The sequence below is a fragment of the Gymnogyps californianus genome, chromosome 1, assembly GCF_018139145.2.
Source record: "Gymnogyps californianus isolate 813 chromosome 1, ASM1813914v2, whole genome shotgun sequence".
NCBI lineage: Eukaryota > Metazoa > Chordata > Aves > Accipitriformes > Cathartidae > Gymnogyps > Gymnogyps californianus.
Genome location: NC_059471.1, coordinates 2990127 through 3057120, shown reverse-complemented (window position 1 = coordinate 3057120; position 66994 = coordinate 2990127). Strand labels below are relative to the sequence as shown.

At 45.5% G+C, this 66994-nt stretch overlaps 1 protein-coding gene across 7 annotated transcripts; it reads left to right on the top strand.

Moving 5' to 3' along the window:
* The first annotated feature begins 6622 nt into the window (after positions 1 to 6622).
* Positions 6623 to 23192, top strand: THAP12 (THAP domain containing 12). Of its 7 annotated transcripts, none has more exons than XM_050902013.1 (7): positions 9388 to 9442; positions 9514 to 9629; positions 10567 to 10743; positions 15402 to 15522; positions 17105 to 17212; positions 18241 to 18277; positions 18563 to 21429. In XM_050902013.1, the coding sequence occupies exons 3-7, from the start codon at positions 10664 to 10666 to the stop codon at positions 20509 to 20511; spliced, it is 2295 nt and encodes a 764-aa protein (XP_050757970.1). In that variant the 5' UTR covers positions 9388 to 9442; positions 9514 to 9629; positions 10567 to 10663; the 3' UTR covers positions 20512 to 21429. The 7 variants fall into 7 exon arrangements, 6 of the variants coding, with proteins under 6 accessions (XP_050757950.1, XP_050757976.1, XP_050757970.1 ...); XM_050902024.1 differs by having other exon boundaries at positions 9415 to 9629; positions 10567 to 10623; positions 10715 to 10743; XR_007766977.1 differs by lacking the exons at positions 9388 to 9442; positions 9514 to 9629; positions 10567 to 10743 and adding exons at positions 6623 to 6711; positions 23069 to 23192 and having other exon boundaries at positions 18563 to 20766.
* Positions 23193 to 66994: the final 43802 nt, after the last annotated feature.

The window sequence follows — 66994 nt, the reverse complement described above, 5'->3', positions numbered from 1 at the left end:
CCCGCAGGTGAACTTTTCTCGGTCAATTCATATAAAATAAACTGATTCATTGTGGGTAAAGGAAGAAAATGCAGAATGTGAAAATGCCAGTGTTTTTTCTAGCCTTAGTTCCCTTCCAGATGTTAATCACTTTCTTCTCATTACCTACAGCCTGGGTCTCTGACTGAGTCATCAGTTAAGGAGGCCCAAAAGTACAGAGCACTTTCTGACTGTTCAGAAAGCAAAACAACAGAGAAACTTGTCGATAGCAGCAACGTTTCGTCGTTTCCTAAGGAGACAAGGCTCAACAGTGTAAAAAAACACAAGATAAAAGTAGTTTGTAATAACCCATTTTATTTTGCAGTCGAGGCAAGCTAAGAACTCACGTAAGTAAAGCAGCTTCAAGCAGTAAATCACTGAATTTTTGTAGCTTGGTCATATTAGGCTGGTACCTTAGCTCTAAATGTGTTAACAGCAGCTCACCGTCAGCTTTCCTGTTACAGCCAGCAGAGATGAAACTGGGACTCATCAGGACCTGCAGTATTCTTCATCTGATGGTGACCTAGTGAGCAACCCTGCACGAGTTCTATCACCTCTCTTGTGCCTCCATTTCCCACTTCTATAAAGCATTTTAAAAACTAATGTCAGACGGTGATATAAAAAAGCCACGCATTATTATTTATAACAGCATGCTGCTGGGTATTCTTTTTAAGAATTTGCTCAACGATATGCATTTGAGCAAAATTTGTTCCTCCTTCCAGTAAGGGAAAGAAATATAGTGACCATCAAGCACTCCTACTTTGTATTATGTTCTCTATGACCTGACATCCTCAGATCCCCATCAGCTTAAATAATACGATTCTCATCCATTACAGGCACTGGTTGAATTAATTAAACTTTCTGGGCACTAACAGAATAATCTATGTCTCCCCACACTTCCTTCTGTCCCCAAAGACAATGGAAGGGGGAACACAATGAGCTTGGAAGCATCAGCGGTGAGATGGTCCAAGGGAGGAGCAGCGATTTTCACGTGGAGAAGGTGATTTGTATGCAGCCCAGGTCACCAGGACAAAGCTGCGCTTCTCAGCTCTTCGGGGGCCTCGTCGGAAACGAGCAGGGCAGCCTCGCTGGGCTTCTCCTCGCTGGTTTATCATCAACTGCATCTCCACTCGCATCGCTACAACCTGATTGATACAGACTCCGAAATAGCCGTTTTCTTCGGAGCAGCCTTTCCTGGGTAGGAGAGAGGCGCATCAGCTTGGCACTATATGAGAAACACAGCTACTGCAGCAGCTTCCTCTCTGCTGTAAACAGTGAATTTTCAGCTTCCCAAGAGCCTTAGGTTGGTAATTTCAAAAGTAAAACTGGAAAAAATCAAGGGAGAAAGATATTATTTCTATCAGCCTGCCAGCAACTGAGAAAAGAAGTAAGAAACCCACTACGCTTTTATACTAAGACGAACGCAACATTGTAGGTAATTTAAATTTTTAGGGAATTTAAAGATGGTTTAAAGTATCTTCCGTGTCTTGCATAAGAGAGAAATAGCCTCGATGCTAACAAAGGTTAAATTATTTCTTTGTCTTTTTTTGTTTCTGAGTTAAATGGCCTAACCAACGGAGTTTCCACTTAAGAGATTATTCAGTGACTTGATATGCTTTCCTGACACAAGCATCTCTATTTTAATTTCTTTCTATCGCCCTCAGACCGCTCCTAAACTCCCTGTTCCTCCTCAAACACTTTCCCATCACATTTTTTCTCCTGGCTAAGATAAGAGCAGAAGCCTCAGCAACGTTTAGGCGCTGGCAGCTTGCCAGAGGAGCCTTTTATATACAGCCTTGTCAGATACAGGGATTGTCACCCAGGACTATTTGTATTTAAATCCACAAAGATATTTCAGCTACTTTCACTGAAGGCAGCTTTGTGTTGCCAGTTAATAGAGATTTTTTTCCCCCCTATTATAAGTAATACATATTATATTCAACGTATCTATTTATTTTACACATCGTAAGAGCTTCAGTGCTGAAAGTACCTAAATTCAGCAAGGCTTAAATTCATCAAAACGCCGCCGTGCACGGAGTTGAGCACATTTAAACACTTCGCTACACTGAGGCAAAAACTTGATTATATAACCTCAGATAATGAAAAAAAAACCCCTTCATCGTGTCATTCAGCGGCATATCAAAGAGCGGATTAAAGTCGGTACCCTCTGCAATCTAGGGAGGCCGATGCAAACCTCCATCCTCTTTGTAGCGTGCTGTATCGGTGAAGAAAGTATAAACTTGCTGGGAAGAAAGCAAAGGCGCTTCTCAGAATAGAAAGCGTGGGAATAAGGCAAAGTATTAAAGTGATCGCTCCGTGGCGCAACTTGTGTCCTGATTTACGGCCACATGCACGCATGGCAAACCATCGGTAACTCTAGCATACTTCTGCAATGCAAACAACATATCCCAGATTAGCATTTAGCAGAATTCTGCCACGCTAGGACCCGATTTGTGTTGTATTTTAGGGGAGCCTGCGTGTTCTCTCTCGAGTTGCGCTTTTAACCCATCAACAGACTGCGTCTTGCTTCGAAGTTCAAGACAACTCATCGGTGAATTATTTGCTCCTGATTTTGACTAAATATTTTTACCAGGCTATAAGTGCTGGGGAAGGAAGTGAACTGTAAGGATGTATTTGATCGCTCTACAGACAACAGGATAAACAGTTAACGATCGTAATTACCTAATGGCCACTGAAAGCAGGCATTTGCTTATCTGGACAATCACCGACCTCGTTTTTCCTAGCGATAGGATCATTTACGAACTCTTTATGCCCAACCGTTTTTGAAGGATCCCATTCATTTGCTGTGCCCTGAATTCAAGAAATTACATTGATCCCGGAACACCTTGCAAATGAAAGTTGACTTAAACATACGGTATTGTTGCAGGGTGAAAACAGCAATGGAAAAGGAAAGCAAGCTGGCGCTGAGTTTGCAAACCAGAGCGAGTAACGTTTTTGTCCCTGTGCAGCCTTCACTGAAACTTTGGGAAAAGCTCACGTACTTTTTAAGAGGTTGGTTTTAATGCTGGCGGTTAGCAAGGCTTGTGCAGCGAAATAAAGACAACCTGTCACTCCTGGGTTGGGGCAAGCACGTAGGGAAAATAAAAGATGACTCCGATTCCCTCACTTTAACTCCTTCACGGTGATACGAATGTCTTTCTGTTAGCACGTGCTGCCCACAGAGCAGCACGGTAGGCTGTAATCATCTGCTTGGGCTGGCTGAACGCTTCAGAAACGGCAGCAGCTCCGGTGGAAGCGAGGACTGGACTCCGAGCAGTTGCTTGTAATTTAGGAGGCTGCTTTCCTACGCAGGGAGGGAAGTAGCTGTAGGCCAGAACACAGACAGCTGTGAGTAAATCGCTTAGTACAGGTCATTTGGAAAGCTATGCCTGTGCACAAAACCACGTCATTTGGGCAGACCCTGACACAAACAACACCCTCGCATAAAAGTACAGCGCTGCAAAGCCAACAGCCCTCTGGATTTCCTCATATTGAAGACCTGATACACCACTTAGGAAAATCAGCATTCTTTGAATCAGAATCATAAAAAAAGGCAAAAAAGATCCCAGTGAAGTAGGGAAAATGCAATGGGAATTAGCGCTGATAACCCTTGAATATCATCACAGTCATTGCTAACTTTCATTTGCAAAAAACTAACCGTGAGGGAGGAGCCAGGATGCTGCATTACTCCAACGTAGGGCTGGAGTTAAGTTGCATATTGGTCACTAGTATTGCATACTCAGCGTGCGCTCACATAGTCTCAGAGGCCCTCTCTCATACAGTGTGTAAGACTTAGTTATTCCCCACCTTTGCCTTCCCGTTCTCCAGAACTGTAGGCAAACCTTGGACGTAAGCAACTTGTTTTTTTCATCCTGTCGTTGCGAATTTCAGCACGTCTCAAAGGGAGCACGGACACAGATACACAAAAATACCTCTACGGGATTAACCTGACGTCCATTTTGTTCTTACAGACAGGTTATCTCAACAACAAGGGGGCTGTATGGCTTGCAAGAGAATATAATAGCAGTAAGAGTCATTAAAGCATTTCAGACTTCAGATATTCTCTTGCAAATAAACTTTTAATAGCAGGAAACCTGCAGGAGTACACAATCGTACTTAAACAGTACAATCAGAAAATAAAGGCATACTGACTTTCACTCTGGGAAAGACATGCAGTTCATTTCCAGAAGTACATTAAAGAGGTTATTTTACAACCACTATGACATGATAGAGAATCCTGGATTTAAAATACAGCTGACCTTGAAGACACAGCGGGGAAAAAAGGCAATTAAAAAAATCCACGTGAACACACAAAATTCCTTGAAGAATAATTTATCCAGAGAATACAGATTATATGTACAACACTACTAATACAGTATATAATCCCCATTCAATGTCAATAGACAGACACACTTGGAAATATACTGTGAACAATGCTTGAATAATCTGGAGGATTATTTAAGACACAAAATCACCAGCACACAAATTATGTATATACACTTCAAAGGCTACTCTGCAGGAAAAAAAGGTGTTGGTGATTTCTGTACTCTACAACAGAAGCTAACTTTTGGAATTTCCAACTAAGTAGTAATGTAAACTAATTTTCTTTAAAAATAATGGGCTTCTAGTAGTATTGTTGGGTTTTGAAAATAATTAAGTTCGTTTTCTTTCCATTATATAGGAATCACTTAAAAATTAGTCTCCCCACAAAAAACATCAGCAGCAGACTTCAGTAAGTCATCTTTATGCACAAGTCATTGCATTCATTCCATTAGGAAAGCTCATATGCAAATATATACACATTTAGAAGATAACAGCCATAACATGCTTGTATAGTGATTCAAATGATGCAATATCAACAGAAGCTTCGGTCAGAAGTAGCAGTTCAGAAATACGTGCCATGGTTAATTTCTTTTTAATACTGCCATTATAACGTTCTGGTTTGGCTTGTTCAGAACCCTAAGGAGGAGTTTAAGCACGCACGCGCTTATGTCTGGTGAATCAATTTGGAGGAGAAAAGGCCCTTCATTCTTGGGCAGAAGATACTCACAATTTTCTTAGTGTTTAAGGGTGAAAAAATATTTTTTTCCTACTGAAACAGGTTTTAAGTGTTTTAAAATTCATACTAACATTACGCAATCACACTCCTAAACTATTACTGCAATTGAAAATGATCCTGCTCTCTTTTTATGTGTTCCCTTGTGTCAGCATGAACATTTATGCAATGTGCACAGCAAATCAGATGGCAGTTACTTGAATTAAATGTAACCTAAAGGTAAATGAGGGTATTTAAAAAAAAGATTACTTATCTGATTAACTCCCTTATATAGTTCACTGTATATGAACATTGGCGATTGCCCAGTAAAGTGAAAGCAGTCAGGTGCAGCTAAACTTATCTTTAGCATTGGCTTAAATGACTACTCATAAATTGATGTTATTGAACTCAGTCCAATGAAACATGCTTTGAGATTCCTAGTTTGAAGGACACCTGATGACAAGGCTTCCTCATGTAAAAGACAGCTTTCGTCCTACTCATACTAAACAAAAAAAGCTTACAAGTTTTGAAGCCAGCGAAAAGGAATCAAATGAGTAGTTTTTCTGTTTTTCCTTTATGCACTTTTTTGAAAAGATACATACTTTGGCTATTTCATATATTTGGATTATGTTTCCTAAAGGCCAACACATCTCCATGTCAGGACGTTTTCCATGTGATTCTGAAGATACATAAAACATGTATCAAAGCTTAATTCTTACACCATAGCACTATTACACCTGAAACAACGATCACGTGCCATCAGCATTTATACATTTCACAGCTGCTATATTTACTTCCTCAAAGTATGAGCAGGCCACATTTGCTGAATGAGTCTTTTTCTTCTTCCAACTATCCAGTCTTCTGTTTCCTGTTTCTTTTTTCTAAGCTTTGGTTGATTTTTACCTATGCCAGACCTGACTAGGTACACTCCCTGTTTTATTACTTTCTTGCTTAAAACACTTGCAGTTTCCCTCATCATCCATCCGGGCTGTGGAGTAACGGCATCTTCCTACAAAGCAAAACAGAAGAAAACAGACAAGAGAAAAAGATTATGACCTCAGTCCACACCCCCAGTCCATTTTTAAGGTAACCCCACTCAATGTACCACATCCATACACCTTGTTCTCCACCGCGCAGCAACCCAGCGGAAGACGGGCCGGCCTTGCCCGCCACCCGCGCCTCCTACGCATGCGCGACGGCGCCGCCGCCGTCGGCCGCTCCCCATGCGCAGGCGCGCCGCCGGCCCGCGCGCGCCCTCGGCGGGGCGGGGCGACGCCCCGCCGACGGACGCATGCGCACCGCTCATCCGGGCCCCGCCGGCGCCGCGCATGGGCACTCTCCCGCCGGCGGCCGGGCGCGGTGCATTGTGGGAAGGAGGCGGCTCTTGTCCCGGCGGAGGGTGGCGGTGAATCCTCCCGGCCGCTCACAGCAGTGTAGAGCCGCTTCCCCCCCTACCCCCCTCCTCCCTCCCTCCCCCCGTCCTCCTCCTCCACCCCACATACACACACACCCCCCCCCTTCCCTCCGGCCCGCGGATTTAAAGGGGCAGCGGCGCCAATCCGGGGGACCATGCCGAACTTCTGTGCGGCTCCCAACTGCACCCGCAAGAGCACCCAGTCCGACCTGGCTTTCTTCCGCTTCCCCCGGGACCCGGTCAGGTGAGACCCCAGCCGGGCACTGCCGGCACCGCCTCAGGAAGGCAGCCCGCGCTGCAGAGGGGCGGGTTGAGGCGGCGGGGGGGGTGTGTGGGGTGCGGGCGCGCTCGCCTCTCCTTCAGGCCCCACCGGCCCGCAGCCCTCCGCTCCGCCTGAGGAGACACCGCGTCGGGGAGGCGCTTCCCTCCCTCCCCCCCATCCCCCGCAAGCCCTCTCCGCGCCTCCTCACCTAGGCGGGGTGGGGGGGGGTCGCCGCGGTACGGGACAGGGAGGCCCGGCGGCAGGCCGGGGCGGGGAGAGGGGGCGTGAGGGGCCGGCGGCCGCCCGGAGCTGCCGGCTCCCCTGGCGGAGGCCGCGCGCGCTGTGGCGCCGGGGGGGCGGGGCTCCGCGGGACCCTCCGGCCTGCGGCGGGGAGGCGGGCGAGCAGCTGCGCATGCGCCGGCGCGGCCGCCTCTTCTCCTCCTCCTTCCCCCCCCCCCGGGGAGGGGGGCGCGGGGACCGGGGGGAGTTCGTGGGAGTGATGGTGACAGGCGGCCGTGCCGCTCCGGGGGTGGCGGCTGAGGGGCTGCCTGGGGCTGTGAGGGGAGTGGTGGGGTCTGAGGGGCTGCCTGGGGCTGTGAGGGGAGTGGTGGGGTCTGAGGGGCTGCCTGGGGCTGTGAGGGGAGTGGTGGGGTCTGAGGGGCTGCCTGGGGCTGTGAGGGGAGTGGGGGGCTGCCTGGGGCTGTGAGGGGAGTGGGGGGCTGCCTGGGGCTGTGAGGGGAGTGGGGGGCTGCCTGGGGCTGTGAGGGGAGTGGGGGGCTGCCTGGGGCTGTGAGGGGAGTGGGGGGCTGCCTGGGGCTGTGAGGGGAATGGGGGGCTGCCTGGGGCTGTGAGGGGAGTGGAGGGGCTGAGGGGCTGCCTGGGGCTGTGAGGGGAGTGGAGGGGCTGAGGGGCTGCCTGGGGCTGTGAGGGGAGTGGGGGGTCTGAGGGGCTGCCTGGGGCTGTGAGGGAATGGTGGGGGCTGAGGGGCTGCCTGGGGCTGTGAGGGGAATGGGGGGCTGCCTGGGGCTGTGAGGGGAGTGGAGGGGCTGAGGGGCTGCCTGGGGCTGTGGGGGAGTGGAGGGGCTGAGGGGCTGCCTGGGGCTGTGGGGGGAGTGGAGGGGCTGAGGGGCTGCCTGGGGCTGTGGGGGAGTGGAGGGGCTGAGGGGCTGCCTGGGGCTGTGGGGGGAGTGGAGGGGCTGAGGGGCTGCCTGGGGCTGTGAGGGGAGTGGAGGGGCTGAGGGGCTGCCTGGGGCTGTGAGGGGAGTGGGGGGTCTGAGGGGCTGCCTGGGGCTGTGGGGGGAGTGGAGGGGCTGAGGGGCTGCCTGGGGGTTGTGAGGGGAGTGGAGGGGCTGCCTGGGGCTGTGAGGGGAGTGGGGGGGCTGAGGGGCTGCCTGGGGCTGTGGGGGGAGTGGAGGGGCTGAGGGGCTGCCTGGGGCTGTGGGGGGAGTGGAGGGGCTGAGGGGCTGCCTGGGGCTGTGGGGGGAGTGGAGGGGCTGAGGGGCTGCCTGGGGCTGTGGGGGGAGTGGAGGGGCTGAGGGGCTGCCTGGGGCTGTGGGGGGAGTGGAGGGGCTGAGGGGCTGCCTGGGGCTGTGGGGGAGTGGAGGGGCTGAGGGGCTGCCTGGGGCTGTGAGGGGAGTGGGGGGTCTGAGGGGCTGCCTGGGGCTGTGAGGGAATGGTGGGGGCTGAGGGGCTGCCTGGGGCTGTGAGGGGAATGGGGGCTGCCTGGGGCTGTGAGGGGAGTGGAGGGGCTGAGGGGCTGCCTGGGGCTGTGGGGGGAGTGGAGGGGCTGAGGGGCTGCCTGGGGCTGTGGGGGGAGTGGAGGGGCTGAGGGGCTGCCTGGGGCTGTGGGGGGAGTGGAGGGGCTGAGGGGCTGCCTGGGGCTGTGAGGGGAGTGGAGGGGCTGCCTGGGGGTTGTGAGGGGTCTGAGGGGCTGCCTGGGGCTGTGAGGGGAGTGGGGGGCTGAGGGGCTGCCTGGGGCTGTGGGGGGAGTGGAGGGGCTGAGGGGCTGCCTGGGGCTGTGGGGGGAGTGGAGGGGCTGAGGGGCTGCCTGGGGCTGTGGGGGGAGTGGAGGGGCTGAGGGGCTGCCTGGGGCTGTGGGGGGAGTGGAGGGGCTGAGGGGCTGCCTGGGGCTGTGAGGGGAGTGGGGGGTCTGAGGGGCTGCCTGGGGCTGTGAGGGGAGTGGAGGGGCTGCCTGGGGGTTGTGAGGGGTCTGAGGGGCTGCCTGGGGCTGTGAGGGGAGTGGGGGGGCTGAGGGGCTGCCTGGGGTTGTGAGGGGAGTGGAGGGGCTGAGGGGCTGCCTGGGGTTGTGAGGGGTCTGAGGGGCTGCCTGGGGCTGTGAGGGGAGTGGTGGGGTCTGAGGGGCTGCCTGGGGCTGTGAGGGGAGTGGTGGGGTCTGAGGGGCTGCCTGGGGCTGTGAGGGGAGTGGGAGAGAGTACGTGGTTGTGGGGGGTGTCAGGGAGTGCCTGGCTATGAGGGGCTGCCTGGCTGTGAGGGGTGTGGGAGAGTGTGAAGGGGTACCTGAGTGTGAGGGGGTGCGCATCTGTTAGGGGTGTGGGGCAGCGATGGGGTGTACGGCTGTTAGAGGTGTGGGGCAGCTGAAGGGGTGCAGGAGCAATGGGATGAGGCAAGGGAGCCCATGCATCGTGGGGAGCCTGCGCAGGGCCGGCACTGGCTCAGGTGGTGGAAGTCTGTCAGTCCTACTGTGTGTGCTGAGGTGATGTGCCGCTGGACGACGAGGTGTGTGCGTGACAAGTAGGACACTGGCGTGACAGGCAGCTGTCACAGGTTTGCAAGGATGATGGCTGGTGGTGAAGCAACACAAGCAACAGCAGAAGTGATGGGATATCCAAGTTCCCAACGGGTGAAAAGCAGGGGTGGTGCACTAGTAGAGCACGAAGTGGGTGAGTTGGGAGGCCATGGAAAATACCATGAAAAATAAATCATGCAGTTAGACGTAGAAAGCCCTGTGTAGAAGCTCACCTTTAAATCTAGATACTGCTCTTAAAGTTGTTTGACTTAACTTGCTCCTCACAATTTTGGAAGGTGCATAGGCGCTAGAGCAATACCAGTTATCTCTCTCCTAACAGTAGGTAACTAAGGCTGAAATTTTTGACAATTTGTACATGGTATTTGCTTGCTTCCTTCCCTGAAGCTGCTTGACCTGATTTTTTGGAAAATTTCAAAACCCATGGGAATTGTGGGTACATAGTTTTTTCTAAGAAAACGGTCTCCTGTAAGTGATTTTTAAAAGAAGATACAAAAAGCTCATATAGGTAGTAGCTGCTGCTTAAACCTGTGTTTTCGGATGTCGTCAAGCTCTCCTGGGTGAATGCAATGCCTTGCGTTAAAGCTAGGATAACCAGACCTCTTTCTGATGCCCATACATGCAAGGTTTTGTAGTATAATCCGTATTACATATGTTTATGCTCTAAATGAAAACTGAAATTGGAATAGTTGATTTCCTACTCTTAAGCTTTCATTTGTATGATTTGCTCCTAGCGTTGTCTCTTTTCACCCTCCGTCCTGTGAGAGCCGCAGGTTCTTACGCAGTCAGAGGAATGACTGCAGTTTGTGCGGTAATGAAGAGATTTGGTGCTGTCTGAACTTCCGTCTTAATTTGTAAGGGCTCCGTGCTGTAAAATCTGAGTCATGTCAGGTTGTGCAAAATTGGTCAGTATGTGACAGTTCATTGTATGAAGAAAATACCCCCTTCAGTTTGTAATTTTTCTATTGAAAGACATTTTGAATGTTTTTTTTTCATGGTAGCAATAGAGAGATGTATTAAAAAGTGTGCAGTTAAACAATGCACTAATTTTAAAGAAATTTTTTTTTTTAAAGCTGTATTTCAGAATTCGAACACTACTACTTTTAACCGCCATTTGTGGAAGTTTAGAGGTAAAAACCTTTTGAAGAAAAACAATGCGTGTCAGCTACAATGAGTTGGAACAATATAGATTTATGGATGTTTCTTTTGCAAACATTAAAGTGGATCGCAGCCATGGTTTTAGGAAGCAGGTACTGGCTTACGTTTCTACAGTGTGTGAGTAAGCATGCTTTCTGAGTGCATGACTACTTCATAATCCCCTTGAAGTAGTTCACGCTCATACGATTAATGTTCCTGTAACAGTATAGTAGAAAACAGATGACCCTGAAGGATGATCTAGACCTTTCTGCTGTCCAAAGGAAGGATAAGCTATACCTAAACTGTTTCTAGCGTCTTTGGCCTGCTCTTAAAAACATGCAGTGACAAAGATTACACTCTCTTTAAGTTCTCTACAAGTTTTTTCCCCCCCTAATATCTTACACCTTCCTCATTTAAACCTATGTTAAAATGTCTGAAGTAGATCATATAGTCTGTTTTAACAACAGCATTTAAAGATTGATAAATCCATGCAACCCTCTGGCTTTGTAGACTGGAGGATGTTAGTGGTTTATTCTCTGGTTTGAACTACAGCAGTCATCTGCAGTTGTAAATGACAGTGTGTTGCTTGTACTGCGTGCTGTCGTAGAAACCTCTTACCGTTATAGGTCAGACTGGTCTGGCAAACAAAGTACTTTATGCCAAAATTGTGTTCTTTGCACTTGGCAGCTTACAGTGAGAAAGTTGAGAATAATGGCATTAGAATACATCTTCAAAAATAAATATGAATTTTTAAAAAAAATCATTGATGAGAAATACATAGTCCCAGGTAAATTGTCTCTACTACCTTACTGCTTTCAGTTTTTCCACAATAACTGAATAATTGCCTTTACGTTTTCCCAATTCAGTCCTAAGCAGTTCCAGTTAGACATTCCAAGTCTGATCTTTGGAGCATTAGCAAGTCTGTGAGGGCTAACCAGTTAGTTAAGACTAGCTTCATTTATTGTCGCTACCTGAGAAAACGAGAAGGGGTGCACAGATTAGGCTCTGAAAAAGAACTAGCTGCATTTAATGGATGGTACATAGTCTTTTCATATCAAATATTAATGTCAATAGCCTCTGTTACCCCAATAAGGATGCATATTTTAGAGTTTTATACAGTCTAGGCAGTGATCCCCACAGTAAGATCTGTCTGTTTAACCCTCATCCGTGTTTCTGACTCTGTTCGTCATGGTGGTTTGAGTGAAGGTGAGGCGTGAGTATTTAGAACAAAATACTTCTCAAGCAAAGAGATGCTATTCTACTGCAGGTGGCCAATACTGAGGTAACATAAATGGTTTACACTCTATCCGCACCTCGACCAAATACCATTTTGAGCTTCCATGAGATGTCAGCAGATCTCTGAAAATGCGAAGTTTGTGACTGAAGAAAACCTTCTCAAAAGCTAATGGGCGATAGCTAAGCAGTGGTGTAATATATTGCATTGAAATGGCTTTTAATTTGTGCCAAATATTTTGCAGCTAAAGCAACAGTATACAGTGTGCGTTAGTTGAATACTAAAAAACTGGAGAAAATTTTATACATAATTTTAGTCTAAAATCTTTTTAATTGCTGCTTGGATAATACCATGCAGAGCTATGTTGGGTGATTTCAGGGGTCTGACCTCCTTTTTCTTTGTTCTTCCGTTCCTCGGAGAGCATTCGATTTGGAGCCAAACTCGTAGCAAGACTGAAGGGCCAAATTCAGACTCAGGTGGAGTTTGCATGTTTGACTCCAGTCACATAACCTCCACCATCTCTCTCTAGTCCTGTAGCCACCTGAGAGAACATCAACGCTCCAGCCTTTGCCGGTAGTTTCCTAGATGTCTAAAGCTGGGGTTACCGATCCGCTGCTCCGATGGGGTGAGGAGCTTGGCGCCCATATCTGATCAGGATCCGCGAACTGGGGCTCTGCGTGCCAAGGATGGCTTTTGGATCGTGTGCTCAGACAGCGCTGACTTCAGCACAAAAGGCAGCGGCCGCAGCCACTTTCATGTAACTGTAGAAGAAGTTGGGAAGGGAGAGGAATGTTGGGTGGTTAATTTAATCTTTGTGAGACTCGTTTCCCGAGTAAGTCCCCTCTGAAGAGCTCATGTTATCTTTTGCCATCACTCATTAGTCTGATCTGGTCCCTAGCTACTACTAGTATCTACTTAACTTGTTCTCTGGTTGGCAGCAACATTGGAGGTGAAGGGATTCAGGCTGATTTTTGTCTGTCTTTGACAGCTGCGTGCCAGTTTTAGATGCACCATCGCTGCCACCGATTTGTCCCTGTGTGGTTGCCAGGAGGTGATTCAGAGGAGTTATCCTTAAGTGAGGAGCTCTGCCTTTGCTCCCTGGCAGTCTTCCTCAGCTTCCCTGAGTCCCTGAGAGGGGCAGGTGAGACCACTAGGGTCAGGCTCTTCCCCTGGGTACCCCTCTGGAGCAAAGCCCTCCCCACTAACTATAGGGAGGCTCATCAGCCTTTGTTACAGCCCGATGCGATCACCTTTAATGAGTTATCTAGTAATCAGCACCCACTCAAAAAAGTATGAGAGCCAGATTCAATATAATATACATGCTAAAGGTCTCCCATGTAAAAAGACTGTGTTTATACTGTTTGGTTAAACGAAGAACACTCTCCTGTTCTCTTGTTGGGGTGATTGCACTGTCCAGGCAAGAGTGCAAGATCTGTGGTGCCAAAAAACTGATTTTTTTTTTTAAACATTTTTGTTCTTGTCTTATTTTGAGTCATTATTAAGGATACTATATGTCGATCTCCGAGAGCAATATTAGAAATAATTCCTGTTTTATGGCACTTGCTGCCACTGTTATTTTGATATTTTGCATGAACGAAAAATTAAGACACTCAAACGGTTCGGCCAGCAGAGATCAGAATCCAAGATTCCCCCCTTTCATCTTCACAGTTGCCCTTTATTGCGCTCGGTTAAAGTAGAGGTGGTGGTGAATCCACTCAGAGCTGTGGATTTCCTCATTTGGGCTGCCCACCAAAACATCTGACGGGACAGCCTTCATTCCTAAATTGTTGAATAATCACTGATTATTTTTCTCCCTCCTTGCTCTGATGAGCAATAATTCCATGTTTGCAGTCAAAAATAATAGTAAAATTGCTTTCTCGTAACTTCTAGCTGTTTCTTGGGTCGGGACCCATCTTCTTTTTAATTTAGGAATGGAAAAGACTATTTAAAGCCTTTTGTTTTTAAGTGAACCGAGTATTTCTTTCACTCTCATGAATTTCAGCAGTGATTGGGTTGTGGGGAGATCTCCTCCACTTTGCCCTACTGAAATAGTAGACTCTTCATGTAACTTCTCTGTGTAGGTTCCTGGAACTTTGTGGACATAGCCAACATATACCAATTAAAGAAAAAAACAACACAACACTTTAAAATATGAGTCTGTGTTGAAAAGTATGTAGCAAAGTGATGGATTGTAAAGTAAAATAAGTCACTGAGACTGTAGTGAAAGTTCCTGCTCCTTTTTGCTATAGAATTATTGTGATATTACCGTAATTCTTTATAATGTAGTTGTCTGGCATTCTTGAGTTTGTCTGGGGAAGGATTTACCCTAGGAGGAATGGGAGCTTGTGTAACCACTCTGTACAGTTAGAATAATGAACAAATCACAAGTTGTGTTCATGCAAAGGTTTTTAGTCATCTATATTGTGTATTTTCAACTCTCCATTTACCTATGTGCCATTGTAAATTGGTGGCTCTGTGATGCCACAAGTTGTAAGCAAGTGCATTAAAATAATGCTGCTTCAGAGGATTATTTTGCAGGAAGGAAATTACTTTTTTTTTTTTAAACTTTTAAATACAGAGAGATCAATAGCTGCTGGAGTCTTGTTAATTTATATATATATATATAATTTACTGCAAAAATAAAATAGCAGATGAGTTTTACTGGAGTAGCTGTTTAGAATCAGTCTGTGCTTGTTGTTGCTCAAAAATCCATAGCAAGAAAGTGATTGCATAGACCCCGTTGGGGGAAATATAAGCTGACTAATTGCATCATTTGCATCAATTACTGCAAGTGGTTTACTCACCAGAGGAAACAGTATCTTGCATATCTAAAAGGAGCCCTATTAGTACGGGAAATGTTTCTTTAGCTTTGTATTGTATCCCAGAGAACTAATCCAAAGCAGAAGTAAATGTCACAAAAATATGCATCTAACAAAAACTTACTTCAGGCGTGTGAGCACTGTCTGTGGAATGATTGCTTTTTTATTTTTATTATTTCACTTTTCAAAAATCTGCTCTAAACTCCCCAATGACCACAATAAATAAGAAAAACGCTGTATTTTGGAGGGAGGCGGAGAAGACAACTATTTTAATAGCTGCCTTCAAAAACTTTATGACTTTAGTCTACAAGCACGTCTTTCTTTTTTAATTATTCTTTTTAAGATTAAATTCTTAAGAATTAAATGGCCAGGTTTCATGAGCAACTGCGTTACAATCTGTTGTGTGTGTGAGACAAAGGCAAGAATATATAAGATAAGGGAAAAGATTCCTGAATTTGCTGGGGCGGTGCTAAGCAGGAGTATATAAATTAAGGGAAAAGATTCATGAATTTGCTGGGGCAGTGTTAAGTGGTGAGCGAAAGGAGAAAAACAAATTTTTAAGAAGATTTGATGGTACGTTACAACGGAAGGTGTACAGAACTTTCCTTAGCCTTGCATAAAGGGCAGGGCTCACTGCACTCCAATTTTGAGTACCGTTTGAAATTGTAGGGGATTTTGTTTTATCTTAAAACTAGCTAATTCTTTTGCTTACATGCAGATGTCAAAGATGGGTAGAGAACTGTCGAAGGGCAGATTTAGAAGATAAAACTCCAGATCAACTCAACAAGCATTACAGATTGTGCGCTAAACATTTTGAGACTTCTATGATATGTAGAAGTGTAAGTAAAACCAAGCATTTGTTTATTGCATCTTGCAAAATGTGAGTAACGTTTTTCATCGGAATGCTGCGTTTTAATCTTTGATCTCCTGGGTAACTGGTCCCTGGGAAAATTAATCTGTCTTAATTGAGATCATTGTCATGATCCAGGGCACCGCGCAGACTCACAGATGTTAGCACAAAGGATGAGGTGGAAATGAGCGGTCGGGGAAGAGAAAAGCAGAGCTGCTCCTGCTGGTTTAATATGTTTGTGGAGCACTGACTGGTCTTCACTGCAGTTCTTTCCTCATGCAAAGCAATGCTCATTTTGTTTATTGTCACTAGATGTTACAACATTATATAAATTTGTTGGGTGTAAGTGTGTAAGTTTGTATACCTCTATTTAAAATCCTTAATGCGCTGTTACTGAAGTGTGTACGTGGTGTGATTTGGTTAAATTACACTGTTGTGGCCAAGAGATTTAAACATTCTTTGCATCTGTCAGGCTTTTGGTTCCTGTTATATTTTATCCAGCTAAAATCATGGCACTGTTTCCTGTTAATGAGATAACAGCTTTCAGTTCTTCTTGTTAACAAGATAATGTTGATTTTAACAGCTTACATAACAGTAGGAAACAGTGGACTTGGGGCTTTGTATCAAGTTTCAATTTCTAGGCTGAATCTCACTCTGATACGTAGGCAAAATCAGTCCCTTAGTTATGCAGGGTAATTAAAATATGCAGGTCAGACTCTGAGCTCCTGGTGGTATTACACATGACAGGATCTCTGATTAGCCAGCATCTCAGAAACAAACAAATGAATATTGGAAGTAATTCTGAATCTGATACAAAGCTTTATGAAACTCGATTTGTTTAAAATGTATTTCAATCTAATGACAGGTATAAATGTCATCAGTTAAAATTTTGTACTTGCTGGAAATTAGCCAGTGTAGACAACATAAGTTTACAGTATATCCAAATACAAGATTTTACTTAAAATATTTTTATTTAACTGCTAGAAACATGTACATGACCACCTAGAAGTCTTTTCTTCCCCCTGCTCATTTGACAGATAAATTTTCCTTGAGTATGATCTTTCATGGTAGTGTTTTGTGGAATTCATAAGTCCACATAAAGAAGCAGTTGAACATTTTCACAATGAAAATGTTTATGTGATTGTTTCTAGAATTGTGAAATAAGTGATAAAACCAAAGCACAACAGTAACAAAATGTTTCCTTTCTGATGCCTAAATATCTCTTTATCCAGAATGTTTATTTTAAAAAGATCATAATATTGCAGTAAATTATTGCATCTGGGGTCTTTGATGTGAAGATAATGGGGAGGAAAAAGTATTTGTGGTTTGGGTTGGGGTTTTCTTTAGTATCTCTCTTCTCATTTTCAGTGTTCTCTTGATATCCCTGAAATGTGAATTGCATAGCATAGCTTTCTGTTTGTTTTGAAACATCAGAAAGTGAAAATACTTTTAAAAAAAGAAAAAAAAAAAAAAAAAAAGGCATGGCATCTGAAATTCTGGGGGTTTTTTTGTGCACACACAGTGAGAATTTCCCAAAGACATCCCTAATCTAGATGTCTGCCTTCTTACAGAGCCCTTACAGAACGGTTTTACGGGATAATGCTGTGCCAACTATATTTGACCTTACAAGTCACTTGAACAATCCCCACAGCAGACATAGGAAAAGGATAAAAGAGCTGGTAAGTTTTTCATGTAAGATTTTTTTTTTATTATTAAAACAATAAAGGCAAGTAAGTTCATGTGAAACTTTTGTATAGAAGTGTCAAATAATAATATTTAGCACTTGAGTGTTTGCATTTTCTGTACTGCCTATTCTAGTATCTTTTTGTTGATTATAAGTTAAATGCCCAAGTATTATGCTGATATAAATTTTATCTACTAAGGAAGGCTTAATGAAATAATCTGGAAAATGGAATGTGTTGATCCAGAGCTGATTCTGTCTTCCAAAGAAAGTGCATAGCTTCCTTTTGCTTGTTATTACAGTGCTAACTGAATACAACTTATGCATGGTACCCTGAAATTCTTGCTACGTGTTGATTGTGATCTTCAGTTCACCCATTTAACTTTTGAAGTCTGCACCAATTCAGCCATGCTTGTTTTAGCTTATTGTTCTGAAAAGATGATCCATGTATAAAACCAAGATCAAGAAGGATCTTGGTTGTGGAATTGTGTCCTGTTGATACCTCTTTTGTGTAATTTATAGAAAAAGTGTCTTTAGGTCTCTGGTTATAATTATACTGACAATTGAAGAGGAATTCAACTCCTAAACTCTGCTTATATGTTGGAAAATTACAGACAACTTCTAAATAGTTCTTCATGAGTTTGAGTGTTTATTGACTGAAAAGAGAGTTAAAGACAGTTCTGTCTACTGACAGTGCATGTTCATATTGAAACAGAATTCTTTAATGGAATCTATTTACTAATAATTATAAAATACATATTGAACAAACTCCTAATATAAGTATGGGAACCTTAACAGTAGTAGCAAACTATTCTCATGTAGTTAGTAGATATGTGTCATGGCAGCAATAAACTACCTGAAGAAACCCCCTTCTCTTGGACTTTGTAGCATTTTTTGGTAAATATTAACACTCTTCAAATGGTCTCATCTACAATATTTGTATCTGATCTTGATGTATTTTAATATTTTAAGGTCATGTGCTAGACATTATCATCAATATAAGTTTTGGTTTTTTTTTTTTTAAAGAGTGAAGATGAAATAAGAACACTGAAGCAACAAAAGAGTAAGTGGGCAAAACAGTTGAGTTCATTAAAAACTTTGTTTACTGAGGCTGACAAGGTAATGCAGGACACATAACTGTAAGTTTACATGTATCAGGAGGATAACTGAATTCCTGCTTGATTCAAACAGCCAGTCTAAACTCTTTCCGAAATACTCATTCACTTTTAAAATGGAAACATTCTTCTCTGGACTCCTGTAACTTAAAGGTAATGAGGATATTAAGGGAAAGCAAATGTTATGTTTTATTCATGTTATCTTGACACTTACAGTATTTTACATTTTGTAGTTGATGAAGCTTTTGAACGGGAACAGGCAACTCAAGACTTGAATGAAAGCAATGAACAAAATACTGTCTCAGAGGAAGGAGGGGAAGAACAAGAGGAAGAAGCTGTCCCCTTGACACTGGAAGAAAGAGAAAACAAAGATTACCTTAAATCTTTGTTTGAAATTTTGATCCTAATGGGTAAACAAAATATTCCTTTGGATGGCCATAATGTTGATGAGCTTCCAGAAGGTATTTTTACTTCAGATAACTTTCAGGCTCTACTGGAATATAGAATAAATGCTGGAGATGAAGTTCTGAGGAAACGATTTGAGATGACTGCAGTTAATCTTGAGTATTGCTCAAAAACTCAGCAGAAGCAAATGCTTGAGATCTGTGAAAGCTGTGTCAGAGAAGAGACGCTAAGGGAAGTAAGAGACTCGCATTTCTTTTCTATTGTCACTGATGAAGTAGTAGACATAGCAGGAGAGGAACATTTGCCGGTGTTGGTGAGATTTGTTGATGATTCTCATAATCTGAGAGAAGAATTCATAGGGTTTTTACCGTATGAGGCTGATCCTGAAATTTTAGCTGTTAAGTTCCACACGACTATTACTGAAAAGTGGGGTCTAAACATGGAGTACTGTCGAGGTCAAGCCTACATTGTCTCCAGTGGGTTTGCTTCTAAAATGAAAGTTGTGGCTACAAGACTCCTGGAAAAGTATCCACAAGCTGTGTATACGCTGTGTTCCTCTTGTGCCTTAAATGTTTGGCTGGCAAAATCTGTTCCTGTTGTTGGTGTTTCCATTGCATTAGGAACAATTGAAGAAGTTTGCTGTCTTTTTAATCAGTCTCCGCAATTACTAGTAGAACTGGACAACACAATTTCTGTTCTTTTTCAGAACAATGAGGAGAAGGGTAACGAGCTGAAGGAGATCTGCCGTTCTCAGTGGACAGGCAGGCATGATACTTTCGAGGTTTTAGTGGACCTCATGCAAGCATTGGTACTGTGCTTGGATGCAGTAAGCAGTGACTCATCCGTCAGGTGGAACAACTTTATTGCCGGTCGAGCATTTGTACTTTCAAGCGCGTTAACAGATTTTGACTTCATTGTCACTATTGTAATTCTGAAAAACGTTCTGTCTTTTACAAGAGCATTCGGAAAAAATCTCCAGGGACAAACATCAGATGTGTTCTTTGCAGCTAGCAGCTTAACAGCAGTGTTGCATTCTCTGAATGAAGTGATGGAGAATATTGAAGTTTACCATGAATTTTGGTTTGAGGAAGCAACAAATTTGGCTACAAAACTGGATGTACAAATTAAACTCCCAGGAAAATTTCGCAGGGCACAACAGGGGAACTTGGACTCTGAGGTAACGTCAGAAAATTACTACAAAGAAATCCTTAGTGTCCCCACAGTGGAGCATATTATTCAAGAATTAAAAGATATATTCTCAGAACAACATTTAAAAGCTCTTAAGTGTTTATCGTTAGTGCCCTCAGTCATGGGGCAGCTCAAATTCAATACGTCCGAGGAGCATCACGCTGACATGTACAAAAATGACTTGCCTAATCCAGACACGCTTTCTGCTGAGCTTCATTGTTGGAGAATCAAGTGGAAGCACAGAGGAAAAGATATTGAACTTCCAGCTACTATTTATGAAGCACTTCACTTGCCTGACATAAAGTTTTTCCCTAATGTTTACGCATTGCTTAAAGTCCTGTGCATACTTCCAGTGATGAAGGTGGAGAATGAAAAATATGAAATAGGACGAAAGCGCTTAAAGGCATACCTGAAAAACACCTTGACAGAGCAAAGGTCAAGCAACCTAGCTTTGCTGAACATAAACTTTGACATAAAACATGACTTAGATTTAATGGTGGACACCTACATTAAACTCTATCCAGATAAAGTGGAATTTCAAGAAGACTTTATTCCCTCGAACAACTCTGAAGTAACAGAAGATGCTTAATTTTTTAAGCTCTAACCAATCTGTTGAAACAGCTTTTTCTTAGCAAAGTTTCAACGCTGAGGAAAAAACTGTGAAATCTGAAAAATCACTGCAATTGTATTTTCATTTTAGGTCTCGGACTGAAGAAGCTGTGGTCAGTGACCCAAATTATGTTTTGTTAGTCTGCATTAAATGTGTTATGCAAACAAAACCAAGCCTGAAAAGAAGCCCATGCTCTTGGCAGAGGTGCTTTCTACATCTGATTGACTTAACTAGGTGCTCGTTTACTTTATTGCATCTTGGAAAAAGTACATTGTGATTGTAGATCTGATGGGGCTGTTACATATTCGCTCGTGAATTAGGATAAGAAAAAAAAACCTCAAAATGTTAAAAAGAGTATAATCCACTTCAGTTCTGTTACTTAGGATTTTATTCTTTTTGAAAACTTTAAAGAAAGTCTTTAATGTATATTTAATTGGCATTTTGGAGAGTGGATTCAGCTATCGCACAATCCTCGTGCTGTGGACTGTTCTCGGTGTAAAGTGAATGTTAGTGATATAGAGGTACGTTTACGGTTTCATTGGAGGAGTCAGCCTCTTTAATCTCTAGATGACTGTTTACATTCCTTTGTGTGAGACACAAAACTTTTTTTTCTTTAGGCTTTTAACAGGCATGGCAGGAGTACTGAAATTCCTAAAAGACACTAAAAACTTAAAATTTATTCCACAAACGTTTAAATCTGTTCTTTCTATCCTGACTCTGACACAAACCCATGCATCTTATTGTCTGTTTATTTGTAAACTCACCCAGGAAAGATTAAAATAAGAATTTGTTGTTTGTCTAGAAGTAAGATTGAAAATATTGCTGTTATTTTTGGCAAGAATAAAACATTTTTGTACAGTTTATTGCAATTTAAAATAAAATGTGAATTGCTTTTTACATAGTATTGAATTTCTTAGTAAAGCTGTGCCTCTTTGAGAATGTGTATTCTTTTGTAAGGTACCTTTTAAGTTTCGGCAATTTTTTCTTTGTTTTTGCAATTCTAGTGAATGGCATTGTCTTAAGACACAGGAAACTTTGTGTACTAGCACTTCTGATCTGTATGTTCTGCTGAAGGTGTTTTAAAGTATTTTGAGATAGCACTAAATACAGTGCTTTTAATTATGGAAGTTCTGTCTAACTGAAAGAGGAGGAAATAGATTAAATTTGAAATGGTTGAAAGCTGAAGTTTTGCAGCTGTCCTGATGCATGCCAATTTTATAACTTATTTACAGTTGTCCTTTTATGCACTTTCCAGTTGCAGTGGGAAGGGTTCCCAGCAACAGAAAATTGAACGATTGTAGAGACTATGACTAATACAGTTATTAATGTTTTAATGCAGTCAAACAATAAGAATAAATTTAAAAAAAAAAAGCCTTTAATAAGTAAGCTCAGATATTAAAGTGGCTATATACATCTTAAGAAATGCTTTCAGGAGCTTTTCTTTACATTGGAGTAGTAAAAATTACTCTTAAAGTATTATCTTTTCTTTTGACTGCTATTTGTATACGGTTTCTGGCATGCTTTCATGTTAATGCAATTGTTGCCTCAGTCAGTAAAAAGTGTTTAGCTAACAGCTTGCTCTGTTCCTCTGAATATAAGAAAATAGCCCAAGTGTATGTTAATGCTATAAAAAAAGGGCATTTTTTTAATTAGAAGTTATATGGAAAATTGTCTTTTTTAAAGAAGATCTCAATTACAATTTTAATAAAACAAATAGATAAAAAAATCTTTCCCATCCTGGGAATGTCTGTGAGTTCCCCTGCTAAAGACAGCAATGCGAGGTGGTCGTGACCTCTGAGATTGTGAGCCCCATATCAATAAAGTCAAGATGGATGAGCCCGGGCTTACAGGCGTAATCAGAGAAGGAAAATTGATACCCAGTGCCGTATAATTGACCAAAAGAGCTGAAGACTACTTTTTGACTGTGTAAATGAGATCTTTTTGACCGATGTACTGCGACAAATTGAAGAAGGGAAATGCAGTAAAACACTCCTTTGGCTCCTGAAGTGTCTTCTGGAGCTCAGCTGAGACATACAGTTGTGACTAGTGTTGTTAATTAGCTGGCTGCAAGAGCCTCGATCGCTTGGTGTGCTCGATCGTTGCACTGCCTTTCACAGAGATGCTTAGATTGTCTGTAATCAATCAGAAGCTCCTTATTTAGCCTGTTCGAATTGTCTTGTTGGTGAGGAATGCCTCATTTTTTAGGCACATCAGTGCATCACTTAGGAACCTGTAGTAGGTAGTCTGAATAGCGATGGCTCGGCGGGATGCGGAGAAGCAAAGGAATAGCAGATTGTAATGGTAGGTACCCCTTTAACTTAAGAGATTTGCGTGGAGGAAAACCATTTACTGAAACTGTAGTGGCTCCCATCTTATTTCTGGGGGTGCAGAGAAAGGGTGCGACTGAAGTGGAATCCAGTAATATGATTTTAAAGAGAACACTGTTGCTAGAGCAGGTCAGAGACTGACAGAGAAGTGCCTGAAAATGGGACAAATAATCACTGAAGATAAACTTTGATTCCATTTTTCTTCACAGATTCTTGAGACAGAGGGAATTGTCATCTTAAATGTCCTGCCAATTCAGGGCAGTATGTATTTCCAAGGTGTATCTCTGAGGTATTTACCTTGCTTTGACCTGGCTTTTTGGCACATTCTGTGTAATGAAGCAATATGTCTATTTAATTTCTTTTAAGTATCACTGCTGAGATACAGGTAATTTTAGTGAAAGTGGATTTTCCTTAGCTGCTCAGCTGATTGTGTTTTGTGAAAGCAGTGCTTGTCTTAATACACAAACTCTTATTTCCTTTTCCCATGCACAGGGTTCCTGTCAGAAATGGCTATTGCTTTTTCAAAAAGTAGCATGTAGCTTTCTATCTTCTGTAGTGTTATTTCTGTCGCTGGCTGCAGAAATCCTGTAACGGCTTATTTGGCTGCCAGGCTTCTGCTGTAAAGAAGCAGAGGACCAGAACCACTTAATGATTCTGGGTGCAGCTATCCTGTCCCCACTGCACTCTGTTTCTGTGAAACTGCAAATCTCAGAGTTGCCAGAAACATCCCAAGTACTCTAAGAAGATGAAAATAAATCTCTTTACTGGATCTGTTTCAAGAAACGGTTGCTAACCTAGAACAACAATAGGTGTTATCGCAAAGTAGGCTTAACTTTCAATAATTTCCAGACCTCTAATGCTCGCTACTTTCCCTAAGGAAAACAGTTCTTACAAAGAACAGCAGTCTCCCCAACATTTTGCTAGGTATAAGTAGTGACACATCAGCAAAAAAAAAAAAAGCGTTGGAAATTTTAGACAGATCTACAGCTGTTTCAAAATATGTGCATGTTCGTTATAAGTTTTCTTTACTTTGCAAAATAACGCTGTTATTCAAATAGAATTCAATGTGCATGTTCCATAACGCAATAATTGTTCATTTTGTTATTGCCATAGTTGTCCAGTGTTTCTATTTATTTATTTTCGTGTACAAGCTTGCTTTTTTCTTAAAACCATGCCTGTGTGTCTTCTGTTCTAGTGGGAAGGAGTTACCCCTGGAAGTGTCCTTGAAGGCAAGGCAGGTACTAGTAAAGTTTGTTCGGTGAGGTTGAGGAGAAGCAGTGCAGCAGTGACAGTCCCCTGTTCCTCTGTTCTGTAGCGTCCCAAAGTTAAATACATCAGTGAGTAACTGTCTGTGTGATCTTAGAGTAGATGATGCTCTTGTGTTGCAGTGGCTACTGCATAAGTGCTTTGCGTAAGGCCCCCAACAACCCCCCATGCATGTTAATTGACATCAATACTCTTTAGGAATAAATTAGTTTCCTGGTTGTAGAACTGGGAGTACAGACTAAAGGATGGCTTTTACCCTCCCCCGAAGCCACCCGTGCTATCTACAGACCTCCCGCAAACCCTCACGCATTCAGGACTGTGTGCTCCACCAGCAGCAACGCTGTAACAAAACATTTGTGTGGGCAGCAAAGGATCCTTCTCGCTGAGAAGCCGTGCTGTGAGCCTGCAGGCATGCCATATGGAGCCCAGGCTAGAGCATAGGCTTCCCTTGCAGCGGCTAGAGGAGAGGGGCCTGTTACAGCTCTGCCTTTACTGAAGGATACTGAGCAATACCGATTTACGTTTAAAAACTGAGATCCCTGTGAAAGCCAGGGACGGAGGCAGTTCGGCATGCCTGCCGATATTTTCAGGTGTCTCATGGCATCTTTCACTGAGAGGTGACTACCGAGTCTCTGATCTTCTGTGACGGTCTACAGTCAGAGCTGGGACTACACGCGCGACTGCTGGAGTCTGAAAATTCAGCTTCTGTCGCCTCTTCAGCCAGCAAATGTCTGAGGATCTGGGGAAAGGACCGTCTCTCCTTGCTCCTGGAAGAACCTCTAGAAGGTCTGCTCAGCAAAGACAACGCCTCTGGCACGGCCCATAAGCCTCAGTGGGATTTTCTAGCAGGTAGATTCTGGCATCCAAGAGACTTCAGTATCTACGGTCAACAGGACGTGGTGTTTGAGGGGAAGAACTTACCACCAGCACCTTGCTTTTTTGCTCCTCTCTTACTCCCAGAGCAGAAGAACTTCAAGCTTCGTGGCTGTTTCCTAGTGAAGCGGCAGGGCACTTCTGTACGCTTGGCACTTGCTAACTTGGTGAAGGAAAGATGGTTATGAGCTATTGGGAAGGAGAAGTCATGTGTTTGGGTCACGAGGGAAGCAGGAGAGGGGTGGGGAGATACGTGAGAGAGCTGGTCGAGGGCACCGGTTCGTTGGTAGTGTGATGCTCCAAGCCTGTGTACTATATAAGCCCAGAGCTAAGCCCAGATGGGGTCCTGGTCTTCTCCTCCACCCCATCCTCCAGCCTGCAGTGGTGTCAGGCTGAGCAGACACGGGCTGGAGGGCTTTGTGCTGCTGACAGAAGGGGTACCTCGCACAAAGCGTGGAGGAGAGGTGGCTGCAGGGGGGCTGACAGTGCTGGGGAGGGGGGACCTGCGTCCGTCCCTGCGGGTCCGCCGTCGCGTGGGCAGCCAACTAAAGGCACGCTTGACCTCCTTCCTAAGCTGGGGGACTTAACAAGTTGAAGGTGAATCATCTGTTTTATTAAACCAGAGACCACTTCAAGGACCGCAGCCTGATTATGCCACATGTTGTACGTATCCTGAAAAGAGTATTCGTGCAGAAATAGGATCCATATGGGCAGATCCTTACTGGTGAGCACGTCCCGCTGAAGAACAGCCTTGGGTATCTGCCTGCGGAGATCAGGCTTAGCAGGATTCGGGCCTTAACTCTTAATTTATAGTGTTGAACAGCTCTCAAGAAGAGGGAGGGATCTGTAGGAGGTACAGTATAAAGTGGACGGTGCTGTGACACGCATTTCCCCCCCAAGGAGTGAGGCTTGCTGCCTTCGCCTTGGTGTAAGGCTCTGTGCTCCAGGAATAAGCAGAAATATCACGGTCTGGCCTGAATTCCTCCCTGGAGGAGAGAGACAGATGATATCATTGTTGGAGTTGTTTGGACATCATAAAGGTACTTACTGAAATGAGAAAAATATGGGTTTAATTCCTTTTTTAATAATAAAAAAGGAACGGAAAGCTATGAGTGCCAGGAACCTCACTGAGAAAAGAGTCTTTGCAGCCTGGAGGACTTCTCTTTGCCTAATGAATAAGCACTTCTAAGTCACTTTTTGGTTCATTTTTTGTGTGTGTATATATGTATATAAAGTATGCAAAGCCAGATGAAGTTACTTGTTTGTCTTGCAGATGTCAACTTTGCTGAGCAATGCTTTGATTAAGAAGAAGCACGCCCACAGTGAAAGGCATACGGCTTATTCCCGGGAGACTTTGTCCACACCGTACACAGCTCCTCCTGAACCCTGTACCCTAAGGTCCGAGCACACAACTGTTAAATTAGGAAAAGACGTGAGCCTAAACACGTGCTAATTATTAGGTAGTTTCCACTCCACTCGGAAAAGATTTAAGTGGAAGTATGCAACTGAGCGTTGACTTTAAGACTTTTCAAGTTCACCATACAAAACTACACCTTCCAAATCAATGTCGTGCATACGACAGGGTACCCTGTTCCGTGTCTGCAGAGATGGCAGAAAGCTTGAAGGGATTACTGCTTGGCAGGTGAGCAGACCTCTCTCCGTTTAGCTGTTCTGATAAACTTTAATCCTGTAAGTGTATCGTTGTTGCGGGAGATGTGTTTGTTGAGAAACCTGTGGCTTCGGTGTGGGTTTTGGCATATGTAACGGCACCCTTCTGCGTTATTGTAAAAGCTGGATTTGGAAAGTACTTGTAATACATACAATTTCACATCAGGTATTCCTGTATTTTCCAGACTACTTCACGTTCTTATTCTAACAACGGGGATAATGGAACAGATTCGCAACTCTAATCCCAATTCTTTGCACCTTTCAAGCAGGACAATACAGCTAAAGCCTGGATACAGTTTCCCATCTGAGAGTGCACCATTGCTCCTGGGCAACTCTTCAAGAGAAAAAAAAAAATGCTGAAAATGCTGACGCAGCCATTTTCTGCGCTGTTTGCTTCTCCAAGGTATGCATAAGCTACTGCACACCTTGCTGCGACATGGTCCTTCAGGTCTCGCCACTCTTCTTTTCTCCCAGCACTGATACACAAAGAGCTGCAAGGAGGACAGGTCTCTTTCTGGGGCTGGGTGCTATTTCTCTGCCCCTGTATGGCCTATAGTTTTGTGCCTAACTTGCTGTCCTCTAAGGTCGTGCTTTTCAAAGGTCAGTGTTCTTGGGTGCCTGTATTTTATGTTTCTCAATTGGAGATGCATTGAAAGGCTGTGATTTTTAGAAAGTGTTTAGCATTACTCCTCTCCGTGGAAAGGAGCTTTAAAGCGGTGTCAAGCTGGGCATACACAGTTAAAGGCAATAAAAAGCACAGATTTTGAAAATCTCAGTCTAGGAACAAAATTCAGCATGTGAGTAGAGCACTGGGGCGGTATTGCTTAGCTACCTTGGTTTTATACTGCATTCCCCAGGTGGCTTTCAGTAGATCCTGTGACAATGAAATCTTTCCAAACAATTTTAAAATGTGCCTTTTTTGATACATCCCCTCATTTTAATTGTGGTTTGGAGAACAGAAAAAACCCACTGTATTCCATTTCTTCTATTAAATATTACACGTGGTACATTTTTTTTCTGCTTTACTCCATTTACTTTCCCCTTCCCAAATTCAGCCCAACAGTCCTTCACTTTTTTTGTCTGCAAAGTTGCATTCTCTTCTCAATTCCCATTCACATGTTAGTCATTTCTCCTGATCTTTGAGACTCTTTTCTATTCTGACCGGGACATATTTGCAAGATGTATCGGGTTAGGTTTACTGTTTAAACAAACCAACCTGCTCATTTTCTCACCTAGCCTCCTGTTTCTCCCCCCGCATCCTAAAATGCTGCTTTTATGGATCACAGTTGTAGAAAAGCAGCAAGTTCTTTGCTTTTCTTCAAATACCAGCATTCAAATATTGAATAAAGATTTGTGCTTTCCTTCTGTAACCTTGGCTATGCAGGGAGCCCAGCCAAGGGAACTACCCTTGCAGTCTTCGGGGAAAAGATGACCTTAAAACAGCTCGAACTGATGAAAAAAGTTTCTAGGCTTTACAGTGGAGTGTCCCCTCAGGTGTGAGTGCAGGAAAACAGCCCTTACGACAGTATTGGGTATTAACTGGTAATCTACAGTCCTAAATAGTGTAACCCACAAGGGATGATTTACCCACTGACTGTAGCAACTGGTACAGTCAGGATGCACTTGGAATAGCTACTTATTCCGCTTACTCCTTCTTGGGTTGACCAGCTTGTTGATACGGTCATTACCTGTTGTTTAAATGAAATACATAGCAAGCCATCACAGATGGCTAAGAAGTTGCAGCGTTTCTACTGTTTCTTTTCTCACAGATCGAGAATGTTATGAGATGTAATGGTCACATAGTCAACTGCTGAGCACGCTTAGCTGAAGATGTTCTAGCAATGAGGATTTGAGTTAGATACCAGGTTGTATGGATCCATACTTTGCTGTTGGATCAGATCATAGGGATCCATACATTTTGCTGTTTGCACTTCTTTATCTTCCCTGTGCTGACTCTCAGCCTTTAAAATGTTGATTTGTGTCATCATGTTCCACTCCCTGCTACTCTGCATGAATGGTGAATCTTGCTGATCGTGGCCTGCTTTGATGCCGTGCAGGTCTCTGGTCTTTGCAGGCAAACTTCACCCTGCGCTCTGCCCGTGCTCCAAGCAGACCGGGAAGCAGGAACCTGCAGTTGAAAGCAGGACCAGTGCACCCTCCTGCAGATGAGGAGGTGGCTTCAGGATTCCTGGTTGGCTAGGGACACAGGTGGACTCACTCTCTTTTGTATGCAAAAGAGCATGTAGATGTAATCGTGGATATTCATACGATACCTGTTTCTGGAATATTTTCCATGTTGTTGATCTATTTATTTTCATAAAATCTCTGGGATATAAGGCCCAGTTATCAGATATCTGAAGTGATTATGGCCTCCATCTGGTCACATCAAAAATTTGCAGTGAATCAGGACATTATATCAAGGTCTCCCAAAGCCCTGCCTAGTGCTATAAAACAATGTCTCTAGCCCAGGAGACTTACAGATATGACACGATGAGAGACAGCAGAAACAAGACAAACGGTACTTAAAGAGAAGGGGTAGCAGGAGTGAGTTAGTGTGGGGTAAATGAACGTACAGTCCATGGTATTCATAAAAGCTAAGACGACAGCCCCTCCTAACATCAGTATCAGTTTGGATTCACGCTTTGTCAGCAGTGGACAAGGAAGGATCACTGGCAAAGGAAGAATCTTAGAAACTCATTCCATGTGGTTTTGGTTATTGAGGCATCTTCTTCTCCCATAACAGCACTGTCTCCTCTTGCAGTGACAGCAGTTTGTGAACGGTTCCACTTCACGTGTTCCTCTTCACGCCGACACTCGCACCCTGAGACTGAGCATCTCTGCCGAAAAGAAGGTGGGAACAGGTTGGAGACAGGAGCGTGAGTGTAGGGAAGGAGCGTAGGTGGGTAACATCCATTCGAAATATTAAATATCCACAGCTGACTCAGAAACCTACCTCCTGTGTTTATCTAATTACAAAAAATTAATATAGTAATTTCTTCGTTTCCAGCAAATCAGTATTTCCTGAAGTACTGTGATACTTTCCCTGAGCTGAGCAGAGCTCCACTAGGATTTTCATTTACAGACAATTTGGTAATATCTTATTACATGTAAGAGTTGTGCTAGGTCAGATAAAAATGTGTCTTGCATTCCTTGCTTGTCCCAGTGCTGCTGCACAGTAGATGTTTCAGTGTGCTAAAGGCCTGAAGAGTTATGAGTATGCAGTTTTAGAATTTTTTTTTTTTTTTTAGGGATATTTGAATATATCATAGCCTTTACAGAGTAACCACTTCTCCTGGGCTGGGAAAGAATTTGGGAACCGAGCTATAAAATAATTGGTATTTTTGATTCAACAATAATCCTGAATAATAAAAAAAGATATCTTTTAAATGAACAGTCATAATCTGATGTGAAACATAATTTTATAAATTTTTAATCCTCTCAAGATTAAATTGAAGACAAATTAAGACAAATTTGTGTGGTTAGATATCATCAAAGTAAAATATTTCATCTTAAAAACAGTTTCATTCATCCTGAATGAACCATGCAGGAAAACAGAGCAATTCACAGATCATTTTCCCAGTTTACAGAAAGTTTCAGTTGAAAAACTTGGACGAATACAATACAAAACTTGGATGAATAGAATCATATGTCTGTACCACCCCAATCCAACTTATTTTCATAATAGATAAAGACAAATTAAATCTTCCTTTTTTTGTTGTTTTGCTTTTCAATTTATTAGATTGCTCATCTAATTAGAGTGAGTGCACAGCTGAGCAGTGAGCAAATCTTTTGTCTAGGGTTGGGGGTTTTTTGCTTACTTTTATAGATAAGTAACAAGTGTTACTGCAGCAAGGTGAGGGGAAGAACATTTTTGGTATTTAAACAACTTGCCATTCCTTTTCCATGTGGAATAAAAATATGTGTTGTGTTACAGAGCAGTCACCTTAGACCTGACATTCTTATGTTTCCTTCCTGTTTTAAAAAAAAAAAAAAGCAAAGAACAAGAAGCAAAACCGTATCCTAGGAAAAAAGATGGCAGTAACAATTTCTCACTGGGAATGCAAAGTGGCCAAATAAACTTCGGTTTCCACACGAGTGAGATTGAGGTAAATGCAAAATGATTGTGTGTGTGCAAATTTCCTGGAGTCCTTGAGATCAGTGTGTTTCAGAACAGACTTTCCAGATGCTGCAGTTAAATCTTGAAAAGTTGTTCTGGAAAGTTATCCCACATTTATGATTCAGTACAAGCTCAGCAGAACTAAGTGGGAAATTGTGGCTTTTTCTGTGCTCTCAGCACTTCACTATACTTGCATCTATTATGTAAAAATGATGTTCATATGTTCGTTGTGTGATATTATTTCGTTGCCGCTTCTTAATACGCGATTCAGCTCAAGCAGTTGGCTAACTGTTCCTGAGCATGCAAACTCACGTTGCGATGTAGGGAATTGTTAAAATGAAACCCTCACTGTGTAACGAAGGACATTTTAATGCTCAAGAACAGTTGTTCCTACAAGTGTTTGAAAAGGACACCTATTTTGCAGCAACCTCTGAAGTACGCCAGGCACTGCACAAGTGTGGTGCTTGGAGGCCAAAGAGAGCAGTGCTGTGTTTGACAGCTCTAGCTCTTTCCTGGGTTTATTTGGTTTTAGGAATAAACTGTGCCCATATCCCATTATGGATGAACAATTACTGGTGATTCCCTTTGTTCTTTGCAAAGTGTTCCTCTGTCACTGTCATCACACAGGATCAGGGTAGGATATGGGAATGGAGATGGGGACTGCCGGTGTGACCTCGGCTGCTCCCTAGAGAGCTGCCAGTGACTTGCAGAGCTTGGCTCCCTCTCCCTGTGCAAGCAGAGATGGGGCATGATCTACGCATCTATTCCCACCTCCTCCACCCGTGCATGGCGCTGGTGAAGGAGGAGAGGTTCACCAAGAGGATACCAGCTCCGTTGCACTGCCGTGGAGACATCTCCCATCCTCCTTGACTCTCTGTCCCTAGTAGGAGGTCCTCCAGGTCTCACAAATGAGTGAAACCCCTGTCTTCAGCTGCATATCCAGCCACCTCATGAACGTGTGACATCATGTGATGGATATGGCAGAGACCGGCATGTTCAGGCCTGTGCACAGCATGAGTGACCGCTGCTAAGCTGCCACCGAAGGAGATGATTTCTTCTGGAAGTGGTTTCCCTCAGCCAGGCAGGATGCCATCACCTGCCTGCAGCATCTCAACGTGGGAGAGCCAACGCAGCGCTGTGCCGCCGGTGTAGGAGAGGATGCACCACAGCAGGAGGACCGAAAGAATGAATGTCATATGTGGTTTGTGCTATTCCTTCTAGATTTTTTTCCCCATTGCCTTCTCAACAGCAGTTACGTGTTTAAGTGCAGAATTTTGTTGCAGTAGGAATGATCACAGGGAACTTCAGCAGAGCCCTCCCCTGGTTTTTTGTCTCCTGGACCGCCAGGATCCCAATTTATGTGTGACTTTTTCCATAATGCGCTCCAGCCAAGTTACTTGGATCCTGCCCAGTGGAAGGATGGTCCACAGACCTCAAAATCTGTTTGCTCAGATGTGTGTCCCTCTTTCTTTTTTGCACAAAACCTTTCATTTCTCAGTCCTTTTTTTTTTTTAAGGAGAAAGATTAGTCAAGTGAATTTCCACAACAGGTTTTATTTGGCTCCAAGTTCAACTTTATTGTGGTGCTACGGCTGATCCTTTTATTCTCCTTCTACAGGGTGGTTGTGACAGGTTGGAGCACCTAATTTGTGCGAGCAGACAGCCCAGAAAATAAGGAAAATGCAACAGCTGGAGAAATCCAGCTCCCAAGGCTGGAATGGTTTCCTCGTGCAGATTTCTCCAAATCACAGCTAAGAAGGGGCACGGCTCGCTGAGAAAATGTGTGCCCTGTAAAATAAAAGGATTAGGAAACCACTTTACAGCTTGTGAGATTTATTGTTTCAGAACAAATGGCTGTAGTTCACTTGGCCTGCAGCTCTAAAGGAGGCCAAAACAAACTGCTTTAAAGCTTTGGTTCAAAAGGAAGGCTTCGATCCCCCCCTTACGTGGGTCTTTGTAAATGATGGGAATACTGGAAAGAGTCTTGTGTGTCCTGCAGCACCTCTAAGCTGCCACTTTATGTTGCCTGAATGTGGTAATATTGAAAGGTAAATTTGTTCCAAATGTCCTAACACAGTGGAAATGTCAACCTGGAAACACAGTGATGGAGCAGAGATTTTTTAAAAAATTATTAAGGGAAGGATTGCAGAGGAAATGTGTGGTGTGACCTTTTTTCTGTCTCTCGGAGAAATACAAGCACAAGGCATGGCATCGCCTCGCTCTGTTGAAGAGAAGAATTGAAGTTGTTTTGGGATTAGCAGAGCGAAAGAAGCTTAATTTCATCTTGATTTGTGTTTCCAAGGGGTGCTTGCCTGTGTGGATTCTCTGATGTCTGATAAAGGGTGAGCCCACATAGCCACTATTTCGTGTAGTGCGGGGAACTTAACGGTCTCTGTCTCTTGTAGCACTGCAGGACCTGTCTTCCTTCCCCATATTTGTATGAAATCATCCAGTTGGTTCAAAGGTACTAGTGGAAGGCTTGATAAGCTCATACAGATACCCCAGCACAATTACAGGGTGTTTAAAATTCTTTTTCTTTCACAAACTGGGCTAAAAATATCAAGTCAAAGAATAGCATATGTAAGAGCATGCAGAACTGTTAACACCATTCTGTCTGTCAACTTAGTCTATTTCAGCTGACAAACAGGGTAATTAGTTTACTTTTTTCTGTTGAAAAGCCAGGTATATTAGCATTCTTTTTGTTTTTAAATGTGATATATATAATGGAATTGGATAACATACTAAAGTCTAGATGCGTAAACTTGATTATTCCCAATAAGCAGCTCAAATTGAATTTATTCTGAAGATTCAGTCTTCCAGCCCAGTCGCATAAGGACTCGCTCTAGCATGACCAGAGCGATTCTGGCGTAGGGGCGTTTGTCCCTGTCTGATTGCTTCAGATTCGTTCTTGACACTGGGAGCCCAAAAGGACTCGAGGCCGCTGACAACATTTATCAAGCCCAGCTGCCGAGGAAGGATGCTGATTGTAGGCAGCCCATAGTATGTCATGGAGAAAACATTTCCTTCTTCTATGCTTTCCAAGTCACTGAGGTCCTTCTGTGCAAACAGAGACAACGCTAAATTCCTGCTTGGCAGCCTTCAGCATGGCCCTACGGAGTCGTCTGCCTACCACAGAGAGCCACCTGCGTTTAAATGTATTCACCTTCTTTGCATTAATCTAAATGTGCTCAGGAGCGGTAGGGATGTGCAAGGCAAGCCAGGAAGGAGAGTATCTGTCACCGGCAAATACGTCCAGATTTGCTAATGAGACTGGTGATCATGGATGCCGCAGGTTTAAGCCGGTTAATTTGCAGGCCCTGCCCAAAAGGCTGTCTAGCAGTATGTTCGTGGCCAGTGCCTTTGAAACCAGGTGCCATTCAAATGTCTTCTTTCACATAATTTCAGATTTCTCAGTACTCCAGCCGTTCTGAGAAATTGTGGCACTGAGAGACCATCAAAGGGACTTAAAGATTGTAATAATTGGGTTTACTGGATTAGAAATTAGAATAAAATTCTTGCTTACTCGCCTTTCAGTAAGTGATTGTATGCTTTGATGCTCATATCTAAATACTTAGCCACATGGCCTGATTTTGAAGGTTCAGAGATTGTCTTGAATCTCCCATGCAGATAGCCTGGCTTTTTGGACTGACTTTTCGGACTGACTTTTTGTATTATTTAAACAGTGAAAAGCAATCACTTGGGAGCTGGAATTGATGCCAAGGAGCCTTGTAAAACCTATGAGTCTTCCACTCTCTGGCCAAGCATTTCCCTCCACCTCATGGGTTGACACTGAGAGAGCAAGTCCAAGAATGATGAGAGAAGGAAGAGGTTTCTGGGAACAGCAGCCAAGTCGGTCCTGAGGAAGTATTTAGAGCTCAGTCTGTTGTGGATTTGAGTTCTTCCGGCTTGCACTGCAATGAAGTATCAAGTGACAAAAGCCACATTCACTGGTTCCTACATTACAGCAATAGTACAGAGAAAAAGAGATCTTCCCAGTTCTGCGAGCTAAATAGTTACTTTTAGTTTATATCTTCCCCATTCCCAAAAGGGAGACACACTGGACAACTCCTCCATTGTTTTTTTTTCTTCTGGAAAATGATGGATGTCCTTGGTCTGCAGCATCACCGAAGTTGCCATTCTCTCTAAAACTGCAGCTCAGTATCTTGCTGCAGACACCGACCAGACCCAGCATCACAGGGAAAACTGCAAAAATCTCGTTAGGATGTATTAGAAGGTGAGATACCTGAAGCAAAAGCTTTCTTCCCTCCCTTCCTTCTCCCTAGTAGCTTGAGGTTCGGCCACACACTAAGCTGTAGGTATTTATAGCCTCCCTTAAGCTTAATATTACTGATTACAGCTCTGGATAGTGTTTTTATCTTTATACAGCTAATCTTTCCTTTGAAGGGTACTGGAACTAACCAGAACCAAGGCATGGACCCATCTCCTGTCCTGAAATAGTCCAGGTCGTGTAGTTGTGCCCGTTCCCCAGTGTGGTTTTGGCCATGCTCTCCAACAATTTCCAGGGAGAGCGCAGCCCTTGGGTCGCTCTCAGCAGGCGGGATGGTTGCGGCCACTGTGTTTTGGTGAGTATTTGGGCATATGGATGTGGGCTGTGCTGTGGAAATTGTCTTCCAGGCCAGAAAACAGTCCCTGAAATATCTTATTTACTAGAAGAGCTGTAGCCGCTAATATTAACGTGGCTCTCAACTGCAGAGACAGTGGTTGTCCTCTTGTTCTTGGGTTACTGCCTGCCTGCAGAGAAGGACTGGTGGAGTGAGCAGGCTTGGAGACAAGGACTTGACGGGGAAGGCAGCAATGTTCAGGATGGAAGAAGGTTGTTTTCAACAGGGTGAGTAGTTAGCACTAGAGCAGGTCACTAGAAGGCAGGGCGGATTCTTCATCACGTGAAGGCTTCAGAGTTAAATTAGATATTTTTCTGTAAGATGATGCTCCAGCTGAGTGCAAATGTGTTAGTGGAGACAGGGGATCTGTAGCTCCCTCCATCAATAGCCCTGCCTCACGGGTGCAAGCCTACGGACCGCAGGAGAGTGGGTGCTGTTTGCTGCTCTGTGTGCAGGGACCTTGCGGTCAGGAGAGGGGACAACAGCAGCCCCTTCCAGAGGTGAACATCCTCCCCAGATTCATTTTGGGTGATACCCCCTTGTCCCTGTGAGAGGTGGTCCTCTTTTGCTGGCCCAGCCAATGCTTGGCAGGCTTTTTTTGTGTCTCCTCTTCTTCAGTTGGGCTTGGAGGTGGAGGAGACTTTCTCTACTGGATGTGACAAGCCAAAAGGAGATGGGGAGGAATGACAGTGAGGGGACCAAGTTATTCCACAGAGCACCTATGAGCGCAGCTGAGAGGTTGAAAATGATTTAAAAATGGTCTTCATCATTTGCTTAATGGATTTGATGTGGACACTACTGGTAAAAGTGGTGCTTTTCTTTGCAACTTAAAATGTGTCAGGAATCGCTGCCAAAAAAACCATGACTACCAAAAAAAAAAAAAAATCACTACCAAAGGTGAAAGGGTAACTCAAAAAAACCCTCGTATTGCCTTCTTTTTCCACTGAATCCTCTAAACCTTTTCATGCTTTGCAGCTGGTATGGAATCACATCAAATATCTGATCCCAACTGCTTTGGAGATCCCTAACGGCACAACCGGCGAGTGATTAGGTGTTTCAGTGTTTCACTTTGCAATGCCTAATTGGCTTCAGAGCCTAAATTTGGTTTTCCAAACTGATTTACTCATGTAAGAGCCTGCAGCGTACTGGCTTTCAGTAAGCTAAAATATTTAAGGCTGCAAGTGGGTCAGGGTGGGACCGCACGCATAGTTGGGTACCACAGCCCAGGTGATGAGCAGAGATTTGCTAAGTGGGCTGCTAGGTCGCTTACTTTAGCTCTTGGTTGCTTACAATCGCGTCCTCACACTCCGATGTTCCTGTAAGTCCTTTAGGTGTTGCAGTACTGAACGTTGCTAAATACCCATTAAAATCTGGGCCACAATCTTCTCTTGCTTGAGCAACTGTCTCGCTGTCGCAGCCATGATCTCCCGTCGTTGGCCAAATGTCTTTCGTGAGATGTACGTGAACCCTGCGAAGTCGTTATAAAAGTAAAAATTTCTACCTAGACTGGCAGTTCTGTGTTCACATCTTTCATTTGCACCATTATATTTTAATCCAGTGCGTGTGACTGTAGAATAAATCCAGAGTAAGGACTACAGGCTTTAACGAAGATAAGCCAGATTTTCACTGCAGGTAAATTGGCAGTATTACCTGCTCCACTAAGAAATTGGATTTTGCCATTGCTTTGTTACCTTGTTAAAGGTTGGGTTTTTTTTTAAACAGCTGCCAAAGCTGAATAGTGGCTGGTTTGTGTCCAGTGAAGAACAGACTTGGACTAAATGGAACAGCTGCACAAAGATGTTCAACATAATAGGTAATGCGAGTCTTTAAACAAAACCCAGTGCCATCAAAGCCAAAATCCGAAAACCTCTTAACAAAAAACATATTTGGAAAGAACAGATGGAAAAAAAATTGTTCTGAGCTGTATAACAGGATCCCATCAATCAGCCCAGCAGCAATGGCACACAGAAACCTTCACACATGACCAAAACACATAACCAGAACCAGACACGATACCAATATCTCCCAACTCCTCAAAAAGCAAGAGAGAGTCAGGGCGAACAACGTCCTGGGAGGCTGAGGACAGGCAGGAAGCACAGTAGTTATAGAGGTGTTTTATCTCCATAAAGCTGGGGTTTGGGAGATTTAGGAAAGCATCATTCCAATACATTTTTCAACAGATCAGTTAAAAATACAGCCTTGAGCTCTCAACCAGTCCTTTTTATGTGTAGCAGGAAGCCGGTGATAATCGAGCTGTCCGAAAGATGAGGCAAAGCACTCCAGTATGTTCCCCTGCATAATTTTAATGTTATTTTTGCCACTAGATGTCTCTGCTGACCTCACAGTGCGCTGGGTGAGCCGCTTCCCGGGGTGAACAGGAGAGACCAAGGTGGAAATCAAGCTGTGACAAAACCTGCTCGTGACTTTCGTTCCTAGGGGTTTGTTTCTCATCAATAATATCTTCTGTTTCACACAGAGGTAAGAGTCTGTGAGAGCTTTCTCAGCTATCACCCTTTTTTCAAGTATCAGAATGGGAATAAGACACTTGCTTCATCCATCGTTGCTCCTGTTTTAGAGCACTTGTTGCCTACTCTGACATTTTGATTCTCATCCCCTCCCCATCTCCCTGATGTTTGCTTGTTTCCGGGGGGTTTGTTCTCCTTGGATCTCATACGCACCTACGAGTGCTGTGGGCTAAGAGCAGCGATGCCTTGAAAGCACCCTGTGGCCAGCACAAAGGGCTGTGGGACGTTGTGTAGAGCTCAGGGTGTCTGAGCAAGGCACCGTTTCGATAGGTGCTAATGACGGACGTGAGAATGATGGGAGGGAAGTCATAGGGACAACCTGTATCATCAGGTGCAGATGTTGACTCCAAGCTCCTGTACTCCCAAGATCTGAGGTGGCTTGAGGTTGGAAACCGTGTCAGATGGTGCCTAAACTGTGCAGTCCAGGAGCCAGGACTGGATAAAATGATTACAGCAGTGACTGTGTGTCCTCTGGAAGAGAGCTGGTTGTCTTCTGCTGGCTCACAGCAAGGTGGACGGGCTTAGTGCATCCTTTGGCCATGGCTGCAGGATTGCCCCCAGTGACTGACGGCTTATACTGAGAGTTGGGGAACAGACATGAAATGGAGGTGCTGGAGACTGTAGCAACTTTGATACTATAGCTCTCGAGATGTAAAGGGTACCCAGCTTAGAGGTTAAGCAATGCGTGCCTCAGGTAGAAGCTGTGGCCCCAGCGGGTTGCTCATATTGCCCTTCATGCTACAGCAATGCTGAGCCTGAGGCTTCTGAAAGCCCAAGCAAGAGCAAGCTTGGCATTTGTGGTGGTGTTTTGCACTTGTGACTTTAGCAATCCGAGGGCTGCAGTGGAGGCCGCTGCCATTTGCCTGAGATTCGAAACCTGGTCCAAAATGGCTTTTTGCCATTGATGTCGCTACAGGGACTAGCCCCTGCCCTAAGAGACCTTCTCCCCTCTTGGATAGACATGAGCATGCCCTGGATCGGCTTTGCGGGGGAACGTGAAGTCTCAGGGTTATAATCTCTTCACCATTACAATGAATAGATAAACTCAGCAAGAGTTCAGAAAATCTTCATCCCTTTGCCTTTTTGCAGCTCACCACTCTGTGTTTCCATTCATTCCTGACAAAACCGAGAAGCTTTCAACACCAAATGACACCTTCCCAATTTCACTGTGTTCCCACGACAGTTCAGGGCAGTGTCCAAGTGCAAGGAAATTCCAGGGATGCTCAGAGGCGTATCTCAGGGGAGGAGTTTGGAAGAAAATATCAGAGAGTTCATGTTTTAACAGGCTACCCTCAAGATAATGGTGAGAATTAGAGAGTTTTCTCCCCTTTCCATTATTTAGCTCTGTAACTCAGTAGGAATTATCGGAAAGGAAGTGCTGCACGGGATAGGTGGGGCTTTGACAAACAACTGTACGATATAAATTCTGGGGCTGGCAAATATGGTCAACACATATCTTCTGAAATCACAAGACAGCACACTCAGTCTGAGTTTAAAACCAGTAACTGCAGGAAGAGAAGGTGGGATCCAGAGCTCGGGCTGGTCTCAGAGTCTGATATGGCATCTCCAAATAACAGACCAGAGAATGGGAGGATATGTGGCGCTCTCCTCTCTTTACCTGCTCCCACTAATGGAAAAGCTGCGCCTAAAACTGAGGTGTGGTTGAGTGCAAATCCCTTTTCTCCTTTCCTCCTTTATTCTGTTTGCTTTCTTTGTTATGATTTAGGTCAGCAGTAAACCTTGGCGTAGTACTGAGGGCTGTTCTGAATTGCAAAGGGATGCTTTCCCACTCTGTGGGTAAGGTAACACACTTAACTTCTCCGTTCCTCAGATTGAGCATCTTAAAGAAGAGAATAGCAATATTGACCAAAAGGTGGTGTGACATTTAAATGCTTGACAAGTCCTGGAGGACAGAGATGACACTGAACTGCATGAACTCCTGTGGCACGCTGAAGAAGAAGGCTAGTAAGGTTATATGTGCAAATCGTGCTCCGGTATGGAGACTATTTCCAGGAATCAAATAGCCAAATATCATACAAAAAAACCCCTGCCTTAAGCTTGTGGTTGCATCCACTGAAATAAATGGCATTATCTGTGATTTGTCATAGAGAACTGATAATGACCTTAGCACTTAAAAGGAGTTACATGGGGACTTCGTCCTCTATTTGAAGTCTGGATGAGTCTAGCTTAATTATCTAGTTTCACCCAATTCATTGTCTGGCTCATTGACTTTCATTCAGTGGTTCTTACAACATGCTCCAAAACCTGTGGTGCCTGGACTACTTTGATCGTAGATGGAGGCAGGATGTTACAGCCACAGGTACGAAGAAACCAAATTGGCTCATTACTTCATTGAATTAGGGCAGAGAGAAGAGCTGGAACCCAAACGGGGATGTGATGCTCACTTTTTCTAGTCCCTATCAGCTCATCTATCCGGTAGCTGCCGTCTCTCCCACTGACTCCAGAGAGAAGTTGAATAGGCTTTGTGCAGGGTGGTTGCATGCCTGGTTTATTGACAGTACTGTTTGCACAGAAAAGGCCATAAGCAGAATGTAAAGGGAAAAAGAGGTGGGACTGAGGGGTTTTTTTAGTGGTTTTTTAACATTGTCCTTCTCCTCCTCATAAATAATATAGCTGATTAGATTTTCATTTCAGTCTTGGTCTCTCTTTGCTTCCAGGCGACCCCCTGAGCTGAATCTGAACCCTTGGTCCTCACTCATGGGGTAAGGTTGGACCTCGCGTGGCCAGTGTTCGGTGACGGGGCTGTGGCACCGTTGCTCTTGCAAGCAAATGGAACTCTCTGACTACATCCATACTCATAACCAGCACAGGTCTCGGCTGGCCATACAGCTGAATTTTATGCATGGTCCCTGGAACTATTTTGGCCAGTCCCAAACAGTCCTGGAGTTGCGTAGGCCAGAGAGCCTTCCCGGTGACGAGGATGGATGTGACCATCCTGTTCTGGAAAGCAATAGAGATTAATGATAAAGGTACAGACCAGGGAGCAGGCCTTGGCAATGCTCATTTTGCTGGTATAAAGACAACTGAGATACTTAAGTGCCTGCTCTAGAAGATGTTCTGGTAAGATGAGCCTCAGAGGTCACAGTGTTTCAGCTTTTTATGGATTTGTTCAGCTCTGTCCCATCCCGCATATGAATTGCATTTGGGAGCTTAATCCTAAAGCTGGCAGGGGAAAAGATGGGGAGGGAGCAGAACGGGTTTTATTGGATCACTTTTACTTGGGGCTGATGTCTCCAGCTTTCCAAGGACACCTTGCATCTCACTGCTTTGCTTGAAGCATGAAGTTAAGGAGTTTGGCAGCAGTTGAGCAATCAGTCACTCCTCTCTGCTTTAAAACTTTCCCTAATTCTTCATTCCAGTAAGAACCACTGAATTCAAAGTGGGAGATCATATCCAGGGTGGGTGCTGAAGGTAAGGACGCAGAAAAGATTTTGAGTAAAGTTTACGAGCAGCTTCTCAAATGGCTTGAAATAAGTTCCCTTGGCTGTATTTCAGTTGTTTCCCCAACTCATCCCTCCTTTGCCTTGTAAACTGTTTGTACGGAGGGACAGCTACGTCTGCTTTGTAAGTATTTTGTTCTGGTTCTGTACCACATTTTGGGTCAAACGAGAGACGAGATTTCCAAACGGCAAGTAACCCACATCTTTTAATAAATTGGCCTGATATGAAGAACTTCTTACCTGGTGATTCCTGGGACAGCATTTCCAAACAAAGCAGGTAAAACCCCTTTCCCTAAGCTGGAAGCAGGTAAGTACCGGGAGAAAAAGAGAGGTGATGGGTGAAAGGGATGGGGAAGACGAGGCAGAACGATAATCAGAATGGCTCTAAGCTCATTGCTGCAAATTGCATCTTCTCCCAAAAGCCTTCTTTTATGAACAGATGCTGGGGGGCGAAGTTTAAAAAATAATAGCTGTGCCTAGATTTAGGATACATCAGATTTCCAAAGTATTTCTTATTCTGCTTGCACTTTACATGTGTTTTACGGTGCCAGGAACTACCCAAGAGTCAGTGATACGTGGACACGCAGTCTGTGTGACATTGTCATAAATTAATGGTGATCTTTATCGTTATCTCCCAGCAGACAGGGACTGGTGCTGGATCAATGAGGCAAAGGGAAGTCATCCATGGAAATGCAATCTGCATGGCTGAACAGTGGATGAGGAGGAGACAGCAGGAGTGCTGGACAGGATTGACTGTGCATCACAAATTAGATATGAGGGGAAGAAGCCAGTGAGATTTTCAGGCAATCTCTCCTTGTGCAGTTAGGATGGAGTTAAGCTCAAGGACTCGGCAACGCATGTGGTTGCAGAAGCAGCAGAAGGATGAAGGCGAGTGGAAAAAGGTGGAGGTGCTCATCGCTGAGGACAGTAGGAGGCAGAGGGGACACGTGTACATTGGGATTCAGGTCAACTTTAGCCATCTAAGGGCTTCCAATAAACATAGTTGACTGGACCCTCACTGTGGCCCATGGGAAAAAGTGAGGCATTTCCAGAGGGCAGTTCTAGGACTATGTTAGATAGCCAACTTGGGATGGGCTTGCTTAACCCCGATGATACCCCACTCTCCCTTTTCACTGTGGGAAAGCACTAGGTGAATATCTTGTGCTGGACTTAAGTCGATGAAAACTCCCCCCCCCCCTCTTTTGGAGGAAAAAGCAGGAAAATCCAGGCATGAATGCCCAAATGACAGCTTGTAAGAGACACGGCCAACCATCAGCTGCAAGTGTGAGAAGGGTGAGAACAGGAGGCTAAAAGAAGGGCTGCCTGGGGTGCCAAACGGGAGAGATTATTTCGAGTGGATCAAAGGAAAGGGAAGCAGGACATGATAATCTGGGACAGCCCTTCTCCAGGATGGGATCTACTGGGCTGCAAGCTGGCATCTGCAGGGAAGCAGCAGGAGCCACAGGGACCGGGTCTCTTAAAGCAGGACTGGATGAAGCAGTGATGCCTGTGCTCTAAGGAGCAGTCCCAGAGCAGGCAGGGCACATCTGTATCGAAAGACATCTCCAGCTCTTATTTCATCACTGTTTTAGAAGGAATAGTAATTCATTTGGAGACTATTGGGACTATTGTCAAAGTAAGGCAGTAATCCACGGAGCAAATCCCCGCCTGGCCTTCCTAAAGGAGGTGACTTCACTACAGTGAATAAAGCTGCTGCAGCTTTTCTCAGAGGAGGCTGTGAAGATGCTTTTCAGTGAACGCCAGTCACACCACGCATCCGACTCCCACTTCTGAACTCTCCGGCTCTGGGGACCATGAGGTGGCGCAGTTACCCTGGATATCAGATCACGGCTGGCTGCACCCTGGCCAGGTATCTTCCCAAAATACGTGGCCGCTCCCCAGCTGCATAACTACAACCATGTGTGAAGGAGCTGCTGCTTTATACACTGTATAGCTACATCACCTAACCTCTTTTTTTTTTTTTTTTTTGCCTTCCCAGGGAGTCAGTGAGGTACTGCGGGACAAGAAAGAGCGATCAAGCGTATTGCGCTCTCCTGTTAGCAAGTGTGCCCCTTGCAGGGATCCCTTTCCTCTCCTTTTCTTAAATCAGGCTTTAAAAAAATAAACTAACGGCAAATGCATTTTATGTTTCCCCCCTGGAAAGCACTACAAGGACATCGCTTGTTTTATTAGCGGGGCAGCAGGATGCAAAATAACAGACACAGACCACATGGCAGAAGGTGTTGGCGGTGGTTACCCTCCCTCTGCATGCCCCATCTCCAGGAGCGGGAGGAAAAGGTCTGAGAGCTGTGTTCTGTTTGCAGGTAGTGTCCATTGCTGTCTGTCTTTGGGTCCCTTTTGGGCTCGTGAAGGGGTGGTAGCTCCAGTGCTCTGGCTGATTTCCAGGGAGGAGGGCTGTGTTGAATCTCCCTCAGGTTCCCCATCGGTTTGAACTGGATGTGGGTTTTTTTTCCTGCTTCCCCTTCCCAGCGGTCGGGTCATCTTGCTGTGTGCTCACAGATTGCCCCAGAGGTGGTGCGTTTCCGTGGAAAATCTGCATCTGCTCATGAACTGGGACACTCAGCCCCATGCAGAGGGGACAACAACCTGAGTCCTGTGTTTCACATGAGCTCCGTCCTGGGAATAAAAATGCTTTGGGATGCAAAGAGCATTTCCTCCCTGGGATGCTGTATTTGCTCGTGCAATGGCTGCAGCTTCACTCAACCTAGAGTTTGCCTTCAAAAGCTATGGTGAAGCTGAGGCAGACAGATCTTCTTCAGCTCCTGGCAGTCAGCATGGCTATAACATGCAGGTGATATTATGCGCACGGGTGCAGTATGGTGCTGTGTAAGCATCCATACGGGAAACACACCCTGTCAGTAGGTTTTGGTATTTGTTCCCTAGAGCGTCACTGATCCTGAGCGTGATACGGTGCGAACTCACCCTCCTGCTCCACAGGCGCGTTTTGCTATGTCTATAAATGCCCTCCCAGCATGTCAGGCCCTGATTCTTATCACTTGTACACTTGAGAGATCAAAACAACTGTAGAAAGGCTTCTCCAGACTCTGCCGTGAGCGTCCCCGCCGCCTGCCTGCCCCTGGCCGCATTCCAGCACAGGAGAAGAGCTCCACACTCTCCTGTGCAAGCACCACACCGGCACCATCTCCTCCCTTGGCCAAAAGTGTAGATCTCCGGCATTTGAGGCAGACCACTGCTGGCCAGAAAGCCCAACGGATGCAGATGCTGCCTGTGGCTCCAACGAGAGAGGGGACAAGTGCCCCATGCAGAGCAAGGAGCAGAGGGGCCACTTGCCAGGGTGTGCCCACCTCTTCTGAAATGCTTTTGCAATTGCCTTCCAAGCTCAGTACAGCGTCCACCATATCCTGCCTCAAGCAGGGCCAGCGTTTTGGCACGGGTTAGCACCGAAAAGCCCTTTCGTGGCACGGCTTCACCCTACACGCAGTGGACTGAAGTGGCCAAGCCGTGAGCCTGGCTTTACTCTGGGCACCTCAGAAGCCCAACTAAACCCCCATGAGATCTGAATCTTCTTTCAGGTGTGCCCTCCTCCACCCATTGGGTGCCCAGGGCTCCTGAGTGAACACCCTTCAGGGGGTAATTAATTATATTTAACATTTTCTTCACCTTCCAAAATTGCCTCCTGCCTTCCCTTGGCAGTTTGTGTGATGCTGGTTCCCAGACCAGCGACCTAAAACCTACTGGGTCTCCCACTTGGGTGGGCTGAGATGTGGAGATGTGATGCCTCCAGTCCCCCATTTCATCTCTGGCCTTGGGGCAGCCTGTTGGGATCAAGGATGATGGGGGCAACTGCTACAGCAGGGACCTGGCCACCCTTGACATCTCCGGTTGGGTGGCACTCGAGCTTTCCCCCATACTCCTCTGATGCCTGACCCAGGCACCGCGTCCGCTTTTGCTATCAGCTCCTGGTTGCGAGCCGAGCCCTGCAAACCTACACATTCCTCCTTGCTTACACAGCGCAAGCTTTATTTGTTTTAATCAAAAGGGCCCCTGATAATTATTAACATATTTAATTATTTTTACTTCGAGTCACTCGGCTCGGGCGCGGAGTGATCACAAGGATTGCTTTACTACAAAGACCCAGCCCCGGAGCATTTGCACCACCAAGTAATCACCCTTCGCAGATGGAGCTCCCATTGATGCCTGCCTCGCAGCCTGCCTTTCCTCCCAGTTTGAGCTGCTTTTGCTTCGCTGGGAAGTGCTGGCCTCAAAAGGAGCAAAATTGGGCACATTCAGACAATTTGCAGGGCTAAGGCTTTGCACGCTGAGGTTGCTAACTCCGGGACAGAACTGGCAGGGAGTGATGTTCATCTGAGCTCTGCTCCAGCCCTACACCTCGTTGGGGGGTGTTAGTCCGTCTGCCCCCCACAAAAATTGCACCACCCCATGCAGCGCTCCCCCTGCCCCGAGGCTCGCCAGCGAGTTACGTGGCCTCGCACCAGCAATCAGAGCACACTGCAATTAGCGGTGTTTGTCTGAGGAAACTCATAACTCTGCACTTCCACATGATTTATGAGGTTCCCCAGCCTGGGCTGGCCCATGAACCACGATCGTTCCCAGCCCCGGCGGTTCCCAGTGAGGCTACCCGGGGCAGTCTGCGTGTTTTTCCTCCCCCGGTGTCCATTGGGGCTTTGCAAGGAAGCGCTGCCCTTGGCGAATGCCCCCCGTGAGCCCCTGAGGTCCGGGGGGATTTGGCTGGGGACCAGACCCACGTGTCCGGGGAGCCTTTGCATTGGGGTGCATCCACACCATCCTGAGTAAGCGTGGTTCCTGCTCTCTCCTCTGTGCCCCGGGACTTTCCCCCCAAAATAAGACAGGACCTTGTGATTGTGGATCCCACAGGACTGCCTTGGTCCTGAGCATCCAACATCCAGGAGAATCCATGTGGCTGGTGAGCAAGAATTACGTCAATTCTCTGTCCCGCCAGTGACGTGGGATTGCATTAGCCAAATCTGTAGATACAAGAAAACTGAGGGAGGGACTCAAGGATGCACAAAGGAGGCCTTGGCAGGGCTGGGAATTGAGCAAAAATCTTCAGACACCTTAAAGAAGGTGTTGGCCCTTGTTGAAATCCGAATTTAAGAATAAGGTTTTGGTTAAATACATATATAAATATTTATACAGAGAGAGAGAGGAAGAGGTGGAAAGAAATAAGTTTCACAAACCAAAACCTGCCCAATTTTAAACAAATCAAATCTTTTAATAAAAACCAGAACACCGATGCTACTTTAAAAGGATATAAGATAAGGGCCAGTCTCTGCTTTCCCTTGAGGGAAAAGATTGGAAAATAGTGATCAGGCTGTTCCTACTAAGGTTGAGCTCTTGCTCAGAAAGTGTTGGGTTTTTTTTTTTGGTCCGTAGTGTTTTATCAGCATTTTCGTTAGCTCTAATAATAGCAGCACTTCTTTTGTCCTGGCGGTTTTCACTGAAGACTCCAGGGAGCAGATCTGGTGTCCCGGCACGTAAAAGCTTGTCCCCACCAAAGCCCATTTCTAGTCTTGGTCAGGGCTTTGCGTGGGCAGCAATCACCCCAAAGTCCTTGTATTTTTGGTGGTGTCTTGTCGCTCTAAAGTCTTTGCGTGTGTCTCCAAGCAGCCCCCAAAAGCCACGTGGTGGCAAGCTGCCGGCGGGACCCCGTAGGCGGGAGGTCAGAAGATGTGTTCGGAGCTGATTTTTGCTCCTGCGCCTTAAGCACAGCCTGGACCTCATGATGGCCATCCAGCACCTCTCGCCAAGCACCATCCCAGCCTCACACCCGCTTTCCTGGGGGTGTTCAGCAGCTGCAGTCCTGCTTGCTTTGGACTCAGCGGAGAAAAAGCAAATGCATAAGTGTGGGGTGAATTCCCAAGCTCAGCTCCATCTTTACCCAGTACAGGGAAGAGTTGGGCTTGCGAACATAACATAATTGCAAAATAAGAGGGACTCCTCTTGTTTAGAGATGCTGCAAGCTGAAGTGAGTGATAAATGGGAGAGTGGTGCCCAGCTCCACTTGTGGATGCTGCTGCCGAGGAAGAGGGACTTTCCCGAAGAGGCAGATGACAGCGACTGGAAAGTGCCATCGGAGGCTGGAGAGAAGCACGGGGAGAAGCACCCAGGGGCCCAAAAGTGCAGGAGGTGGGAAGAAGCATCATGAAGAGCCATCCCTCCCGTTTGCTCCAGTTGCAGCAGCTGAGCATCATCTCAGGACATGTCAGGATCTCAAAATCTCTGCATTACGTGAGCCTGGGTTATTTTTGATCCAGATGGGCTGCCTGAGCTAATTCCCAGTTTGCACGAGCGACTGTCCTGACAAAATGGAATGAAAGACCATGAGTTGGTGATTCATTGCTGCTGCTGCTAACAGACCTGTGCCATCACAGCATCCTCCGCTCCCCACCTCTCCCCACAGCTCCCCATCCCCTCTGCAAACCACCAGACAAAGCTCCTTTATTGCAAGGCCAGAGCAGGGAGGGGAAAAAACAGAGCCATTAAAGCCGAGACTATATTAAGCCACGGAAAACCACAAAAATAAGTGCCTGCACTCCCAGCAGCGCTAAACCTGTCCGCTGACTTCCCCTCCGAAACCAATCTCGATCTGACCCGGGTGGGAAAATGCCTGTAGTCGTAACCACCCCGTCATGAAAACACAAAGTGAGGCATTTATCTGAGCGTTTGATTGCACAGCTCGGCACTGTGATTTGCTCCGCTCTGCAAAATAACAAAGCCAAGACGCTGCAGGTAACAGTCAGGCCAAGAAGTCTGCGAGTTTCATTCCCTACCAGTGAGTTTTGGCACAGTAGCTACTTCACACCCAATTAATTACTTCAGCACCAGATTATACTTGCAGGCTCCAATAGAAGTGATAATAGGAACCAATTAAATTAATTTATATTTACTTTGTAAGCATATTTTCCTTTGGTAAATCTTTGCTTTAATTTGACAGATTGGACTGCAGCATTTTGTTTTTGTTAGGAGATACGGCCCTAAATCCAGAGGAACAAATCCAAACCTGTAAAACCAAGAAGTCCTTCCCTTTCAGGTTCAAAAACATGTAGGACATGGAGTTAAAAAAAAAGAAAAGAAAAAAGAAAAATGTATGCACGTGCCCGGACTAATAAAAACATACCATGAAATGTGCGGGGAGGTGCCAGCACGTCTTGCTGGAAGAACACGAGCATGAGCTGGGTTGGAGGTGGTGGTTGGCGAGATGTCCGTGCCAGAGCTCGAAACTGAGATAAGCTTTCATGTCACAGCGGGCAGGCTCACACAAAACAGCTTGCATGGGAGAGAGCCACGTTCTGCTGTCACCTGCTGTCGGGGAACTGGCCTGCTAAGTGCAACTGGTTAAAATGGGACGGTCCCAGTTTATGCCATTATATTTTGGCATAAACCTTAACCGGTTAAATACTTTTGTGTTGTAGTAGCATATGAATGTCTGCTCCTTTTGCACGCAGTTTGGATGTCTCTACAGCACATACATCTGGGAATAGCTGAAGGCCTTTGTGTCTTTCGTTAACTCCGTATAGGGTGACTCAGAAGTGAACGATTTATAAACCATTGCATTCTCTCATCCACATCTCAGGGAACAACTCTAATAAAGCATAGTACCAATCAGCTAAAGAGTGGCCTGCCAGAGACAGAAAATCCACGAAACCAGACCTGCGCCCCAGCGTGTGATGCTGTATGTTTATGTCCCCGTTAGCCTTCCCTATCCCACCAGCAGCCCTTCCTTCCTCCCCTGTCCCCCTCCAGCACTGTCCTCACCAGCCTCCAAGGGTTCATGAAGTGAAGACCTTCTCGTCACCCCGGTGACACCGTTCCTGAAACGTTTAAGGCGCCTTCTATCCTTTCTTCTCCTCTCTTCCCTCTTGAGCATCTATCACAGGGAAGTGCAACTCTAGCAACACCATCCTTGGAAAACCAAACCTGGGCACCTACCAGAGCCCTCCACTGCTGCAGGACAGGCTGATCTGGTGTTTTCCCAGAAGCTTCAAGCAACAGACTGGGAATTGCGGTGTGAACCGTGTTGTCCCTTGTTAAAAACCTCCATCGAAGTTGGTAGCGTTGTTATGGTGGCTTCCACTGATGGCATTAAATCGTGGACCCCATTAAAAGTAGCAGAGCTAGGGACACCCAAGATGACAGCGTGGCCCTGTGACTAAGAGATCAGGAGAGACATTTCTTTGCGCTGATGATGGTGGGCTGGACATGTGCAGGGTAGGGGCAAATACACGTCCTCATGGACCCTCGCTTTGTCTACATGGAGAGGAGCTGGGCTGAAGCCTCTGCCTTCCTCTGAGCTGGCAGGAATGGGGACACGATGGGGAAAACCTGCCCCTTTCTTTCCCTGAGGGATGAAAGTCAGGCGGCTCACCAAAGTTGCCAAAGAGGCTTTGGGGACACTTTAATGCCTTTGGAAAGCCGTTGAGCTCCTTTTGGGCTCTGGAAATTTGCTACTTCCAATGTCGCTGTTTTCTCAGCCTAGCATAGTGTGTGGATTTTACAGCCGTAGAGTTGCTACTCATTTTTCACCCTCTCGATGGTGATTTATGGCTTCTGGAACAAAGGTTAAACCCTCTTCCTCTCCTTGTTAGTGCTGTTTCACACGCTTCACACAGATCGATGCCGTTGCACTCGGAAGAGTTCGTTGGCCAAGGTCCCATAAAATCCAATTTTCTCTTCATTTTGGATCTCCCATGCTTTAAGTCTGGGAGATGTGTGGATGTCTCATCTCAGCAGACCCACAAACAAGAAGTCTTCAGGGCAATGCAGGGGAGAAGGATCGGAAAAAAAAAAGCATCTGCAGGACAACACAAGTACTCCCATCTCTTCTGGCATATACTAGTGAGGCAATAACATCAGGCTGCCACAAAGTGCTGGGTAGGTCCCTGTTTTCTTCACCCATGCGAAGGTACGTTGCCCACTCAACAGCATGCCTGTGAAGATAGACATGCATTCGGCAGGTCAGCAACCTCGTTCGCTCCCCTCCAACTCTTCTGTAAAAAAACAACAAAATAAAAACATTGCGTTAAGTGAAGGACATGCTGCATCCTTGCAGTCTAGACTTCCCCAAACCTATTTTAGCTGATTTCTCTTTTCTGACTCAGCATTTTCCCTTTTAAGGCTCAGCTTGCTTTCTGCTGGTGACTGCGATGGAGAACTGTATGTGGAAGGTGTCTGTGGCATTAGCTGCCGCATTCCCACGGGGCTGGGCTGTAGATGGGGTCATTGCTGAAAGCCAGAGGTTGGTCCTGAGATGAAGGCACTAATACTGATTTGTGCATCCCATGACCCATCTGCCGGTGACTCATGATGGATGAAGCTGTTGTGGGTGGTCATTGTCCTGAACCGAGAGGAAGGCTCGAATACACGGTTCATCGTCCGCAGTGAGACATTTAACTGCTTTACCACCACACCCCATGAGCCATTGTTATACTTGGCTTATTCTTCCACCAGATGCAGGTTTTCTGTTTTAAAGCAGAACTTAAAAATGAAAACTATGCGAGGAGAGATTTACGGCCTGTGTTACCGCTGGGCCAGGCAGTGAGGGCCTTAAGAGCTGAAGTCAGTGTGCACAAATACTCAAGTTCTGCTTTTCACCCTCCGTGAACTCCGTCAGATTGACTGAGAATAGCCTCTGTGCTCTCCTGTCTGCTGCAGTTAAATTTGGACATCCTTTAGAGCAAGAGATAAGACCGAGCCAGGCTGTGCCAGAAGAACCCCCAAAGGGAAACTGTATGAGCCACCATTTCTGGGACGTGGTCAGCAAGCCATGAGGATATCACATTATCATTTCTGTGCCTTCTCCAGCCCTTCTCCATCCTTAGTGGAAGCCTCTCGTGAGCCCTGAGGGTGTCACTGCTTCTTCCTCTGGCTCCCTCTGAAAAGCTAGTTTCTGCCTTAATAATTTAGGAGAGGAGATGATGTTATCAAACAACATGAACATTTTAACACCATCAAAGGCCCACACCAGACTGAGAAATGAGACTCTTGGGTTGTTTGAATTCTTGCTTCTTCACCCCTCACCCTTCTCCCTGCTTAGGTCCCTCCTGTATTGATTGCATCAATAAAAATCTAGTTTGTAAGTTGTCCAAGCTATTGCTATGTCAACCTATCTTGAAAGCCCCCCCTAAAAATTGAAAAGTCACAAAAAGTTTTGAAAGCCTAGGAAAAACAAGTCTAATGCTAGATCTCCACCTGCTTCACTTACCGAGGGAAGGTCAAGAGGAGGCTCAAGAAGGGCAGAAGTTCGTCCTCAGGAGAAAACACCCATAGGCAACAGAGCCTTGTAGTCTATCAGAGGTCCAAGGCCGGAACCTAAAAGCAGACATATTTCATTTCAAAATGAGGCCCAGTGCTTTAACAGTGGGAATGATTAAGTGTTGAGACAAAATACCAATGAAAGTAGTAGATTCTTCCTCTTCAGATATTTTCAAATTGTGAGCAGATGCCTGCTGGAACAGAGGTTTTAGCCAAGCACAAGTTATTGGGTTCCTTATTGGAGTATGCAATTTTATGGTCCATATTATATAGAGCTCAGAATAGATGATCTTATGGCCCACTGTGACTTTAAAATCTAAGAAATAGGTAGTTCTGGATCAAAAGGAGCCAGGTTTCCTCTGGATTTGTGTCTTGAGGCTGACTGACTCTGCTGCCTAAGAAGACACAAAATCCAACTGAAGCTTTTCTCATTTAACAGCTGTGCTGTTAAAAACACAGACTCTATTTCCAAGTTGAATTTGTCTGGCTTCGGTGTGGTTATGGGTCTGCCTCTCTCTGCTTGACTGGCTAGAAAGCTTTGCTCTCAGGGGAATACCAAACAAAGCCTCTTTGGCCTCTAATCTCCTTCAAGTGTGGTTGAGCTTGGCCAACGGGGTTGGATGCTGTTACAGTGGGAATGGACAGACATGAGCACGTGCACATGCTCACAGTCTGACAGAGAGAAGATTGCAATAGCTTCATTTTTCCAGGCTAAAAATAGAGAATAATGAAGGTTAACATTAAAGTAAAGGAAAATTTATCTTTTCAGATGGAGGTTGATACGTTTGAGAACATCTTTCGTCAGTGGTTGCCTCTGATAGCAGAGTCAGATGACCCTGAAGATCTTGTCATGTCTTTTGGGGTTATAGACTAAATAGTCATGTCAGCCTGACTTTATTTATTCTTGGATTTGTAAAATGTGAGAGTCATTCAGTGCAGAAATCTGGTCCCTACTCAGTTTTCATGAGAGGTTGGCAGCTCACCCTCTAAAAATAAAAGCTCAAGTGGTATTCACTGTCCACATAATCTGAGCCAGTTAGGATTCAATTAAGAGCATATCTGGGCTGTATTTTAGGAGTTAGTGTCTGTCAAGATTTTACCTTGGGGTTCTTGGGTTAAACCTTCCTGTCTCGGTGTCGTGCTGTGTGGAATAGCTTTGCTCTTTGAAGGAATCCATCTCCCCTGTCTTTCCCCCCACACCCTCCCACAGACACGAGGGTGAGCTGATTTTTGGTATGTAGTAATAACAATTTGTCAGGATGCCAAGTTCAAAGCCTCTAACCTACTGCCAATGCGAAGCCCAAGAGTGAGGTCACGACTAATCTCAGACTTCTGACCTCCCAGTCACATCCACCATTACTGGATCAGAGGAGAGAAGTGGAAGGGCTTATTTTGAAAGGTTTTAGATTTCAGGTGAGGTCAACAAAAGATTTGCCCAGATGGAAGAAATCAAGAGGATAATGTGGAGCATATTAGGGAAGATGAAAGGCGTTGTGTAAAGCAATCTCCTCCTTAGCCTGGAAAGGAAAGTCTAACTACCAGGGTAACCTTCCAGTAATGGCAAATAAGCCCAAGCCATCAGAAAATGTAGCAGAAACCAGACATTGTCCTGGAGAAAGCAATGCAAGCTTAGAGATTCAGAGTGACACTGCTGGGATTTTCAAAAGCTCCTAAACAGAATAGGCTTCAACCTCTTAAGCCAGTGGGATTTAGGTGCCTAGACACTTTTGAAAATCCCACAAGGCATCTTTTTGCATTTTGAGGAGTGTGCATAGCTCGGTAACCCCAATGTGGGGGCTCGATTTGCTGCGACTCTGTATCCGAACATTTTGAAAAATATGGGCCATGTGGAAATTAAAAATATTTGAGGACCCCACCTAGAAGAACCAGGGCATTCATGCAGCAGCCAGCCCACTTTCAGCTCATTAGCCACCTAACGGACCTGGTGTCGCCAGGTCATTCTGCGAAGATGTGTTCCCAGCCATACTGGGAGCCCATAACAGACTTGGGAAGAAAAAAACAGATTTCCTGACTGCCAGCTCTGAACCATTGATAAAATAGAAAAAGGACCAACAAAATAGATTTCTATTTCTGGAACCACCTTTTGGACCAATGACAGGATTTCTGGTGAACTCAATTTTTCTTTAGAGGGAGGTAGGAAAACCCCATAGAGATGTGGCTGAGGTCATAGAATCATAGAATGGTTGGGGTCAGAAGGGACCTTAAAGATCATCTAGCTCCAATCCCCCTGCCATGGGCAGGGACACCTTCCACTAGACCAGGTTGCTCAAAGCCCCATCCAACCTGGCCTTGAACACTTCCAGGGACGGGGCATCCACAGCTTCTCTGGGCAACCTGTGCCAGTGCCTCACCACCCTCGCAGTAAAGAATTTCTTCCTTACATCTAATCTAAATCTCTTTCAGTTTAAAACCATTACCCCTTGTCCTATCACTACATGCCCTTGTAAAATGTCTCTCTCTGGCTTTCTTGTAGCCCCCTTTAGGTACTGGAAGGCTGCTGTAAGGTCTCCCTGGAGCCTTCTCTTCTCCAGGCTGAACAACCTCAACTCTCTCAGCCTGTCCACCTAGGAGAGGTGCTCCAGCCCCCTCGTCATCTTCGTGGCCCTTCTCTGGACCCACTCCAACAGGTCCATGTCCTTCTTATGTTGGGGGCCCCAGAGCTGGACACAGTACTCAAGGGGGTGTATCGCGAGAGCAAAGTAGAGGGGCAGAATCCCCTCCCTCGACCTGCTGGTTATGCTTCTTTTGATGCTGCCCAGGATATGGTTGGCTTTCTGGGCTGCAAGCGCACATTGCCGGGTCATGTTGAGCTTCTTGTCAACCAACACCCTCAAGTCCTTCTCCACAGGGCTGCTCTCAATCTGCTCATCACCCAGCCTGTATTTGTGCTTGGGATTGCCCTGACCCATGGGCAGGACCTTGTACTTGGCCTTGTTGAACTTCATGAGGTTCTCACGGGCCCACCTCCCAAGCCTGTCCAGGTCCCTCTGGATGGCATCCCTTCCCTCCAGCGTGTCAACTGCACCACACAGCTCGGTGTTGTCGGCAAACTTGCTGAGGGTGCGCTCGATCCCACTGTCCATGTTGCCAACAAAGATGTTAAACAGCGCTGGTCCCAATACCGACCCCTGGGGAACGCCACTCGTCACTGCTTTCCACTCAGACATTGAGCCGTTGATGGCAAGTCTTTGAGTGCAACCATCCAGCCAATTCCTTATCCACCGAGTGGTCCATCCATCAAATCCATGTCTCTCCAATTCAGAGACAAGGATGTCATGTGGGACAGTGTCAAATGCTTTGCACAAGTCTAGGTAGATGACGTCAGTTGCTCTTCCTTTATCCACCAATGCTGTAACCCCGTTGTAGAAGGCCACCAAATTTGTCAGGCATAATTTGCCTTTAGTGAAGCCATGTTGGCTCCCAACAGTCACCTCCTTATTTTCCATGTGCCTTAGCATAGTTTCCAGGAGGATCCGCTCCATGATCTTGCTGGGCACAGACATGAGACTGACCAGCCTGTAGTTCCCCGGGTCTTCCTTTCTTCCCTTTTTAAAACTGGGGGTTATGTTTCCCCTTTTCCAGTCAGTGGGAACTTCCCTGGACTGCCACGACTTCTCAAATATGATGGATAGCAGCTTAGCCACTTCATCCGTCAGTTCCCTCAGGACCCGCGGATGCATCTCATCAGGTCCCATGGACTTGTGCACCTTCAGGTTCCTTAGACGGTCTCAAACCTGATCTTCTCCTGCAGTGGGCAGTTTTTCATTCTCCCAGTCCCTGCATTCGCCTTCTGTGACTCGGGTGGAGCACTTGCTGCTGAAGACTGAGGCAAAAAAGTCATTGAGTACCTCAGCCTTCTCCATGTCCTGGGTAACCAGGTCTCCCATTTCCTTCTGGAGAGGACCCACATTTTCCCTAGTCTTGCTTTTATCACTAACATACATATGTGACGTATGTGATGTAAGAAGCTTTTCTTGTTGCCCTTGACGTCCCTGGCCACATTTAATTCTATCAGGGCTTTAGCTTTCCTAACCTGATCCCTGGCTGCTTGGACAATTTCTCTGTATTCCTCCCAGGGTGCCTGTCATTGCTTCCACCCTCTGCAGGCTTCCTTTCTGTGTTTGAGTTTTTCCAGGAGCTCCTTGTTCATCCATGCAGGCCTCCTGGCATTTTTGCCTGACTTTCTCTGTTGGGATGCATCGCTCCTGAGCTTGGAGGAGGTGATCCTTGAATCTTAACCAGCTTTCTTGGGCCCCTCTTCCCTCCAGGGCTGTATCCCATGGTACTCAACCAAGCAGATCCCTGAAGAGGCCAAAGTCAGCTCTCCTGAAGTCCAGGGTAGCGAGCTTGCTGTGCGCCCTCCTCGCTGCCCTAAGGATCTTGAACTCCACCATTTCATGGTCACTGCAGCCAAGGCTGCCCTTGATCTTCACATTCCCTACCAGCCCCTCCTTGTTGGTGAGAACAAGGTCCAGCGTAGCACCTCTCCTCGTTGGCTCCTCTGTCACTTGGAGAAGGAATTTATCATCAATGCATTCCAGGATCCTCCTGGATTGCTTATGCCCCGCTGTGTTGTCCCTCCACCAGATATTGGGGTGGCTGAAGTCCCCCATGAGGACCATGGCTTGTGAACAACGTGAGGCTGCTCCTATCTGTCTATAGAGGGCCTCATCTGCTCAGTCTTCATGGTCAGGTGGCCTGTAGCAGACCCCCACTATAATGTCATCCATCCCTGCCCTCCCTTTAATCCTGACCCATAGGCTCTCGGTCAGCTCCTCATCCATCCCCAGGCAGAGCTCCATGCACTCCAGCTGGTCACTGACATAGAGGGTGACACCCCCTCCTCATCTCCCCTGCCTGTCCTTCCTAAAGAGCCTGTATCCTTCCATGCCAACACTCCAGTCATAGGAGCCATCCCACCACGTCTCCGTGATGCCGATAAGATCATAGCCCTGCAAGCGTGCGCACGTCTCCAACTCCTCTTGTTTATTCCCCACGCTACATGTGTTTGCATAGAGGCATTTAAGTTGGGCCCCTGGGACATGGGTAGAGTCCTTCCCCCTCCCAGGTTTCTCCCTGCTGTGGCTCTCTTTGCCCCCATATGCTTTCTTGCAGCTTCTCCTCCACCCGGATTTGCCCCAGTCCTGTTTGCCCTGGAGGAGTTGGAGCACTAGTGAGTCCATTGCTGGGGATACACCACTTGGACTGGAAGTGGGTTGTGTTGGCATTCAAGTCTATATTTCATCTGCTGACAAAATTACATCAACAGAAGACTGTGTCCTGGGCTAAAAGGATAAAACACGCAGAAAAGAAGCCAATACTCCCATTATAAGACAGAAATTTTGTTAATCCGAGGTAATGGAGAAGTGAGCATTGGTGGACACACAGATCTCTGGGCTGCTTGGAAGGAGATTGAGCCCCAAAGGGCATTTGTTGCTCTACCCAGTGCACTCTGAAAGGACTTGTACAAGAGATCCCATTATCCATTCCTTGGACACTTTTGTTAGTGTTTTGGACACAGACAAGTAAGGGGAGATGATGCTGTCAGCCTCTGTGCACGTGGTCTTATCTGGGGTTAGCTGGGCCATTTTCAGCTCAGAGCGGATAACTGCGCTTTATGAGATTACCATACATGTGTTGCATTTATTAGTATAAACACAAATGTTGTTACAGGCATAAATCAAATTAAAGTTTAGACTTTTCCGTACAAGTTCAAATGTGTATCATAGCCAGCATCATAGTTAATTCAATTGTTTCCTGAAGTTCTTGCAGGCCCGGGCTAGAAAATAAATCAAATTTCGTTACAGACGGAATGGGATATGCGAAGGCTGCGGACTCCCAGCTCATCCCTGTGAAATCTGCTTTTAGCACCTCTTCCCCTGACTTCTTGTGGAGCAGCCCCCAAACGGGAGAAGGTTGTGATGCCTCTTGCATGAAAATAATCATCCATCAGCGAGGAACATCGCAGGTGGTTTGTGTACAACTCCTATGCTGACCAACGCGCTCTCCCGGATAGATAAGCCTACCACGTCTCAGGCAGACGACCACCGGACCTACACCAGCAAGATAAGCAACATGTTTTCTATTGCAATCCAAAGAACCTTCAACCCGCTGTAGAAATAAGACTATAAATTATAGTGGAAACGAGTCTTAGCAGGAAATGTGGGTTGCTGTGTCCAAAAATAACAGCAATAGCGCTGTGAAAACAGAGCAGTTGATAGGAGGGGAGTACTACTCGAGATGCGGATTTTTGACTCCCGTTTTACTCATCTTACTGGATTTCAGTGGGAATATTGGCAGGGTGAGGAACGGCTTGTCATCAGGAGCAGCCTGAAGTCCTGAATCATCAGGGGACAGATGCACGCTCCATCAAGGCATCGCTCGCTGGGCTCGTCGGAGAGAGCTTGTTGCCAAAGAAGTGAACCCAAATCTTTGAGGACAATTCTTCCTTTATATAACCCATTTTTTTTCACCTTACAACCCACTGCATTTCACTCCGTTTCACTCCAAATGCATGGGGACCCATTTTCTGTAGCTTGTTTTGCCTGGTTGTTCGTCTCAAAGCTTTTCCCAGGGGTGGCACGCAGTCATCTTTCTTCTAGATCTGGTATTAGCTACAAAAAGGGCACATATTTTTATATGGCAAAATTCTAGTGAATTATCTGAATCCATTTTTTAGGAAGAACTTATGCCCTGCCCTTACATGCAGTGCAGTAAAAGGACGGTCCCTTCCATCCTATTGCATTCAAATTCACGTCGCCATTAAATAACAGCAACTGGTCTTTACTCTCTCCCTGTTGCCAAGTTGTTGTTTGCCAAAATATTGTCTACCTTTGAAATGATAATCGTAACATAATCATGAGAGATGGGAGGAAAGTCCAATTACAGATAATTAGTATAAGGACATATTCTAATAAAAATCCTCGCCCAGGGGAAAAGCAGTAGGTGATGTTCCCCTGAAGCTGTGACCCAAATCTTCACTCTTCAGTTGCCCTTCTCATTTCCCACCTGCTTTGATCAGTGAAACCATTTATAATATTAATATTTTGTTTAAAATTTTCCTTGATCTCTGCTCAGATGAAGAGGAAGAGGTACGATCTTCTCCATTACAACTGTATATTCCTGGATTGATTTTGCTCAGAAAATAATTTGAACTGTTTTTAGAAAGGCAAGCAGGGAGGGATTTAGGTTTTCCCATTAAGAAAAGAAATGTGAATTACTGAGTTGTTATAAATTGGCCTAATTTGAGTTGAGCAGAACAGAGTGGAAATTAGGACCTGTCAATTTTCTTCTTCCTCAGATGTAATGGAAAATGGAAATGGCAAAATAAATATAAAAAAGATCTGATATGATACAACAGAGATGCTGACAGAATTAATCCTCAGTTGTGCTGGTTATTATTATAAGCGGCTTTAACACTATGGGAAAAAAAGACTCCTACTTGTTTTACTAATTTTTCAAGTTCCAAAATGTTAGGGGAAAAAAGTGAACCATAACTGCCGTTATTCAACCAGTTTCTCTCCATGGGAAACCTTGAGCACTTCAATCAACTTCCTCAAGCACCAGTTTTTGAATCTGCAAAATCACATTTCTCCACCTCAGAGCAAAGAGCTGGACTTAACACAGGCCACCTCCCCAGCTCTGAAAAGCTCACTTTGGGGATTTTTTTTTTTTTTTTTCATCCAGGTCGATGTTTAAAATGAAAGTGCTTTGAGCAATATTACTAAACCCAGATAGCTCCAGAGATACCGGAGCGGGAAGGACTGGGAGAAGTGTGCGCAATTCTGCGTTACCGTCTGCCTACCCACAGTGACGGCTCAATTTATAAAGGCAAAATTACTCATGCCGTAGCAATATGTTTGGCACGAGCGAGAGGAACTCACGCTTCTGTAACCAAATGCCCTGGCGAGCAGCAGAGGCATTGGGAAGGCTCGGCTGAGTGATTTTTGCTTGGCTTCACTTTGGCACCCATCTCCAGCTCCCGCTGAGCCCACATTAAATGGAGCAAAAAATCAAACTGTTTCATACTCGTTTCAAAGGAGGCGAGTTTTCACAGCTCCCAGGTCATTTCTCACAAGCTGTGCCTACAGCTAGGTCCCTTCTGGTTCTGGCACAACCGCTGTCAGCTCTTCTACCAAAAACCAGTAGCCCATGACTGATGGTGTATAAAATGAAAGGTTGCTCACTCTTTTTCTTGGTTTTCCTTGCTGAATGCAAAGCCCGCTGTAGGTCCCTTTGTTCTCGGCAAGAATGGAGATTAATCATTTTTAAAATGGAAGGCAGGATTTGAAAGAGCCCCCCTTTGAGATGAGCTAAGGTGATTGCGGAGTGGGCTGCAGGAGCGGTGGGCAAGCAGTCTGATTTTTTTCTCCTGGCTGTTTACTTTTATTGTATGAAGGAGACACTTGGGGCTGTGCACGGCGAATCTCAGCCAGGCTGAAATTAGTGTTTTCACCAACTGAATATCAAGTTGCGTCTGCTGAGGATCAGCATTCAGCACTGCCACCGTGCGTTTCACAGCACATCAATTAATCTGGAGATCCAATCAATACACCTCGCGATCCTGACAGTACTGCAATAGCATCCTCTGCCCATCTGAACCTGAACTCACCAGAATGAGTTAAGCAATGCGTTAGCTCCTTGCGTCATTTCAGGCTTTCCAGCAAGTGTTTGTGCTCCACAAGTGCAACAGTTTCACACCTGAGTCATGTGTTACTCAAGTGACTTCTTCATATAAAACATCTAGGTCAAGGGAGGAGTATTTTTGGGTGTAGATCACCATAAACAAAGCCCAGAGGCCACACTGGCTTCCCTCCGATGAGCTGGTTGAACGCAATCTGACATTTCATGCTGATGCACCCAGGATCCAGATCTCCTGCACCGCTGATGGTTCTGAAAATGTCATGTTGATAATGCAGGTCCTGGTGGAGTCTGTCATGACCGACGTACCTCCAAGGAACCTCAAAAGGTCCACAGCTCCTGCTAAGCTTCTTGCTGTTGCCTGGTTGACCTTACCTGCAACCCATGGGCAGAGCATCTGGCACCAGCTTGTCCCTGAGTAGCTGAAGGTCCTTGCTGTGCATCTGCATTACTTAGGGTGAATACCACTAGATCCAATCCTTCCTTTCTTTTTGCGTGGTCTCTACAAGGAGTGGATAGACTGATGTAGATGACCCGTTTGGTGATGATACCAATCCCTGTCTTGTTATTTCTTAGCCTGGAATTTGCAGAAGGAAAAAGCTACAATAAACCCACTTCAATTCTCCTCCTGCTCATCTTTGGGATTTTTCATACAACGTCAAGCTCTGTCCCCTGCTGGGATGGGACCAGTTCGTGGGAAGTTTTGGACTGCAACCCAAAGAGTGATTCAGCCTTTCCAGTCCCAGACCAAGCAGCTGCAGCCTTCCGTGACAGCAGCATTAGCTCCCCGAAACCAACCTCCCGCCCCCAACAACCAGCAACACAAAGCAAAGACAGTCCCTGATGCAAACATAGCATTAAAAAAAAAATCTCAGAACTATAAAGTACTGCATTATCATCCTTTAAAAACAGGGACAGGAGTTGCAAACTTTTTAAACACTTTCCCATACACAAAGGTCAAAACCTTTTACAGCCTACAACTATTATGAAAGCCAAATATTGGGAAGCTAAGCTATACAAGCGGTGCCATTTAAATCATAGTTTAAGATCTTCCCAGCCCTCAGTATTGTGGTGGTGATACCAAGGTATCCAGGTTGGCCGGGTGGCTTAGCTCTTGAGCTGTATTTGTCCCAAACATGGGTGTTATGGTCATGGAGAGTTCAGAGGTTGATGTTGCACAGGGCACAGGCTTACGTGGGAATACGATGAAATCTGAAAACTATTACAGCTATTTGGGCTCCACATCTTGCCTGGCCACACACAGGCCTATGTAATGCCTTCACCGACCAGAGTCTGCTGCGAGACGACTGGAGTCACTCAAGGTTTGCAGTTGGGTAATCGAGATCCAAGCCTGGAGGCAGTGATCTAATCTTTCACATTTTGGGTGTCAATGACCTTGAGAAATGTGAAGTAACAGCGGATAGCAGCCATTGGAGGTTTTTATGTTAACACATGGAAAATAAAAACGATACAGGAGGAGGAAAATTATTGCTCCAAAATGGCCTACCTCCTTTAAGGTGCTGGCTGATCACATACATCTATACTCTGCAGTGCCAACTCCTTGCCTTCACGCAGTTCTATTTCCCTTTGGCTTTGTTCCCCAGCGTAAATCAGCCAGAGTCTGGCTCAGTGCTGGTGTCAGGTATCAGCCTGGTGCTTGGTTTCAGCCCAGCTCCTCAAAGTTTACCATAAATAAAAGACGGAGTGGCATAGGGAAGCAGCAGGTGGACGGCGTTTCTTCCCCAGACCCTTGGCAGCTAGCTGGGACTCTTGTGACAGGGTCTTCAAATAGCGTTGGAAGAAAACCCCTTCTGACTACAATAATTTTAATTAACGAGCTTGGAGAATATCAGAAGACACACAGTTGAGACAGCGATGCTCAAAGATAATTTAAAACCCAACTAAGATGCATTAGAGTTCCTGTGTTTTGGCCGTTGTTTTATTCTGCACTGATTTGAGATGGGATGGGAGGCTTCTTCCACAGAGGAAACCCGGTGTATGACTTGGGTCGGGGAGGGCAGAAGGCATTTGTTGAGTTTCTCTTTTCTGCTCTCTCTCTTTTCTTCACAACATTTTTCCACTAAGAAAGAAAAGTGCCTGAGGAACCACAACTCTCTCCCTTCCCCATCAAACCATCACACTCTCCAGGTACCACAGGTGATAAACTCCCTCTTTTTCCCATGGGAAATAACCATCTTACCACCCTCTTCCTTTAATTACTGAACAGCTTGCACTTAACTTTTTTTTTTTCTTTCAGTCGATTAACACATCTAGTTCAACTCCAAGCACTTGCTAGCGAAGTGTAACCACCACAGAATTTTCTTGCTTCTCTTTCAGACCTGCAGAAGGCCTGGTGTGATGGAAACCTTGTCTACTAATCAGTAGCAGATTGGTGTAATAAGAAATGTTCTCCCTACCACAAACCTGGCCTAGCAGGAGACACCCTTACAGCAGAGCTGGGTGTGAAGACTTCAGTCCTGCTTTGTGCCTCAAATGGAGTAGCAGATGTGGAAAGCACCTGTGGTCCATCATTACAGAGATGCCATCTGCAGGGTTATCATGACTGCCCATGTCTGGGTGTCATGTTTATCGTCTCTGCCCCAGCACCCTGTCTGTCCTGTCCAAGGGAAGTCCTGTAACCCTGCCAGCTCTGCCGCTGCAATTCAATAGCCCGTGAGCTATTGAAGGAGGTTTTATCTGGGAGCTGGCAGCTAACCTGTATGGGGTCCACCACAGGAAGGAAGAGAGTTGAGGCTTGGGTGATATCATCCAAAATAATCTTCAGTTGGCCTTTCTGGGACTGGGGTCTTTGATCATTGCAGAGTGCAGAAGAAAATCTACAGCTTTAAGAAAGTGAGAATGCAGAAGAGATGACCAAAACCAGTAACAAACGTATCTAGGGCCAGGGGAGTTGCTGTGCTACTTTGAGCCACATTTGACATATTGTCTTCGATAGTGGTCACCACCGAGTACTCCCAAGGAAAGTGTAAGAAACCCCATAGTTATGGGACTCACCCCCTCCACGAAGACCCAACAAGTCTGAGATGGAGTGTAGCTCCCAGGCAAGAAGAGCTCTGTTTGTTTCAAAACCTTGATGATCTCTTTGAGGAGACAGCCACTCACCTCTGAACTTTGCTGAGATCTTGGAATTAGACAACTGAAAGGGAAAACAGAGGCAGAATTTAAATGTTTGAGATATCTGTGGCAAACTCCTGCCTCCAGGCCGGTGCTCAGAGACACGTCTCTGCTGCTACTTGTCAATTAAATTCTTGCTTGAGTTGTTTAGTATATTGTTAGTGAAGTTCATTTCCACAGGTTAAATCCTCTCGAGGCCTTTAGCAGTTAGAGATGGATTGGGAAGAGAGTCCCACAGAAGTGGCCTGTGCTGATAAAGAAGGGGATGAGGCAGCAGACCATGAGAAAGGGGTGAGGAGGAGCTGGTAAGAGGAGAGCAGGGAAGGAGGAGGAGTAGCTGCCCTGCACGGGAATAGGTTGAGATGTTGGATATTCACAAGCAGCCCGTATAAGCTTGTTTAAAGGCTCCCAAGTCCCGACATGGGGGCACCTGAGAAAGCCCAGGGCCACGTTAGCTGTGACTGGTGGACATTTAATAGGAGAAAGTCAACTCTGCAGAAGACATGGTCGGAAGCTGCTTCCCCACAAGGATTATCTGTGATCAAAGCCCCTGCTGCTCGGTAAAATTTACGGGTGGATCCAGGCAACCATGGCAGCCGTTCACAGCACAGCCTGACAGACCTGAGGCTGCTGTGAGGATGGCATGGGCCATCACAACCATTGCAAACCACGCGCGAGAGGTGCACGGTTTAGAAGAAGACATGCACCTTCTTCTGTGCAATTTAGCACCCTGGAGCGTTTCTCCACCCAGGATCAGCAGCACCCAGTAACCCAGTAACTTCATCCACCCAGTAACCCAGTAACTTCATCCACCCAGTAACCCACCAGGCACCCAAAGAGCTCCTGCGTGCTGGAGATGGAGGGATGCGCTGCAGGGGAAGGGAGCGATGCTGTCACCATCTCCCTGGCATCCCAGTGTCTCTGCAGGGAACAGTGCTAAGGGAAGGCTGGTGGTGGCAGTGGTTTTCTGACCCACCAGAAATTGGATTGGAGATGCGTTTCCCACCGAACAACACCGTGATCTTGTGGTCATTTTGGGTACAGATATGCAGGTCGGTAATCTTTAATTTACGCCGCAGGACTGACACTCACATCACAACATCCTGCAGAGGGTAATTTATTTAAAGGAGAGAAGAAGCATATTGCGGAGCAAGGGATGGGGGAGAAGAGGATGTACTTGCATGGCATTGAAAGCCAAGGATGGATGCAGGGAAGTTAAAGAAGAGGCTAAACTCATTTCCTAGCAGTAGCCCAGGGACAGGAGAACCGAATAGCCGTGAGATGATGGCTTTGCCAGCCACAGGTTTGCATTGTTATAACTCTTCTGCAGTTGAACATTCTGGTGTTACAGGTAGTTGACACAGATGTAAAAGTTATTGGTTGAAACCCCCCGACCCCTTTCTCTATTTCAGCCTTTTCCTTGTTGCACTTCAAGAATCTTTTGCCTTGTTCGGTTTATTCAGCCAGCTTCAGTGTTGGATGTATTTGACTTTCTTGCCACAAATGCCTCCCTGTTTAAATGTCAAGACCGACTGTTTAGGAGATTATCAGCCTCAGGAAGAAATTAAACATGCTGTAATAATGTGCCATGACCCTGGCACATTCTTGCCACAGTAGCGGATGTTTATGCAGATAACAAGAGCATCAGAAATTAAAATAATTGTTTTTCATGTTACAAAGAAAATCAGTTTCTAAAGGGAGGTAAATCTTCATTCTCCAGTACAAATCTGATCTAAAACTCCAATTGCTTTTTTTACAGGGAATGTTGATTTCTTTTTAATGTGTCATGGTGTTTTTTCTTTGAGGGTGGCAGGAGGATTTCTGAACACAGAGACTGAAAATTAAAATACTTGAGTTTTCTTTTCAGAAGAAAAAAAAGCAGAACATTTTAATAGAAGCAAACAAAAAAAGCATAGATTTTCTTTGTCCATTGAAAAGACATTTTTAATCCCCCCAAAAGGTCTGATGAGGCAATATTTGTCCATGTCTGCTCTGGGGGTTTAAGTCAATATTTGCTGGAAGTTAGAAAGAGATTCCTGCTATTGATCCATGTTTGCTTATTCTGGATTTTCTTGCAGTTTTCCCGACGCATTTGTTCCTTGCCAGAGTCTGAGACAGGACATGGGATTGCTCAGGGTTCTGGTCCAAACTTGGCAGCTCCCCCTCACTTAAGCACACTTTGTCAGGAGGCCAAAACAGGGTCCCGCTAGGGTAAGGTGGATTGAAATGTGAAGGAGAGCTCTGGATGTGCCCAGCTTGAGAGCAGAGCTCAGTCCACGCAGCTCTTGGGTGGAGGGTAAAGTCCTGTCCCCTCCTGCTTTATGCCAAAGCACCTGGTGTTCCCGACGGCTGGACTGGGCACCGCATCACCCTGTTTGCATGCTCCCAGGTCTACAAACCATAACATTGAGGCAATCATTTATAAACGCTTGCCAGGAAGGAGTTCAACATTTCTAACGCCCTCGTCCATGGGCTATTTCTTTCACCTGCCACGGCTTTTGGCGCTATCCTCTTCCATCCTGTCGGTGCTTAGAGGCTCCAGAGCAGAAACGCAAGTGCAATCACAAGAGTTGGAAAAGAAACAGATTGAGCCCACTTTGCTGAGCTCAACTGCAGAGGACAGGCTTGAGACACCCACCTGGAAAGTCTTGTGAGAAAAATATCCACTGCCTATGCCCCTTGCTTAATACTCTTCATCTGGATAAAGTTAAAGAAATCCCAACCCTCTCCCAAACACAAGGATGTATTTAGCAGTTAGAAGAAGGTCAAAATTAATTTCTCTGTGAGGAAATAATGTCCCACACATATGAGCAATTTACTTCCCATAATTTGCGTGCTAGTTGGACTGCGCTGAGGTGTGGGCTGCAGCTCGTTCCTGTGTTTGCACGTAGCAAATATGGACAGACCCACACTGAAACACGTCCATGGAGCTGTTTTGTTTCCTCTGACTAGACCCAAGAGAAAGCCCCTGCTCCCCCAACCAAGAAGAAAGATAATTGGTAAGAAGCAGCTGTGGGAGGTGGAATCTGCCCTTGGTATGGAGAGATGAATGTAGGCCAAGTTTTGAGCCCAAATATACACGGCAATGTGTCCACCACGTTGAGATATGCAGAATTAATTTGGGTCCTACTGTTGAATGCTTGCGACTTTTAGCATCCCCATGCCCTGTGGTAATGAAATACACGGTTTAACCTGGTGACCCAGAGAAGACCTTAGACTTGGGGACCTTGATAAGAAACGATGGCTCAATCTGGCATGGGTAGGGGCAGGTGAGTGTAGTGCAGAAGTCAGGGAGCTGCTCAGGTTGGGGTCAAATAAAAGTGTAAGCACACGACGAGCCCCTCTTCCCTCTCTGGCTGCATTCAGGACCGCGCAGTGACATCCACATCAGACCAAGTGCCCTCTTTGGTACAACCACTGTAAATTTTTGATTGATTTAGGCTATCAAGCTCTGGACTGTTTCAGAAAGCCCAAGTAATGATCTTCATTTCGGTGCCTCTCAACATCCCCCATGTGAAGCAAGACTTGTCTCC

Coding starts and splice junctions, on each gene's coding strand:
- THAP12 (XM_050901993.1), top strand. CDS start 6,623: ATGCCGAACTTCTGTGCGGCTCCCAACTGCACCCGCAAGAGCACCCAG. Junction 17,213..18,240: donor GGAAAAGGATAAAAGAGCTG/GTAAGTTTTTCA, acceptor TTTTTTTTAAAG/AGTGAAGATGAAATAAGAAC. Junction 18,278..18,562: donor AACACTGAAGCAACAAAAGA/GTAAGTGGGCAA, acceptor TACATTTTGTAG/TTGATGAAGCTTTTGAACGG.